Source organism: Aedes aegypti, chromosome 2, assembly GCF_002204515.2.
Source record: "Aedes aegypti strain LVP_AGWG chromosome 2, AaegL5.0 Primary Assembly, whole genome shotgun sequence".
Taxonomy (NCBI): domain Eukaryota; kingdom Metazoa; phylum Arthropoda; class Insecta; order Diptera; family Culicidae; genus Aedes; species Aedes aegypti.
The window spans coordinates 228949107-229021195 of record NC_035108.1 but is presented as its reverse complement, the minus strand read 5'-3'; the positions used below and the strand labels follow the sequence as shown (position 1 = coordinate 229021195).

General features: G+C 37.7%; 1 protein-coding gene, 1 long non-coding RNA gene and 1 pseudogene across 6 annotated transcripts; 1 reads left to right on the top strand and 2 right to left on the bottom strand.

Moving 5' to 3' along the window:
• Positions 1-6526: 6526 nt before the first annotated feature.
• On the bottom strand, positions 6527-6932 carry LOC110676429. Its single transcript, XR_002500376.1, has 2 exons — positions 6804-6932; positions 6527-6738 (listed from the first exon to the last, which is right to left on the bottom strand). It is a non-coding gene; the product is annotated as an uncharacterized LOC110676429 (long non-coding RNA).
• Positions 6933-23534: 16602 nt separating this feature from the next.
• LOC110676428 lies at positions 23535-51579 on the top strand. Of its 5 annotated transcripts, none has more exons than XM_021844295.1 (3): positions 23535-23839; positions 23908-23958; positions 50107-51579. In XM_021844295.1, exon 3 carries the CDS (start codon positions 50489-50491, stop codon positions 51515-51517), a length of 1029 nt encoding a protein of 342 aa, XP_021699987.1. In that variant the 5' UTR covers positions 23535-23839; positions 23908-23958; positions 50107-50488; the 3' UTR covers positions 51518-51579. The 5 variants fall into 5 exon arrangements, with proteins under 5 accessions (XP_021699987.1, XP_021699986.1, XP_021699985.1 ...); XM_021844294.1 differs by having other exon boundaries at positions 23908-24012; XM_021844293.1 differs by lacking the exons at positions 23535-23839; positions 23908-23958 and adding exons at positions 29341-30083; positions 30149-30204.
• Positions 51580-64022: 12443 nt separating this feature from the next.
• LOC110675166 lies at positions 64023-64821 on the bottom strand (annotated as a pseudogene).
• Between the last annotated feature and the right edge of the window lie 7268 nt (positions 64822-72089).

The window sequence follows — 72089 nt, the reverse complement described above, 5'->3', positions numbered from 1 at the left end:
CCTCTTATTTTCCGCTTTAACATCTATTATCTAACATCCGTTCTTTCAGTTAATCGATATCGGCAATTTCCACTTCTACACATTCCAACAATTCATGCTCTTCAAGCAACACTTGCATCCGGAACTTCCATGCATTGAAATTGCTTCCATCGAACAGCACCAAATGGTAGCGCTCACTGTGTCCTTTCTCTACCATCGTACCAATCACTTCCGTCCGTAACACAACCGGAATCGAACTGGGTCCACAACCTGGTTTGGTTTCGGATGGACCAGAGAAAACACGAACACAGAATTTAATTAAACGAAAAAGTAAAAACATGTATTTATTAACTCTCGTGGGTTTCTTTCAATAATAAACATGACAGTTACAGTGAGATAAAACCGATATGAACACAGTCAGTGCTCCATGTAATGTACCTTTGGTTGCAGTGGTTGTTCACTCAACAAATCATTCCTAGACCGTTTCTTGTCCTATCCTTTTGCACAGTACTTATGATCAGCATATCGGCCAAAAGCCGTTTGCTTAGCGTAACAGAACAGAAAGTTACACTCCTACTCACTCATATCGTGCGTCGGCGCAAAGTTCATGATTTTTTTTTATCCTCAACACCACAGTTATAATGGCATGGACCAATATGAGGTTCTGGCTGATAAGAAACACGATGTTAACTAGTACACGGTTTATTGGAGAAAGAGAAAGAGTTGAAGTACACGGGTGGTATATATAATACAATTCAAATTTTCATGGCCTACTGCCAGAGCATATTCAAAACTGGTCTACTAATTCTAGTTTCTAACACCCCCTCTTAGACCCAGTGTGGATCGATGCTTCAGGAAAGCAGCAGCAGGTAGGCCCTTCGTGAAGACATCCGCCAGTTGGTCTCCAGTCGGGATGTACTTCACATTGATGACGTTGTTCTGGACACATTCTCTGATGAAGTTGTAACGGATGTCCAGATGCTTCATCCGTTTCTGGTCGCGAGGTTCTTCAGCGATATGTATGCAGGACTGGTTGTCCTCGTAAATCACCAAAGGGTTTTTCATGGTGACTCCAAATTCGGTGAGCAGACTTCGTAACCAAATTGCTTCGCACGATGACTGGCTTAGGGATACATATTCCGCTTCTGTCGATGACAAAGAGATCGTTGCCTGCTTCCGTGTTGTCCACGACACAGTGTTGCCATAGACTTGGAACACATAACCACTTGTTGAGCGACGGTCGTCCATGTCACTACCCCAATCAGCGTCTGCAAATCCAATGAGTGGATCGGCACAAGCGTCACGTCGATACTCCAATGAAAGGTGCTTGGTACCTTGGAGATACCGCAACACGCGTTTCAAATGGCTCCAATGCACATCGGTTGCACCACTTTGGAACCGACTCATGGTGTTCACCGCGATGCTAATATCGGGACGAGTTGATAGCATCAAATAGGTCAAACAACCTACTAGCTCCCGGTAAGGGTATTGGGTCGCTTCGTCGCCATTCTTTTTCCTCTCCAACTTCAGATTAGCGTCCAAAGGAGTTGACGCCGGCTTACAGCTGTCCATGCCGAAACGCTTCAACAGAGCAGAAATGTATTTAGTTTGATTCAACACCAACGTACCTTTTTCCATGTTATACTGAATCCGCATGCCCAGGAAGTTTTTCATCTCCTGCATGTCGTCCATCTCGAACTCGTTTACCAAACGTTGCTTAATGTTTCGAATTTCTTCCAGGGAACTTGAAGCCAAAACGATGTCGTCGACGTACAGGACAAGGTACATCCATACACCGTTGACCTTTCTCGTGTACAGGCAGCTGTCGTATTGTGAGCGCTGAAACATCGGTTCCGGCAGAGCGTCAGTGGGACAATTTTGTAATCCTACTTGCTCATATCGTGCGACGGCATAAAATTCATGATTTTTTATCCTGAACATCAGAGATATAATGCCATGAACCAATATGAGGTTTCGGCCAAAATTCATGTTTTTTTATACTGAGCATCAGAGATATAATGCTATGGACCAATATGAGGTTCAAGCCAAAATTCTTGATTTTTTATCCTGAACATCATAGCTGTTATCCAACGGTTAATTATGAGGATCTGGCCCATTCCGGATACCCTGGAATCGGTTCCGGCAGAGCGTCAGTGGGACATTTTTGTAATCCTACTCGCTCATATCGTGCGATGGCTTTTCATGACTTTTTATCCTCAACATCAGATATATTTATTTATTTATTTATTTGACGTCAAGCATTTTGTAGACCATTCTAAATTACATTGTGTTCTTAATATCTATATGTTTATATATTATAAATTTGTTGAGTATACTCGATTCATAATTCATTCCTCAGTTACTATAGTTTTGTATATCAAAAAAGTATTTTTTCAGTTTTGCTCGAGACATGTTAACATCAATCATTTCACAATGCTGATTATAGGTATATAGCCATCATCTGATTCATCGGACTTAATTTAGCGTAGTTCGTGCGATGATGACCTACTGTGAACAAGTAACGATTGCGCAAGTGACGAGTTGGAGTATAAAAATTCAGTTTTGAAAGTATATCAGCAGAATCAATGCGCTGTGAAACAATATCGTTAACAAAAGAAACCATAGCATAATCACGACGCACTTTCAGTGATTTCATATTGATAAGCATGCATCGTGATTCATATGAAGGTAGAGGAAGTACTGACCAGCCTAAATTACGTAGTGCGTATAATAAAAACTGCTTTTGTATCGATTCTATACGTTCTTCATGTTTTTTTGTGTAAGGTGACCAAACAATACTACAATATTCTAATATTGATCTTACATAAGCAACATATAGTATTTTTTAATGTGTAAGGATCACGAAAGTGTTGGCCAAATCGTTTTATGAAATTGAGCATATTTCCTGCTCTATGAATTATTGCATTATAGTGATCTACAAATGATAGTTTTGAGTCTAAGATAACTCCTAAGTCTCTTATTTTATCACATTTTTTTACATGTTCGTTTCCTAAAACAATAGATATATTTGGTGTGGTTCGTTTTCTGCTATAACTTATGAGGTTACATTTTTTTATATTCAATTCCAATAAACTTTTGCAGCACCACGTGTAGAAAATTTGTGTCTCATTCTTAAAAACATTATGATCGTCATCATTCTTTATTTCTAAAAATAGCTTCATATCGTCAGCATCTATAAGGACCCTCAGTTTGTTTAGAATATAAGAAACGTCATTAACATATAAAATAAAAAGAAGAGGGCCTAAGTGTGAGCCTTGAGGTACTCCAGATGTAACATGTATTGGATTTGATCTTTTCCCATTGAATTTTACTATTTGCTGACGGTCGTTTAAATAGGACTTGATCCACTTAAGGAGACTCATTTCGATTCCCATTTTTTCAAGCTTGAAAGTCAACATTGGAATGTCCAGTTTATCAAATGCTTTACTAAAGTCAGTGTAAAGAGCTTCTACGAAGTAACCTTTATCCATTGCACTCAGTGAGTAACTTACAAATTCCAGAAGGTTCGTAGTGGTCGAACGACCTTTGAAAAAGCCGTGTTGAGCGTTTGTTATACGATTTTTTATTTGGGAAAACATATTTTTGTTTACAATTGACTCGAAAAGTTTTGGAATACATGACATAATAGCAATACCGCGATAATTTCGAATGTCCGATTTCTTACCTGATTTATATATTGGTATGAGGAATGATTTTTTCCATACCTTTGGAAATTGGCCAGTTTGAAGAGACATATTGAGAATAACCAAAATAATGGAGTTGTGAGTTCAGTTGCTAAGTTTTTTATGAATCCGGGTGGAATTTCATCTGGCCCTGATCCTTTAGTGGCGTCCAAATTTTTAAGACCAAACAAAATGTCTTGAACATTTATAGAATTAACGCCAACATCACTCGTAAAGTCAGCAAAACGTGAAAAGTAAGAATAATCTCGATCGTTTTCCGAAAATGTTGAATAATTTTCTTGAAAAAATTTTGCGAAAAGATTGCAAATATCTTCAGAATTATTTCCTACTTCTTCATCCAAAGTCATTGTTGATGGAAAGTTGCACGATTTGAGTTTTGTTTTAACGTACAGCGGGAATTCGCTGGTTGGAACACGACTGCCTTCCATCTAGCGAATCCGACCCGTTAGTTGGAACGACTGACGGCTGGTGAAAATGCTCCAGACTAACGCATCTAGAGAGCAAAACGTCACGAAACGCACATATACATACACATTTGTTCTATATATGGAGACTACAATGCGACGGTACCAGGCATTGCAGAATTAGCTCTCATTTGAGTATGAAGCACGATCAAAGCAAGCAAAGAAAAACATCCCATCTGTTGCGGTCCACGATCGTCATTGTATCGCAAGGTGTAACAAGTCTGATAAATGGAAGCAGCGAGCGAGAGCCCCAAAGAGAGAGCGATGATAAAATCAATTTTTCTCGCTTGTTTACCGTTGGGGATAGGTGTTTTTCTTTACTGGCACTATAAACAATCCACGAACTTCCAATAGCAATAGTGTCCCCCAAGCTTGAAGCATGTGTAGAAGGGTTTTATCATGCACTACTATCCCCCCAATCTGATCAAAGTTGTAGCAGTATACGATAAACAGTCTCTCATAATGTGCAGCATGTTATGATAGTTACAGAGAGCGATACGTGAGAGATTCTCTCAATTTTCTCAGGATTCAATCCCTGGACGGTACTCAGACGTCAAAGTCAGTTGACAAATTATCTTGACATTCGAGTGCTTTTTAGTTGGAATATTTTCCAACCAGCGAACATCCAACCATCGAGTCATTCCATGTAGCGGACACCCAACGAGCGAATCCCCACTGTAATTGAAAAAAATCTTTGGACATGACTTTATTTCATTTTCAGTTTTTATGTTGTACTCGGTAAGTGCTGTAGAAATGGCTAAATTGAGTTGGTCGCAAATAACCAAATATTTTTCTAAATCGTCTGGTTTTTTATATCTTCTGTAAACTTTGTGAGCTTTTTGTTTTCAATTTTTCAAATTTATGATTTGTTTGTTGAACCAAATTGGATTTTTTGAGTTGGGATTCCTTCGTCTCTTCTTGACAGGTACTTCCTCCCTAATGGTTTCCCACAATAAATTGTAAAAGATTTCTATTGCACATTCAATATTGTTTTGATTTCTCAAAACAGATTGCCAATTTGCGTTATCTAATTTTAGTCTAATATTGGTATAATTGGCTCTACTATAATCGAAAATATTCTCATACACATATTCGTGAGGAGTATGATAAATATGCATAAACATAGAATATTCTATTGCCGTGTGAAACGCTTCATTTTTCCATAATGGTGAAATTGACTCACTTACACAGAAATCTTCATGCATATTTGTCAATAAAAAATCTAGGTAACAGTTTTGTTTATTTTTTACGTGATTTATTTGATTAAGGCCTAAGGATGCAGTTTTGTCAAAAATAAATTGCAAAGTTTCATTATCTCCAACAACAGGGAATAGAATACTCTCGTTTTCAAAATCAGGAATGAAATCTGCATTACGTTGATTGAAATCGCCATAAATATGCACCTTGTTTTCGGGAGGAAGTTGAGTTATGATTTCTTCTGCTATGGACCAATGAGCCTCTGTACGAGCCATAAATTTTTTTGTTCTCATGACTTTTACTGTGCGCCGTGTGTTGGTGCTGTCTCGCTCTCTCTCACGGTCAACTTGAAAACAGGGCGCACAGTAAAAGTCAAACGTTTTATAGCATGCATAGGCTCATAATCCAGCTTTTTACGCTAGTTTTAAAACAACAGGGGGTGATTCGATTTTGACTTTCCTAGCCTACAGATTTTATAGTAAGATCTTAGTAGGCAAGGATTTGCGTTTGTTGAAACAACTGTCAAGAATTTTCACTTCACTTGTTATGCATCTTTTCATATGCATATTTCATTCTAATGCATTTATTTTTCTAATTTTAGGCATCGACTTGAAGGTACTTTTGCGATCTTATTTATTGGCGTAAAAAGAGTTTGGCAAATCACAGGGGCTGCATTAATAGAATGTCAATGAATGTAATCATTTGCATTTATTTCAACATAACATGGACCCCCCTCCCCTCATTGTCGCAAAATATTGTAAAAGTTTGTCGTTAGAATTCTACGGGCCTCGTCGACACATGAGAATTGCGTTTATCCATAAAACAATCACAAGATCTCCGACGCTGAACTTATGATAATTGTTCAAAAGTATTATTATACGCTCAATCAAATCGGTGGATACGTATATAGATTTGAATTCTGATTTGAAGGTGAGCCGTTTAGAACAGAAATAATCCGAAGTTAATGTAATCTGGAACGTGTTGAAAGGTTGTACTGGATGTGTTGTGACAGTAATACATGTCAGTTCAAACACAGGTTCAATATCAAGTTCAACATTTGCTAGCTTATTTGTCATTCATTGTCGAATTTCAAGACGTACTTCATTAAACCGTCCATAGAAAATCATTTTTTTATTGTGCTACATCAATAGGTGTGAACTGGGAGACTATAATGAATAAACATTTGAGTATGAGTTCTTTATTGAATTTAACAAAGGTTCTTCAAATAATTTTGGCACAATTCTATTCACTTGCTTCGTGTTGTTGTATGGTGATCAGTTGCATGTCTCCCACTAAAATCTCTTCAATAAACCATTTTACCGAACATAACTTGGTATCAAGTCTATTTGTATTATTGTCCATGGTTAGCCACTTTGAACTTCCAACTTGTCAACCTGAAAAAATAGGCACAGCATTACAAAAATTCAAACTTATTTTCTAATATGGATTGCCTGAAGACCTGAGACTCAAGACACGAGTGAAAATTTCGGACATTTAATAACTGTTAACACAAAGCTTGCTTTGATTGAACTATAAAAAAAATATAGTGTTGCCAAGACATGTCAGAAGGGGGTGATTCAGAAATTATAGCAAGCTAGCGTAAAAAGCTGGATAGGCTCCGACCTGGGAGGGAGAAACCAATACAAAATTTCTCTACGTCACAGTGAGCCGAGATTATGCTGTCACGAACTGTCACTGTGAGCCCGGATCTTAAACAGGACAAACATGATAAAAGCGCGTAATTAGCCTAAGCATATTTTTGCATTTCATCAAAAGTAGCAAAAATCGAATTTTGTGCCGCATCCGGCCCGCGACCTTATTTTATGCGGCCCGCGGAGGGTTCGAAGATTCTTCTCATATTTGTCCCGTTGACTATCCTACCAACCCGAAGTTAGAACATATCAAAACTATTCAATTTCCAATTTAGTTATAACCTAATATTTTATTTAAATTGTTTTTCTTTTCATTAAATCTTCTTAGCTACTTAATTTTATGAATGATTCAAATTTTTAATCTCAAATTCCTTGTGTTTTGACAATGTTTCTACCATGACTTCCTTCGGCTTTTAAAAAATGCAGCCTGAACAAAACTTATGGACGAAAGGCTATGTTTTCATATAATATTTCACTGAACAATAGGCTAATACTCTCACAGAATCCTGGAATTAAATTTTACCAATAACTGGGCGTTATGCACGCAGATTCCTTGAAAGGATTATAAAAAGACAGGATTTTTGCAAAATCTTGAACAGGATTTTTTTTAAGAATTCTGGGCACGACTTTCACGGATAACATTGGCAAGATTCTCACATAATTTTCACCAGAAATCCATAGCTTTCTAGTCTTGAACGAATTCAATACATAGTTTTCTAAAACCCTGGGCAAGATTACAATACACCACTTTATGACATTTTGCTAGAACCTTTAGCGAAATTATATTGTGCTTTGCTTTGATAAATGGATTATTGGGAAAGTTGTGTATCGCACTTCGAAGGTCACCAAGCAGTGGTTCCAATATGTTTCTAAGCAAATGGAAAATTCTTCAAATGTACATTTACGCGACAAATTACACTGGTTTTGCTATCCAAATGCAGATTTGCACTTGACTGCATCATTGTCACAATTAATTATAATCGAACAAGCCTATTTCAAATGGCTGACATACTTTTACAAATGTTTTACAAGCAAGTTTTCGTGAAACAAATGAAACAAACAAACTAGCAACCCTGCTGAGAGCACATGCTTTTGATAAAACTTAAACAATTTTCGTTGGCGCGAAACCGATTCACTGCCTTTTCTTGCCCGCCAACGGCGAAAACAAAGGGTTTGACGTTTCCGCACTTATGAACCCGCCCGCACTTCTGAAGTGCGGGGTCCAATAAGGTGGGAACTGCGCAATAATACAATTTTGAGCAGCTTACTTTTGAGATACTTTTTTAGCACTCTCAAAGATTTCAAGGTTGCATTTCGAAATTTTTTTTGAGTGAGATTCCGAAAAAAAACCTAGGTACGATTCTTGTAAAATCCTGGACATTCTGACCAATATTTTCGTACAAGCTTGATCAAGTTTTAGCACATTTCGGGGCGGATTCTGACAAAATTCGGAGTATGATTTTTATAAAATCTTGGGCATTATACACACAGAATCCAAAATTTTTGGGGTAGATTCTTCAAAATATTGTGCAAACTCTCACAATATACAGCAGAATGATGAGCAGGAATTATCTGTTTTTCGATTTCTTCAAATGAAATTTGCGTCATTCACTGATTTTTGTCAGATATTATAAACTTCATTTATTTACTTTTGTCAGACTTTATGCGAATACAGTTAACTCTCCCTTACTCGATATTCCGTATCTCGATATCGAGTTACAGAACCATAGTAAAAGTTGGTTTCCATGGCTAACTCGATGGCCCCTTAGATCGCAGTTGCACTGGTGTTGTGTTCTGTAACTCGATACCTCCCTAACTCGATGGTCCCTTCAATATCGAGTAACGGAGAGTTGACTGAATTTGTCTTTTTTTTAAATGTGGCCCGCGACACGAAATTGTTTCTGTGAATTGGCCCGCGGTTCAGAAAGGTTGGGCAGGCCTGGCTTAGAGCAAATAAACGACCACTAGTCGAGCTAACAACATCAATAATACTTGCTAGGAACAAGTATACGACCACCAGGCGAGTTAACAACATCAATAGCAGTTACTAAGAACAAGTATGCGACCACCAGTCGCGGTAGTAAGTGTACACCACCATTGCTTGGAACAAATATACGACCACTAGTCGAGCTTACAACATCAATAATACTTGCTAGGAACAAGTATACGACCACCAGTCGAGTTAACAACATCAATAGCAGTTACTAAGAACAAGTATGCGACCACCAATCGCGGTAGCAAGTGTACACCACCATTGCTTGGAACAATTATACGACCACTAGTCGAGCTTACAACATCAATAATACTTGCTAGGAACAAGTATACGACCACCAGTCGAGTTAACAACATCAATAGCAGTTACTAAGAACAAGTATGCGACCACCAGTCGCGGTAGCAAGTGTACACCACCATTGCTTGGAACAATTATACGACCACTAGTCGAGTTAACAACATCAATAGCAGTTACTAAGGACAAGTATGCGACCACCAGTCGCGGAAGCAAGTGTACACCATCATTGCTAGAAACAAGTATGCGACCACCAGTCGAGTTAACACATCAATTGCACTTCATAGGAACGAGCATGCGACCACCAGTCGCGGTGGCAAGTGTACACCACCATCGCTTAGAACAAACTTGCGACCACCAGTCGCTCTAGCAATATCAATTGATTGATTGGAACAAGTTTGCGACCACCAGTCGCTCTAAGGACATATTGATTTCCATCATCAGTCGCGTTAAAGACATTACATTTTTTTTTTTTGCAACCACCAGTCGCTTTTAGGGACATTTGTTTTCATTGCAATCACCAATAGCGGCAAGATTTTTTTATTGCAACCACCAGTCACGATAAGGACATTTTTTTTTGCATTCCAAACACCAGTTGTGTTAAGGACATTTTTTTTTCATTGCAACCACCAGTCGCGTTAAGGACATTTTTTTTTGCGTTCAAACATGTTTTTTTAACATGGCATTTATTTAGAAATAATAATGAATTAAGCAAGTTTAAATAGTTTGGATTTCACCGGTTATCGACACAAAATTCACAAAAAAATCACCGATTCAGTATGCTCCATACTTCACTTGTTCGGTAAACATTACTGGATACACAATGTACTGAAGCAAATAGGAAAGAAAACAATAATGTGCACTATTGGGCAAATTTGACCAAAACATCGATAATACTGAATCGATTCAAATTCGATACGTCGCGACGAATCGATTCGTTTATTAAATCGAATCTCTTGTATCGATTCGATTTTTCCACTCTTAAGCAAATTTACAAGAACAACGGCTCAAAATAAGACCAAATCCCTTGCATTAGGGTTTCATATTGTTTCAACATAAAAAAATCTACTTTTGGAACATCAATTCAAAATCGTTAATGACTAGGAAAATTTGCACACACTAACTATCATTTTTCACTTTATCTTACTTTATTAGAAATGTGTGTATTATTACAGAAGAAACGATAAAATGATCACATACAACCAAAGCGAAGTTTTATTATTGTTTATATAGAAATTTGCAGAGTTGATAAATGTTACGGGAGTTTTTTTTGTACGATTGAAATTACTAATTGATAAGTTATATAAATTGATTATGATACAAGAAAACCACTAATAGAGCTTTAACACTTCACTTCTCTTTTACAAAACCATATTATCATACAAATTAAACTTATTATACAAATTATACTTTATTATACGATATTTTTTTTACACACATGTTGCACGGATATGTTCAATTGCCTTCCGCAAAAAAATAGTTCAGGTCCTAAGGTTATTCTTTTTCCGTTCAAATTATGCAGAAAATAGGTCCCTGATAAAAGCAAAGTGCGCACTTCATAACTTATGAATCAGCTCGAAATGAACATAATCTTTGAATTGGATAAAACAAATGAAACACTTTCGTCATTTTTTTACATTCAAATATTTCCATCGCAGCAATCTGTTTGAATTCTAAAGCAAAACAAAATATTCATTTCAAAGCCTGCATCGCTCAACTCAAATACTTGAGGTGATGCTGGTGTTCAATAAGAGCAACAACAAGAACAGAGAGAAACATTGCTGCTTCAACGAATACGCCTCCAATCGCAAAACTGTTGGAATTTCACCACAGTGGACACACTACACAACAGCGGGACGAGAAAGGAACTTTACGGACCGGAGCAAAAGCAAACACTTGTGTACTGCTTGACGATACACGAACGAATAATATTTATTCACAATATAAAAACAATAACAAATCGATTTGACAACACAAAATAATCATGGTGTGTCCATTAAACTTTAAAGGTAGTCTCGAGTGCGAGAGGTGTCGATTGAACACACTGAAACTAATATTCAACACCCCCTCTCAAGTCGACAACTCGAGTATCACAGCAAATCTATCACAGAACCTATCACTGATAGTCTACATATAATCATTTCGTCAAAACAATCTACATACTGTCAGACCGCCAAATATTGGCACATTTACAACATCTTCGTACACGCTCAAAACGTCAAAAAAAGTTACTCTTAACAAAACAGTTCTTGTCTGACAAACACATCTAGCAAATCGTCAACTACATTGTCTAAACACATTTCTTCCTACGGCGACTCCTTCTACGCCTTCTTTTCGCTCCAGTTCTCGTGTCTTCTCTACTCTGCACTATCAGTTCTACAAATTCTCCTGGATTCATCACATTCTTATCTTCTTTTTCTTCTCCGTTGAATGGTAGCTCCGGACTCCTCGCCGCCATGTTGCACTTCTCCGATCCTGCATTTCTTCCGGCCGGCATGGCCTCTACCACTTTTCGCCGGTTGCACTCACACCAAACCTCCAACTCATACAGTCTTCCTGTGTAGTGCCCGACAGCCATTACTGCCCCATTCTTCACTACTTCCGCTCTATCACCGGCGAAGTTCACCTGCATTCCTGATCTCGCCACACGGTTCACCGAAAACAAATTGTGGCTCAAACCGGGGAGATACAGGGCATTTCTCATTTCACATTTCTTCATTTTCTCGCCGACGACAGCGTGCACCACCACATCGCCACAGAATTCCGCCAACATCTTTTCTCCGTTCGCAACACTCACTTGCACCGGTTGCTCCAATCGTCGCATTTCCTTGAAGACACTGGGATCCTTCACAATGTGGTCCGTCGCACCAGAGTCTAGGAACCACTGTACCTTCACCAGCTCTTCTTCTTCTTCTTTCGACGCAACGAAGCAAACGCCGGCACGATCCGAGGAACGATCTTCTTCAACTACCATGTCTGTTTTATTGTTTCGTCGTTTCACAAGCTCGCTCTCACTCGGACTCACGGGCAAACGCACTCGGCAATCGGCTTGCTTGTGCCCTATTTTTCCACAACGAAAACACCGCAACTTTCTCCGCACATGCCAACTGGTCATGGCGACATCTTCACTTTCGGCTTCGGGGGTCAAAAAGTTCTTCCTCTTCATGTCAACATCAAGCAGCCTCTTCTTCACAAACGCCAGTGTCACACCACCTGGAAGCGTTTCTATGGCGGTAATCACCGAATCAAACGACGACGGCATTGTCAACAACAAATGACAAATCGCGTCGGAATCTTCCACTGCCGCACCACTCTCCTTCAACTCGCGAATCAACCGATCAAACGTAAGCAAATGTTCCGGCAAACCACCAGCAGCCCCCTCTTCATACATTAACCGTAGGAGCTGCTTCCGAATGAATAATTGCCCGGCAACACCGCAACGCTCAAACACAGCCTTCAGCGTGTCCCAAATCTGCTTCGGATTCGCGCAGTCTTTCACAAGTTCTAACTGATTATCCGCGATGGCCGAAATAATAATCGCCTTACACTTTTTCTCAGCGGCAATTCGTTCCACCATTTGCCTTTTCTTCTCGATCTTCATTTCCACGGAATCGGTGGCCATCTCACGCAACTCGTCGATCTCGGCGATCTCCCGGTGGACGCAATCGAGCAGATCGTACGTGTCGAGGACGGTCTCCATCCGGAACTTCCAGTTGTGGAAGCCGGCACCGTCGAACGCGGCAACTTTCACTTTCTCGTCCATCCCTGGGCCGATAACCTGTTGGAATTTCACCACAGTGGACACACTACACAACAGCGGGACGAGAAAGGAACTTTACGGACCGGAGCAAAAGCAAACACTTGTGTACTGCTTGACGATACACGAACGAATAATATTTATTCACAATATAAAAACAATAACAAATCGATTTGACAACACAAAATAATCATGGTGTGTCCATTAAACTTTAAAGGTAGTCTCGAGTGCGAGAGGTGTCGATTGAACACACTGAAACTAATATTCAACAAAAACGCAACATACTGTTAGCCATCTATACTTTGGTAGCGCAACTAGTCAGATGATGAGAGATTTGATTTTTCACGCATCCATCACATGCCGCTGTGGGGAAAAATGTTTTATTGTCCTGATAAAAGACGGTTAACAGTGAAACAGTTAGGCGGAAAAGGTAGAAATATCCATTCTCTATGTTCTACATACGTTTGTTTTTTGTATTATTGCACTACTTTCATAAAAATTGAGATCCGGCTGGTAGGAGCACTAGTTTGAGGTTGGAATACCAGGATATGTGAGGTTAGTTTCATTGGAACTTTCGCCTTAGTGATTTTTGCCCTTGAATAATACACGTTTCGGAACATTCTCCGCTGCCTCTAAAAATACCATTGGGAAGAGAAATGAATTCTCTACCATTGTATTTCATTCAATTTTATACATTACTTCACTTAGACGGTAAAAAAAATATTTTGTTCCGAATGTTTTGAAACCATGAATGGGTTTGACATTGCTCTCGTCAACCATGATCATGACGACAGCAGCACTGTTGGGCAGAGTCAGGTTTCGGATCACTCGGAAAACACGCAGTTTATCACGAAAAAACGGAGGTATTTATTTAAAACGGAAAAAAGGAACTTTTCACATCGACACGCGGTAACATTTTATTTTGGAATGTTCGAGAATGAAAAAACAAGTGAAGATAAACGTCAGAAAAATATGCACTGAACAAAACCGTACTATTATTATTTTATGTTTGCTCATACGATCTGTGTTGCTAGAACAACACTCCTCCTCAACACAGGCGATGTTACTTCAACTCGTGGCATCGAGGCCACACAGCTTTCTCAATACCCCAAGCCGGATTCTTGCGAGCGGTTTTGTCAGAAGATCAGCTCGCATAACTTCACTCGGACAATATTGATACTTTATTACTCCAGTTAGTTTTAGATCCTTGGTGAAGTAATACTTGGTGTCGATATGTTTGGTGCGGTTGCTGAATTTGTCACAGTCCAGCATTCGAAGACAGCTCTGATTATCGTCGTTCATGAGAACTAATGTCACGGTTTCTCCCAAGTCGACCAGTAACCGTTTAAGCCATATCGCTTCTTGTGAAGCCTCTGCAAGAGCCACAAACTCGGCCTCGGCTGTCGAAAGTGATACACAGGCTTGTTTTCGACACGACCAAGAAATCGTACCACCATTGTACTGAAACACGAAACCACTATTCGACTTACGACCATCACGACACTCCGCCCAATCGGCATCAGCATACCCAACCAGTCCCGATTCATCAGTTTTGTTGCTCAAGCGAAGTCGAAGATTCGCGGATCCTTTAAGGTAGCGTACTATCCTCTTCACCTCGTTCCAGTCTCGTTGAGAAGGCTTGCTTGTTTTTCGACTAAGAATTGATACCGATGCAGCGATGTCTGGACGAGAATTAACGGCTAAGAACAGCAACTTGCCAATCATTCGTTGGTATTCATGATTGTCCGGCAGAAAGTTTGAATCTTGCTCTTGTTTCTCATATCCGGTATCAAGTGGTATCGCTGATGCTTTCGCGTCCCCTAAACCAGCAGTTGCAACGACATCGGCGATATACCGTTGCTGGCTTATATAGTAGTCTCCTCCTGCATCCTGCTCTACTTCAACACCAAGATAATTCCGAATGGATCCCAGACTACTAATGGCAAAATTGTTCTTCAAAGTTTGCTCCAGAGAGTCCACGATAGCTTTATCATCACTCGAAATGATCAAATCGTCCACATAAACAAGAACGAAACACAGCTTATCTCCAACTTTCTTGCGATAAAGACATGGATCCGAATCGCATCTTTGGAATCCTTCGTTGACCAAAACCTCATGAAGCCGATTGTTCCAGGACCGAGCAGCTTGCTTTAGCCCGTACAAACTCTTCTTAAGACGGCACACCTTGTTTTCCGCGCCATCGACAACAAACCCCGGAGGCTGGCGGATAAAAATCTCCTCCTCAAGGTTGCCGTAGAGGAAAGCAGACTTCACATCATACTGTTGGACTGTCATCCCTCTCTTCGCTGCAACTGACAGGAGTGTTCGAAACGTTGTCAATCGTACAACAGGCGCAAAGATTTCGTCGTATTCGCTTCCATACCGCTGGTTGAAGCCTTGAGCAACAAGTCGGGCCTTGAAACGCTCAATGTTACCATCAGAATCCCGCTTCAATTTATACACCCATTTACTTCCAAGTGCTCGCTTCCCTGGTGGCAGATCAACAACATCCCAGGTGTCATTTGTTTTAATTGACTGTAATTCCTCAAGCATGGCATGCCGCCATTCGTCCTTGAAAGCACTGTTTTGGGACTCAGTGAAATTCCGTGGTTCGATCTCTGATTTCTCTGCTGTACATGCGTATCTTTGCGGCAAAACACCCTTATTTGTTCGTTCAGACCGGCGCACTGCCAGCTCTAACGGGTCTTCAAGCGGCTGATTCGAGATATCCTGAAAAATTTCGTCATCATTAGGGTCATCATCCAAAACACATTCAGTATCAACCCAAAAATCATCGGGGTCGTCTATTACAGCTCCATTATCATCACGTACAATAGGATGTGAACGAGGGAGCGGTACATTTAAAGGGATAACCACTTCATTTCCTTCAGGCTCAGTAATAGGATCGAATGTATTTAGGAAACGGACATCCCTACTTATAGTCACTTTCCCAGTCCGAGCATCTACCAAACGATATCCTTTAGTTCCCTCACAATATCCCATAAATTTCAACTTCACCGCTTTTTCGTCCAGTTTTCCTCTTTTTTCCTTGGGCACATGGCAATAAACATCTATACCGAATGGTTTCATATCACTCAAATTCGGTTTACACCAAAACCATCGCTCGTGGGGAGTACATCCGATGGAGCGAGACGGTAAGCGATTTTGCATGTAATTTGCCGTAACTACCGCCTCTCCCCAAAAACGATCATCCAACTGAGCATCAATAAGCATACATCGTGCCATTTCAACAAGGATTTTTTCTTTCAGCCACCCCGTTTTGCTGGGGCGAATATGGCACTGTAAGCTGACTAATTATACCATTTGATTTGAGATAGTTTCTCACCTGTTTACCGATGTATTCACCTCCTCGATCAGATCGGAGAACTTTTGGCTTTCGTCCAAATTGAGTTTTTGCCATTTCCACGTACTCTTTAATTTTCTCCAACGTTTCCGATTTTCTCCCCACTATGTAAACCACAGTGTATTTGCTGTAGTCGTCCGTGAAGGTGAGAAAGTACTTCCGACCGCCCAAAGTCGCCGTTCTCATCGGCCCACAAATATCTGTATGCACCAGATCCATTACTGCTGACGACTTGCCTTCAGACTCCTTCGGGAAGGGGCTTCGATGCATTTTGCCTTTTATGCACACTTCACAAACTTCATCACACTTGCACTCTGCGACATCGAACCCGTTAGCCAATTCACACAATTTCAAAATTGCATCGCAGTTTCTGTGGCCCAACCGACGGTGCCAACCGTGAACACAGTCACTGTCCTTTTGTGCAATAGATGCAGATTCACCGGAAACTCGCATGACAAACAAATTGTGCTTGAGATCAGCGTATGCACCGATAACACCGTCACGAGCGATCGATGCTCCATCACCGTCAAATGTCACCACAAAACCTTTACGCACAAGCTTCTTGACCGACAACAAATTAGTGTTCATTTCCGGAACGTACAGAGCATCTTCAACATTGATGATCCGGTATCTCTTTCTGTCATCCATCACTTTCATCATTCCGCACCCGCGGCCTCTAGCCACCACCTTCGCACCGTTAGCCACGTATACCACTTCCCGCACAGATTCATCGAGGGAATCGAAAAAATCACGATGATTCACTATGTGGCATGTAGCACCCGAATCAAGCAGCCACAGTTCTCCAGCTGAGCCAACACTCGCTGTGACAAATGCCCACTGACAATCTTCATCCTGCACATTCACTGCACTGTGAACCGTTTCTTCTTCTTGCTTTACGTCCTTCTTCTTCTTCCAATCCTTAAATTTCTCGCACTCAAATTTTTTGTGTCCGGACTTTTTACAGAAAAAACACTTCACGCTACTTGCACTCGATCCGGCATACAATGCCGTCTCTGGATCGTCATCGTCTTCAGAACGATTTTTCCGCTTTTGCCACTCATCCAACAACTTGCCTTTAGCGAGGTTAAGTGTCAAATCTTCATCTGGGCGTGCTTCCAGGGCTGTTACTAGCGTCTCGTACTCATCAGGTAAGCTGCTGAACAGTATAGCAACGAGCCAGTGATCGTCCAGTATCTTGTCCTCTTGCAAATCGTTTAATTTATCGAAGAGCTCCGTCAGACGATTTATGTGTCCCTCCATATCTCCGCCTCTTTCAAGTCTGAGACGGCAGATTTTCCGCATGAGTGACACCTTCGTTGTAAGTGTACGCTTGACATGGAAGGTCTCCAGGTTTTTCCATGCCTCTGCAGCTGATTTGGCCTTCCGAATGTGGATCAGTTGACTGTCCTCCACTGCCAAACCAATCGTGGCCATCGCCTGGTCATTTCTGCTGTTCCAATCCGCTGATTCTTCTTCTGGCTTCGCCTCGCTGATCACGGTCCAATTACCTTCCTTCAAAAGGAGCAGCTTCATCCGGAAGCTCCAATTGTCGTAATTCGTCCCATTCAGCTTGGGGAAGGACACCATTCTCTCACCGGTTGCCATGGCAAAGAAAACGATCCGATACGATAATCCGACGCAACTTTAAACGACTTTAAATCCGATTTCGCGCACTTCAAACATCTGCTCCGCCGGGCCCATAACCTGTTGGGCAGAGTCAGGTTTCGGATCACTCGGAAAACACGCAGTTTATCACGAAAAAACGGAGGTATTTATTTAAAACGGAAAAAAGGAACTTTTCACATCGACACGCGGTAACATTTTATTTTGGAATGTTCGAGAATGAAAAAACAAGTGAAGATAAACGTCAGAAAAATATGCACTGAACAAAACCGTACTATTATTATTTTATGTTTGCTCATACGATCTGTGTTGCTAGAACAACAAGCACACCCCACCGGACGAATTGTCGTCTTGGGAGCGAATAGTAAAGCGACTAATGTCGTTTTCGTTTTTAGGAACTGGGTCGGTGATCAACACATAAACAAACAAACGTCAAGCAAATTGTAGTTCGGTCGAACCTGAATCGGGTTGGGGTTGAAACTGTGATTCAGAACGGGTTGCGCCAGTTCCAACCTAGGTTCAAAAACGAATTCGACATAATATTGCTGTTGGCTGTTTGCGTTTGACGTGCAAATCTCGCGTTAAGTATCATAAGGGCGTAACTGCAATGATCGATTTCTCTCCATCGATTTTCTCTTTAGCTAATTACTCGGTCGGGTGACTGCTTTTGACTCCTTTTTTTCGATTCAGTAGAAAAAACTCATCGTCCTTCGTCATATTACATCGAAAAATATTACCTAAATCGATTTAATTCCCTGTACTAGAACAAAGAGAAAATCGACGAAGAGAAATCGATCAATGCAGGATACGCCTGTATGATACTAAACGCTAGAAATCTATTCTAACTTGGCTTCAAATGCAGTAACAAAAAGTAACCAAAGGATACTTAGCAACCATACGCTCCCAATCGCGAAACGCAACATACTGTTAGCCATCTATACTTTGGTAGCGCAACTAGTCTACCATTGGGTAGATAAATGAATTCTCAACCATTGGATCTCATTCAATTTCGTGCATAACTTCACTTGAGCGGTGAAAATAAATATTTTGTTCCGAATGTTTTGAAACCATGTATGGGTTTGACATTGCTCTCGTCAACCATCATCATGACGACAGCAGCACACCCCACCGGACGAATTGTCGTCTTGGGAGCCCATAGTCCATATCACCGCCAACCTAGCAATGAAAATCAATCTTTGACTTCGCCTTCGTTGTTGAAAATCTTACCGCGTTTGGTGCTCCCGCATTTGATATTTGCGCTTCAAACGCACACAGCAATACATATTCATGAAATATTTCCTCTTCAATCAGTTTTCTCTAATTCATAGAAAATACCACATTGCTGTTTACTTACAGATATATGCCTTTTTATCAGCTTCAAACTTCACTCCACAATCACTCTGAACACTTATTTTCACACGCGGTTTAAGAAGTATCGACACAAACACATTTTCTAGTGGACACTCCCGCTTGCTAACGAATCCAGGCTCTCCAGGAACACGAAAATTTATTTAAAATTCTGGCAGGTTCGCCAAATGTGGAGTTCAGAATCGTTGTTGGCAAGCGGGAGCCCCACGAAGTACCTTTGAGGCGTCGAAGTTGTGCCATGCCTACTAGATCGTTTGATGTCCGATCCGACGCTACATTCTCGGACTTCTTTCAACAGGCTTTTGATTGTCATGATGGCTGACAGGGTTGGAAGACAAGATCTATGACAATGTTCATTCAGTACCACACAAACACCACATCATCCAACAACCATCAACATCATCATTCAATCAATCAACACCACATTATCCAACATCACGCTAGAAAACAATATAAAGGTTTTGTCCAGATACTTGAAATTGATACTCTTGAAATCATAACAAGATGCTAAGGTTGGCTCAAAGAGTGATCATAAGGAAACAGAAGCTGGACGAAGAGACAGGGCCTGGTCGCGTAAGCAGAACCTCTTCGTGGAGATATAGCCTAGAGGAAGAGGTAGCATGGACGAGAAACTAAGATTCCAAGGTCAATACGCGTCGAACAGCCGTTTTGAGCCGTCGCACGATATGAGTGAATATGATCACTAAAGTGTCCCTCTGAGGCCCTGCCGGAACCGGTCCAGGGATATGTGAATCTCATATTGGTCCATGGCATTATAGCTATGATGTTCAGGATAAATAATCATGAATTTTGAGCCGTCTCACGACATGAGTGAATATAATTACTAAAGTACAGTAATTTCTCGATTATATCACGGATCCAAAAAATTTTGGTGTGATATACCGAAGCGTGATATAATTAAAATGCTTTTTTTGCCATATAATTTTCATCAAAATTTGAGCTTTATGTTGCGAAAATAGATCGAATGAAACGAAAAGCAGGTAAGAGATGGGTCAAATAGATATATGTTGGTTGTTTGGGTTAGTTTTCTATGTAAAATGTATGAATTTCATACAATTATTGTGGCGTGATAAAATTGAACAGAAAACCGTGCTAAAACCGAGAGTGATATGTATATTGAAGCGATATTAAAACGAGCAGTGATATAATCGAGAAACTACTGTATTCCTCTGAGGCCCTGCCGGAACCGGTCCGGGGTATCCGGATGTGGCCAGAACCTCATATTGGTCCATGGCATTATAGCTATGATGTTCAGAATAAAATATCCTGAATTTTGAGCCGTCACACGATATGAGTGAATATGATTATTTATCTATGAAAATAATCATTGATCAAATTTCAGATAAATAGGGGAACGATCCATTACCATGCAAACATAGAATAATGCATCATAAATGTTGCACTTGTTTGTTGCTCAAGCATCTTCGGCATTTTCACTCTCAGGAAAAAATAGGGAAGACAGTCCCCCCAGTGAAGCGCAAGGTATTATTGAGAATATTTTTGAAACAATTTGGCTTTTTATAATATTGACTTCGCAGCACCAATCTGGAGTTCGCCGGTTGGACTTCCGAAGCGAAGTTTTGAACGAACTAACTGTCATTGCTCTGCCGGCTCTGCTTTTATCTCGACTGTTTTAGAAAACTATCCAACATCACGTCGACGGAAGAAGTTTTCCGATTGAAAATGTGTTGGCGGTGCTTAAGGTGCAACTGTTTGCTATCCATAAATGATGATCAATTTTGTAGTTTTGGGGATGTGATATCGGTTCTACCGGACATAGATGAACTGAAAGTGTATCAACATGCCTGTTGTTAGCAAGCATATGATCCGGATAGATCACCGAATGATCGATATGATATAAAACAGAAATATTTTCTTTTCAACGATAGTTTGAACATAGATTGTTCATGGATGCCACGATGAGTCTATCGTGTGTTACCTTAAGTTCGTTGATAAAGAAGAGGAAATTGAGCGAAGTTCTTTTTCTGAATTTTATCGGGATGCACAATAAAGATGCAATAAACTAATTACGTATGATTTACTTGTACAGGATACTACGAAGGACGTGATATTCTCATGGGACACTCGTTATTTTTTAAGAAACGCATGCAGGAATCACTCTAGACCAGCTATGTATGAAAATAACCAACTGCAACGATGGGCCCTGGATGGATCATGGTGCAATATTCAGCCATATTGAATATCTGGATTTATTGAAATAATGTTATAAAAATAAACGGATCATGAAAACGGTTTTTGTTTTTGTTCAGAACATAAATGTTATCAGTATCTGACACATAACTATTATAAACTACGAAAAAATAAGCGTCATAAAAGTCACACATACATTTTATTAACTGTTTCAAATTGATTTTATCCAATCTTTAACATAAGCGTTATTTGTTGGAGATTCAATAATTATGTTTCCTCCACACATAATTTTTATTTATGTTGACAAATTGCAAAAAATTATATAACACACATAACGGGTATACGGAAAATTGCTTCAGTGTAGGTACGATGTTCAGAAAAAGAAATCATGAATTTTGAGCCGTCGCACGATATGTGTGAGTGAATATGATTACTATAGTTTCGCTCTGAGCCCATGCCGGAACCGATTCCGGGGTATCCGGATGTGATCAGAACCTCATATTGGTCCATAACATTATGGACCTATGCAAGGGTTCACTATTTGACGTTTTAGCGGTGCCGTGTTATTTATATGACCATGAAAACCAGTGAATTCGGCACCGCAAAAACGTCATATTAGTGATCTCGTGCATGGACCGATGCATGAGTTCACTAATTTGACGTTTGAGCGGTGCCGAAATCACTGGTTTCTATGGTCACATAAATAACACGGCACCGCTAAAACGTCAAATAGTAAACCAGTGCATAGGTCCATTAGTACATAGTTATGGCCGGTACGCTGATCTAAGTACTGTGCAAAAGGATAGGACAACACTCAAAATAATCCAAACGTCAAGGCTACGTGAAAAATCACGTAGAACCTGAGAAAATGAATTTTTCGAGAATTTATCTGACATAAGTAACAATCATCGGAACATCGATAGAAATGACATGAGCTGCCTGTTGTACTTATTGTGGTGCTCTATCAACCTTACGTGGAATTCATGTACCACGGTATGTTCATTTCGACAACGGTATTGTGCATCCCGATAAAATTCAGAAAAAGAACTTCGCTCAATTTCCTCTTCTTTATCAACGAACTTAAGGTAACACACGATAGACTCATCGTGGCATCCATGAACAATCTATGTTCAAACTATCGTTGAAAAGAAAATATTTCTGTTTTATATCATATCGATCATTCGGTGATCTATCCGGATCATATGCTTGCTAACAACAGGCATGTTGATACACTTTCAGTTCATCTATGTCCGGTAGAACCGATATCACATCCCCAAAACTACAAAATTGATCATCATTTATGGATAGCAAACAGTTGCACCTTAAGCACCGCCAACACATTTTCAATCGAAAGGATTTTGGCGCGCTCGAACTGACCAATCCTCCGTTGTGGTGAAACTTCTTCCGTCGACGTGATGTTGGATAGTTTTCTAAAACAGTCGAGATAAAAGCCGAGCCGGCAGAGCAATGACAGTTAGTTCGTTCAAAACTTCGCTTCGGAAGTCCAACCGGCGAACTCCAGATTGGTGCTGCGAAGTCAATATACACGCAAAAAAATTGTGCGGTAAAAACTACCATTTTAGGGGGTTAACTTAAGCGCTCGCACCGGCAATTTTCAGCAGACCAGAAATGCGCTTGATTTTACCATGTCTGTTGTCGAAATCAGATTGTTGTAAATTATTTCTGTCAAATGTACCAGAAATGTGGTGGGATGTACCGTAAACATAGTAAATTGGTCTGAAATTCCATGGTAGTTTCAAGAATGGGCGTAGTCAGCTACAATAGTAATTTTTACTACAGAATTTTTTCCCGTGTATGAGCCTCTGTACGTGCTATAAATTCCTTTGTTCGTTTGACTTTTACTGTGCGCCGTGTGTTGGTGCTGTCTCGCTCTTTCTCACGGGCAACTTGAAAACAGGGCGCACAGTAAAAGTCAAACGTTTTATGGCATGCAGAGGCTCATTGTGTTAGTTTTGTGTCATACCTGTGTGTCAAGATGGTGCCTATCGAAAATAACTGCTGGTCGATTTGAATACTGTGGTTCTATTTTCTGAAGTATTTTGATATAAAAACGAATAAAAGTGGACTGGACTCTTGTACATGTGTTATCTATATTGAATAGAATGGTGGATGACCAAGCGGCATTAGAAAATGGATCAAACTTTTTTTTTCTTCGGAACAATTAAAACAACGGGAGCAATCAAACAATTAGAGGCTGGTTATTCCGTTGTTTTTTCCGTTCAAATTGGTTTCCTCTTGCTGAACACTAAATGTAAGTATTGTATTATATACTGTAAGAATAAAATGAATACTGATTCGACCTCCGGAATGTTTTTGCAGGAATCTAAAATCAGTGATGTAATGTCGAAGCTGCAGCTAGCTGATTTACGGGTAACCCAAACCTACTTGCGCTCGCTAAAACCGCTCGTCGAACAGCTATTACAAGTACCAGTATTGAATTGAGAACGTTTCAATAACCAATTATTAATTTGAAGTACTTTGACCAAAACCATTTACTAGCATATTTGATGAAAATCAGACCGAAATAATGTTATGTATATTTATACCCAATACAACTCACTGGATCCCCATATCCGTTCTACCAATGCTCTCTGTGAAACATACCAGAAAAAACACGTAATATCTATCGGGCACTTCCGTGGAATGAACGAAGTTGACCAGTTCATGCGTTCATTCATCTTCACCTTCGTTTCACTTAAGGCCGCACGGGACGTCATCATAATCACCCTATCCATTTCAAGAAGCAAATCCCAAGAACCACTCTATATATCAATGCGAAAATGTATCACTATGATTCTATATATGTAGTGCACAACCCGATAGATTTTCAGCTTCATCGGTTCACTAAAACTCGAGATTTGCTTCCACAAAGTTTTGATGATAATTGTTAGAGTGAGACGAAAGATAGGGAAAATAACACGGTCTCCCGTGTCGCCTTAAGTGCTACGTGAAAAGTGCGATGGAAAAAAACTACGTATGTTTTCACGTAGCCTTGACGAGTGGATTATTTTGAGTGAAGGAACGGTCAAGGAATGATTCCTCTACCAAAATTACGGGTAGTATCCACTTCGTAAGTACTGTGCAAAAGGATAGGACAAGTAATGACCAAGAAATACTTCAGCTGTCCAAATTACTTGAGCTGTATCCAGTTGACAAGTAGAGCTGATTTCGTAACATTGGTACCGCCTGCCGTACAAATCAAATGGAGCTGTCACTATTCCGTACGGAGAAATGTGCCGCTCAATTATTCCGCAAGTAAAAGTGACACTTCGCTCATACTGGATCAGCTGTCAAAATTACTTTGGTAATTAGCAACAAATTGTACTTGACCGCTCTACTTAGGATGTGGATATTTATGTTCAAAGCAAAATGAGCGCACACCAAACGCCAACGCATATACTGCATGACAGGGTGCGGTATGCTATGGACCAATGCACGAGTTCACTAATTTGACGTTTGAGCGGTGCCGAATTCACTGATTTCCATGGTTACATAAATAACACGGCACCGCTAAAACGTCAAATAATGAACCCGTGCATATGTGTGTGATGTGTTAATAATGTTTTCGCCATATGCACAGTGCAACCATGAACACGCAGCGAACTGGACTATCGAAATTCATACATTTTGCCTTATGAAAGATGGAACGATTATCGCAATACGAACGCTTTATGTATCGTTTTAGCATCACTCCACATCAAGGCGTTGATATGCGCGGGGTGTACGCACGAGCCTATCAATCGCAAGGTCCTTGGTTCGATTCCAGGTTGCCGCGAAAACTATTTTTGTTTTCAAATTTCGGTATCATAAGGCAAATTTATGAATTTCAACCCGATATGGGTGGTATGAATAAAAAGCGTAGAACTTTACTACATGTAGCATCTACTCAAAAACAAAATCCACAAAGTTTACTACACTTTTGGTATGAATAAAAAGCCTTTTGAACATGCAGTACGTACTGCTTTCGAACATGAGCTTTTATTACATAGTGGTTATCACGCCCAATGGTATGGGTGCCCTAGTGTAGATGTAGTTGTGAACCTTAGAGGAAAACAATATGCACTCAGTCTCGAAAAACACCCAGAAACCGGGTGTAAATTTTTCAAATTGGGTAATATTTCCATATGCATTTTGATGAGTCTGGAAAGCGTGTGCAAGTTTCTTTGAGGAAAACAAAAACAAACTGTGTATGACGAGCGTATGCTAGTCTACGTGTGTTCAAATGTCACTAAGCTCTATACGGGTAGAAGTGACTGATGCTGCACGTTAAGAAATTTCCATTCAGAGTGCAGAGTGATTCTGCACGTAAAGACAAATCTATTTAGAGTGAAGCTTAAAATTAATACAAATGCATGGAATCTAATCGATTACACGACAATTTGCACAAAATCATGAAGGTGCTGAAATTTGACAAGATTTGTAGTATAATTTTGCGATTAGTCTTGTATTCTCTTCACGTGTATGATTTTATGATGATGGTACATCAAAGATTTTTCTGGGTGGTGTTCGGTCTTTGCCAACGTCGAATTGTTTTAATTTTAACTTGAACCTATGAAAAGATATTGAGATTACTGCTATCAAACTAGGAATCACTACAAGATTCTGGTGAAATTGCGGAAGAATTTTGATGCTCCCCGTGTGTTTTCTTAACAGCATGTTGAATTCCGGAAATTATTAGTGTTTCTGTGATATTCTCGTTATTCCGGTGGGGTTTCTGATAGTAACCTTGGAATTTCTAGAATGTAGAGTTTTTTTTACGGGAATTGTAGTGACTCTGATGGTAGTCGTTAGAATTCAATGAGGATCTCCCTCAAAACACCAGGGTTCCCTTTGAAATTATTAAAATTCTTATCAATTTCACAAAAAAAAAAACATTGGAATCTAGAAAATATTTACCGACATTCAAAAAGTTTATATTAAAGCTTTGTTTTGAAAATCCAACGGAACTGGAGATCAACGGAATCTTAAAGGTTTTACAATAATTGCAAAGATTGATTTTCAGAATTCCAAATATTCACACAATAATTCGCAGGAATCCCACAGAAATCTCATAGATTCTTACAGAAATACCATCCCAAAAATACCCACAGAGTTACAAGAGATTGATAACCGGGATCCCTTCCTACCCGAATCCTAGAGTTTTTACTAGATTTCTAATATTTCCACAATATTCCTAGAATGGCTTTTTAAATTACAGAATTATCATAAAAAACCCGACATCCCTATTAAAATCTCAAAGTTCCTACAGGAATTCCGAAATTCCAAAGGAAATCAGAGAATCTGAGATATCAGAACTTACATGTGAAATTACTTTATAAATAAGGTACCGCGGGGTAAGTGGGTAAATGGGGTAAGTGAAAATAAGTTGTATATTTTACTGAATATGTGAATTAACGTTTTAAACTCATGCGTAAACCTTTGAGGCAATTCAGAACATTGCGATAGATAAGAGATTCCTGAGATTTTTCAACCATTATTGTATAATAGAGCAAAAAATAGAAAACCTGTCAACTGTTACTCCGTAACAAATTAGTGGCGTGCAATCTTATTTTAATATTTTCAGCGGAAAAAAGTTGCGGAAAATAATTTTCTGTACCGCTTCTAAGCTGTCCCCTCTGACAGTTTTAAACTGCTATAAAAAAAGTTTTAGAATTCATTCGACATAGACCTAAAAATAACTAAATTGAAACACCACCAATTTTCTAATCACGTGGGGCAAGTGAAAAGTTTCTCATTAGAGATTGAATTTGTGTTTTCTCTTTAGGTAGCTATAAGTATAGAAGGTTCGCAATTATCATAGAACAACAGAACGAGCTGAAAATTCAATAAACGCTATACTCAAAGTGTTAAAAACTATTATCATTGCCAAATCATGCAACTTCTCTAAAAAATAAGGTTGCCAAATATTACGATATTATTATGTTTACTTCGGACAGCCGATTAAAAGGAAGACGTTGATTGAAAAGTTCCAATATAAGAGATCGCACGGAAATCTCGTGGAATGTCTATGTCAAGCTAGTTCAAAACATAAAAAATGGGGTATAGGTGTATCAACATAAAAAAGTTTCTAAATATTTTATTGAAGGATTCCGTTCGATTTCTCCCGAAGAGGTATCCGACGTCGTACATGATTTTCTTAACAAATAACGAGCGGTGTAAATCCTACAGAGCAGAAATGCGATTGCTGTCCCATGATTTAAGAACTAACATTGGAAATGTTGCAGTTATAATGTTGTCGAATCATTTCAACAAACATAACTGAACAGAAGAAAATTATAGTAACAAGAATAAAATTGTCTTTGTTTACATGTTACTTATGTTATAGTTCATTGGGACGCCTTAACGCCTTAACAAATGTTAAAGGTAATAGAAATCGTGAATTTAACTGTTAGTTTTTGAATTTATTGTTTAATACAATAAACTTTTCACTTGCCCAGGCAGTGAAAAGTAAGGAGACGTTTTTCGAAAACTTTTCCTGTACTTTTTTCTACAATTTTACATAACAATAAACTTCAGCATACTGCTTATATTTGGTGGGAGTCAAGCTAAAAATATACACGACCTCATTTGTTTTAATTTAAAGTCTCTAGGATTCGAAGAATCTCAACTATGTGAAATCCACTACCCACTTGCCCCACGGTACCTTATCTGAATTCACTCCGACATCCCAAAATTCCTAGAAAATAACATAATTATCGTAATGCCAGAATTCACACGGATATTACAAATTGCTACAGTCGATAATCTAACCGGAATCTCAGAATTGACGGAGCGTAACCTCAGAATTCCTAAGCAAAACTCAAAATACCTTCCAAAACATCAAAACTCATATCGTTTTCCCATGATATTTACACAAAAGTAAATTATTCCATTCAATTCCGCAATCTCAAAGCATGAGTAGCAACCTCTGAAGCTAACTACAAATAGCTTTGTAGTAAATGCTACCTTTATTCATAGCAATGCGTTGTTTGTAGTATGTTCGAAAGGTGTAGAAAGGAAAATGACACAAACATGTTCCACTCGTGTTCCACAAGTAGCGTTTACTACCGAGAATGTAGTAAACTCTACTTTACTACATTTTATTCATACGGCCCATTGTGGCGAATTTTCATAAGGGGTTCCTATGTTTATCGATATCGATCCATTTGCCTGAGTGTAGGAAGAGGAAAAAGGTAATTGTTTCCATCCAACCGTCAATTATTAAGGTGAAAATGAATCGAAGCCAAAGTACAAATTTTCAAGAGTACGGATCTGGAGAACCGAACATCCGTTTGAGCTGAAAACCTAATCGATTGGTCACCACCAGCTAGTTTGGCTTCGATTCATCTTCACCTTAATGTACGATTTTCTATTTTTGTAACTTGTTTCAAGAGGCCAAAAAACATTCAATCTTACCTAACGTACCCACAATAGGCCATATTCAATTTCATACAAAATCTACTTTTGCTCTGCTATAAATCCACTTTTCCTGGCCTATGGATTAATGCACGTGTTCACGAATTAGACGTTTGAGCGGTGCCGAATTCACTCGTTTCCACGGTCACGTAAATAACACGGCACCGCTCAAACGTAAGCAAGTAAACTCGTGCATCGTTCCATTGTATTTGTTTATTTTTATAAACAAATACATTTGTAGTTACATTAAGATTATAAACAAGTACAATTGTAGTTACGTTAAGATTGAATGATTTTTGGCTTCTTGCAAAAAAATACAAAAATAATCGTACACTAATTGACGGTTGGATGGAAACAATTACCCTTTTCCTCTTCCTACATGGTTGCACTGTGCATATAGCGAAAACATTATAATCACATCGCTCATAGCATAGCGCACCCCGTCATTCAGTATATGCGTTTGGTGTGCGCTCATTTTGCTTTGAACATACAGTTAATTCTCCACAGCCCTGATTTCAAGGTAGCTGATTATGAAGACGAACTTGAAAGATAAGATTACATTACGCGTAATAAAGAGATATAGAATAATGGAGATCACAATGAAAAAAGCTATAGAGAGAATATGTTGAGTTATGTAATGTTCATAAATTACGTCTGAGGAGTTAACAAATTTGGCAAGGGGGAAGATGAATTGGTCGCATTTTACGTAACGGAAATTATAAACGTTCTCTTATAGACAATCGAGTTATGGAGAATTTACTGTGAATAGAAGGAAGAGACCATTTCACTTTCATACTAACGTTAGGTGAAAGAAAAATTATTGTAGTTACTTCGTTGGCTCCAGCGTAGCTCATAAATATGTACGTGAAATGATACGTACTATTTATATATTGACATGCATATGTACCAAAATCTTGTTTTGGTTTCTTACTATATTTTCATGTTATAATGTATAGTTGGAATAATTTAGGAGAAAAATTTATAAAACCACCTGGCAAACTGAAGTGTTCCATTCATAGTTACTTGTGCTAAGCTGCTAAACATTTGATCCTAGGCCCATTATGGCATTGACGCTATCAATAAAGCAGTCACAGAATAATGTGAGGAAAAGGTTAACGTACAGTGAAAGTGATATTTAATACAATTAAAATTACTGTAATTTCAGCTTGTTCAAACATATTTCCTTCTATTGGTAGTTCTAGCAGTACTGAGTTCAAGAATGTGAGTATCAAGGAAAAGAGAATTAAATATTAAATACCAAATATAACAATTCTACACTCAAGATCAAGTTTCCATTTGATTCATGTGCCGACCTACATGTATTTTGCAATGTACATACATAGTATGTGCGAAATTAATCGCACAAATCGCCAATCGTTATTTTCATTGAAATTATTAATACTTCATATGAAATCCACTATCCAAGCACATATTTTTCATGGGTGGCTTCAATGAAATATATTGATCTGCAAATCGTTTCTTTTTTGTTTTCATGAATTCTCAATATTCCGTGATTACCGAATCTGCACAGATGCAAATAAATGTTAGAAAATCATTGACATTGTAAATTTTAGATAAATACCTTTATATTCATTTAGGATATTGCTGACCTACTGCAACTAATCGATATACAAGTTTCCCGGAACATCACAATGTGTGTCAAGCTGGTACCCGGTCAACCATCCTCCCATGAACTACTTCAAATATCTTTATCCAATAATAAATATTTCTGTCGCTTGTTCTTTACTGTTCATTTCGTTACGTATATTCAAGTATCTTCATCAATCTATAAAACCTTATGAGTGTCTTTCTTTATCAAGCATACAATATAGATCTTCAAAGATATGATACTAAATTTCGTTAGATCATGTTTTATCGAATGTGCTTTAGTCACCTTCATGAATATTCATCGAAAAAAAGTGTTACGAATGATGTCAAAGTAAAGTTATATATTGACAAAGAAAATGAAGCTTTGTATCGAAGCACCTTTATCATTCTTTTCCGTATCGTTTCGTAAAGCAGCGTAAAGGTATTCTGGTACATCGCATGGCAGGTCTCGAGTTTTAATTTTCCAAGGATCGGCATATTTGAGACCTTGGGGATGTGATATAATTTGGCATAGTTGATAAGTGTCCTTCGGCTTGCGATTCCTCTATCAATTAGTGTGCAATTCCCAATCACAAAGATATTGACAAAAAAAAAATATTAGACATAAACGGTTCGGTTCGCATGGAACCCCACAAATGTTTTTGGTTAATGATTATTTTTTTCAAAGTCGGTAAAGCAGAAGAAGTCCGCTTATTTTGGTGTCGAAATTTTGATAATTTATCGAATATTCTTTACGCACAGTTATTTGACGATCGCTATCGATTTGTTATATGAGTGTCTTTAAAGCTCGATATAAAGAAAAGTGAAGAAATTTAAAGATATGGTTGACCGGGTGGTAGGTGATATAATGTGGCATAGTTGAAAAGTGTCCTTTGGCATGCTATTCATCAAACAAATAGAGTTCAATGGACCGATGCACGAGTTAACTAATTTGACGTTTGAGCGGTGCCGAATTCACTGGTTTCCATGGCCACATACATAACACGGCACCGCTAAAAAGTCAAATAATGAACTCGTGCATTGGTCCATTCCCAATCAAAAAGGTATTGACAAAAAAAATGATAAACATAAACACAAGGTGGTCCGGTTCCCATGGAACCCCACAAATGGTTTTGATTATAGGCCTTTTCATGTGACAGATCCGTCTATGCATTTGTTTACATCGGTGGAGGACCGGTGCTAACACGGGCCTGTCATTTTCATAGAAGAAATGTCAAAGTGCTTCCCGATCAGCTGATTTGAGACGTCATTTGAATAGGCCTATAGTCCATTTTACCAAACGGCAACACTGATGATATTGCTGTTACTTTAAAACGTTACGATACCGCCTACTGTCCAAATTTCATTCATAAAATAATCGATCAGCTGTTCAAAAACGTCCCGTAAAATGGAATGCCCGCTATTTTAGTATCGAAATTTTGATAACATTTATCGAATATTCTTTATGCACAGTTATTTTTTTATGAATCGATGACGATCGCTATCGATTTGTTATTATCATGTCTACCTATCTCAAGTGATATTTCTGAGCTATAAATACTGGCTGCCGTAAGCGCAGAAGAGGAGACTTCCTGGACTGTGGACAGATTAACATATTATTTTATTCTTTATTTAAAAAAAACACACGGACACGTTAGTGGGCATTTTGCCCTTTGAAGGAAGCACCACACTAGACAACGGACTAGCATGCAACGTCCAGTGGCACAGTCGAAAAACATTCCTGACAAGAAGTTTTCCGGTCTGAGGCGGGAATCGAACCCACACACCTTAGCACGATGCGGTCAAATGCCTGGTGACACTAACCGCACGGCTACGAAGCCCACAAATATATTTGCAGGATATAAAAGTGGCGACGAGGATCATGGAAACGTGTGTTGGTGATTATCGTTTTTCTTTGAGGTGGCGAGTTTGCCAATTTTATTTATTTGAGTATGGTGAAATTGCCAATTTAAGTTGAACTAAATTGTTCTTTAGTGCTGACGAAAAAGAAAAAATATATTGTGAACATAGTTGTTCTTTTGTGAAGCGAGATATTATATTGAGATGAACGAAATTGTTCTTTAGTGTTGACGAAGTTGTCAAATGTAATGTTGAGCAATATGTATCCAATGATTTGAATGTTTTGTTGTAGTCATGTAATAAGTAAGGTACCACGGGGCAAGTGAGAATACGGGGTAAGTGGGACCTTCCGTCATAGCTCGTTTGAGAAAAAAAAAATTAAGGGGGTATTCTTCTAGAAAGTTGAAGATACAATGATAAGGAATATATTTAGTACAAAAAATATTGTTAGTTATATTACCTTGTAACAGTTGTCAGTTTAGCGCCATTTTTAACTTGCATGACGAATTGTGACACGTTTCACGTTCTGTATTGGTTCGCAAAAAATAATTGTGTCATAAATCGAATTACCATCGGTAAGTTATAACTTTAAGTGTTATTACAAGCTGCTTACGATAAACAGGTATTTTGTTTCCATTTCATATGAAAATTTCTATGGTCTAACTTACCCCAAAATATCTTAATACTTAAGTGGGACCTATCAAAACAAGCACCAGAATTAAAACTTTTCCTACATGTTTCAAACATTTTCTTAGAGAGTAGCATTAAAACATTCCAACGAATGATTTTTATCCAAAAAAAATCAATCTTCTATTACGTAATTGCTGAAATGCCTGTAAATATTTTTTTTATTTTTATTTTCGAAATACGAATTCAAAATCGAGCGAAAATAGAACTAAAATTTAAAATATATCATGAGAACGATTACTTTTCTATTTTAATTGAACTTTATTTGCTTTTTCTACCAAATATTGTAGTTGCGGAAAACGATTCCATCCCATTAAGTGGTTTTCCGCCATGCATAACAATAGTAACAGAACATATTCAGAAATTCGTCAATTATTAAAAGTTTACTTGCTGCATTTCGATTGATAGCTTATACATGATGTATTTTGAACATGTTTTATACTTCTTTACGCTTTTTGCGAGAAATTTTTATTTAGAATTAAATGCGATGTGACATATTATTAAATGTAGGGTTTCTTCCCAAAACGTTACGTACTTTATGGTTGATCCCTTCTGTACATTAAATATGTGCTCAAAATAAAATATCTATGATTTATCAATTCTATTATTGCAACGATTGACTCACTGATATGGTTTTACGCACGAAACTAAATGTGTCCCACTTGCCCCGTTTAGCGAGGCAACTGTGTCTAATGGCTCATTGTACATCTTTCTTCTAAGGTTTTCACAATTTCGAAATTATTCTATCAAATTCATGCACACACCAGCAAATATGTTGCCAAAATGTGACCGTGTTGTTGGATTAGCAAAATATTGACATTTAAAAATTATTCTGAACAATTTGTTTGAACTATCGTTTTTTTATGTCCCACTTGCCCCGGGGTACCTTACTATAAACATACAATTGTGGAATGTTTTAGGTATATTTTCGATTGTATGAGTTGTTATAACGATTGTATGAGTTGAATGCCACCTTCAGCATTCTAAAGGGGAAAGGACTGTCATGTCTACCTATCTCAAGTGATATTCCTTATGACTCTGGTACCTTTTACTTGATCGTACCATGGGATTTCTGAGCTATAAATACTGGCTGCCGTAAGCGCAGAAGAGGAGACTTCCTGGACTGTGGACAGATTAACATATTATTTTATTCTTTATTTGCAGGATATAAATGTTATATGAGCGTCTTTGAAGCTCGATATAAAGAAATTAAAAGATATGGTTGACCAGGATTCTTTAAGTTTCAGTAACGAGTGATTTGGCACCGCTCAAACGTCAAATTAGTAAAGTCGTGCATTGATCCATCGGCTACTTTAAAATCAGGGCTATGGAGAATTGAAAGCAAAATGAACGCACACCAAATGCCAACGCATATATTTACTGAATGACAGGGTGCGGTATGCTATGAGTGATGTGTTAATACCCCCATTAAACATTTGACAGTTCAACAGCCGACTAAATTGTTTGAAAAATCGGTCGATTGTTGCACCGACGCTTACGGAAGTTTAACACAGTGATCAACTGACTAATCGCTAGATTAAATCGTTGAATATTACATCGAAACCGCTGCCAAGTCAATCCCTCGATCGCGTTATATTACACAGCCCGCTAGGATTTTCTACGCAGTTTTCGTCGGAATTTCCTACGGAATTAATTTATTCCTTTACAGTTTTCTTCGAAACTTCCTTTCTCATTTATTAAGAATTTCTTTTATAATTTTCTTTGGAATTTCCTTAGAAATTTCTTTCAGAATTGCCTTAGAAGTATACTTCAAAATTCCTTTGCAGTTTCCTTCGAAACTTCTAATCTAATTTTCTTAAGAATTACCTTTGGAATTTCTTTCAGGAAGTTCCTTTGGAATTACTTTCGGGATTTCCTTCGGAGTTTCCTTCGAAATTTACTTTGAAGTTTCCTTCCGAATTTCTTCTGAAGTTTCCATTGGAGCTTACTTGGAAATTTTATTCAGAATTTCTTTTGGAGCCTTGGAGTTTACCCCCGAATTTCCGAAGTTTACTTTCGGGAAGTTGCTTCAGAATTTCTTTCGGAATTTCCTTCGGAGTTTCTTTCGAAATTTGCTTTTGAATTTCCTTCTGAATTTCTTCTGAAGTTTCCTTTGGATCTTGCTTTGAATTTTTATTCTGAATTTCTTTTGGAGTCTTGGAGTTTACTTCGAAATTTCCTTTGGAATTTATTTTTGAGCTGTGTATTTGATTTTCTCCGTAATTCCAGAACATTCTCCGGATTTTGCGTTAGATTTTTTCATTATAATTTTTTTCGGAATTTCCTTTGGGATTTTGTACGAAATTTTCTCGTTATTTTCTTTGGAATTTTCTACTCATATTTCGTCGGAATTTCCTTTGGCATTTGCTTCAGAATTTCTTAGGGAATTTCCGTTAGATTTTTTCGGAATTCTCTTCTTAATTTTCTTCGGAATTTCGTTTAGAATTTTCTCCGGAATTTACTTTGGAATTTCCTTAGAAATTTTGTTTTGAATTTCCTTCGACTTTGGACTTTTCTTCGGAATTTCCTTTGGGATTTTTTATTGGAATTTTCTTCGGAATTTCTTCTAGAATTTATGTTGGAGCTGTGAATTTGATTTTCTCCGTAAATTTATTGTTTTCAGGAAGTTTCTTCGAGAAATTCCTTCAAGAACTTTCTTCGGAACTTCCGTTGGATTTTTCCTTATATATTTCTACAGAATTTCCTTTGGGATTTTTCATTGGAATTTTCTATGAAATTTTTTTCGGTGTTTTCTTTAGAATTTTCTTCTGAATTGCTCTGGAATTCACATTGGAATTTCCTTGTTATGAATTTCCTTCGGAATTTGCTTTGGAATTTCTTTTGAAGCCTTGGAGTTTACTTCGGAATTTTCTTTGGAATTTATTTTGGAGCTGTGAGTTTGATTTTCTTCGTAATTTTCTTGTGTTCAGGAAGTTTCGCCGGAATTTGTCATTGGAAATTTCCACGGAATTATCTTCGAAATTTCCTTTGGAATTTTCTACGCAAATTTCGTAGGAATTCTTGTTTCGGAATTTACTTTGAAATTTCCTTATAAATGTTTTATTAAATTTCCTTCGAAATTTGCTTTGGAATTTTCCATTGGAATTTTCTCCGGAATTTTCTTCGGAATTTTCTACGCAATTTTCCTTTGAAATTTCTTTGGAATTTCCTTAGAAGTATCCTTCAAAATTCCTTTGCAGTTTCTTCAGAATTTCTTTCAGGAAGTTGCTTCAGGAAGTTCCTTTGGAAGTGAATTGGAAAAACTTTCATAAAAAATATTTATTTGCCTTTGTTGCTGCTTCTAAATGTTCCTAAATATCAACATGCCTGTTATCAGCAAGCATATGACCCGACAGATCACCGAATGACCGATATGATATAAAACAGAAATATTTTCTTTTCAACGATAGTTTGAACCTGGGAGGGAGTACCGATACAAAATTTATGTACGTCAAGGTGAGCCGAGATTCTGCTGTCACGAACTGCCCAGATCTTAAAGAATGGACGAATATGAAAAAAGCGCGTAATTGATCAAAACATATCTTTGCGTTTCAACAAAGTTGACAACAATCGGTTGAAAATCAATTCCTGCACATCCCAAAAGCAATGCCACGATAGCACCTTTCAATTTGATCGAATATAAAGTACTGAAACACGCATCTTTTTACTCTTTTCCAATCAAAATTAAAATTAAATGCACATAAAACTTTGGCCCTTTTTCCAAGCTTGTCCAGAAAGATCAAAAGAAAACTAGCGATTTTTCTCAAGCCTGCCTTGATTGTCGTTGGTGAGCGGAAGTTATCTTGCAATTTGGAAAAGTGTTGTTCAATATTTCGTGTGTAGTATCTGTGCCTTCCTCCCAGGTTTGAACAAAGATTTTTCATGGATGCCACGATGAGTCTATCGTGTGTTACCCTAAGTTCGTTGATAACGAAGAGGAAATTGAGCGAAGTTCTTTTTCTGAATTTTACAGGATGCACAATACAGCGGGAATTCGCTGGTTGGAACACGACTGCCGTCCATCTATCGAATCTGACCCGTTTGTTGGAACGACTGACAGCTGATGAAAATGCTCCACACTAAGGTGTCGGCCAGGGTAGACGCGTCACGCGAAGCGACGCGAAAATTGCCTGGGAAGGAATAACAATTATTAATAATGAAATGTCAAACTCCAAAGGATTTTCGCGTCGCGTCGCGTGACGCGTCTACCCTGGCCGCGCCCTAACGCATCTGAAGAGCAAATCGTCACGAAACGCACATATACATACGCATTTGTTCTATATATGGAGACTTAAATACGACGGTACTCAGACGTCAAAGTCAGTTTGACATTTTCTGTTGACATTTGAGTGCTTTTTAGTTGGAATATTTTCCAACCAGCGAACATCCAACCATCGAGTCATTCCATGTAGCGGACCCCCAACGAGCGAATCCCCACTGTATCAACGAACTTAAGGCAACACACGATAAACTCATTGAGGCATCCATGAACAATCTATGTTCAATCTATCGTTGAAAAGAAAATATTTCTGTTTTAGGTAGGGTAGGTGTACCAGTTATGGACATAGTGGTTCCCTATTTCGCCATACGTGATTATTTTATTGTCTTCTAATTTTGAATATGTTTATGTGGTGTAGTAGTTAGATTTAAGATATAGCTTGATGTTAAAACATTCAAAAAGATTTAAATTGTGAAAGTTATCAAAATTTCACATATGTCCCAATAGGGAATCACTATGGCAATAACTGGTACACTTTCCCTATATCGGTAATTCGATGATCTATTCGTCATCAAACGTCAACATCCCACCGCAAAATCGCTAGTGTTTGGAGGGGAAAAACAGTAGCGGAAAATCAACTGATGATCATTGTCGTTCTACTATTATCAAACATTTTAATAAAAATAAAATGCTTTTAGAAGTGCGCAGCAATGCTAAATCGGTCTGATGTATTCTGCGCAGTTCATATGTATTTTCCACACGTTCTCCTATAATTGTTTTTAATCCACTTCGATACCGTCAATCCGCCCCCAAACTGGATGGCGTACACTCAGCTTAAGGTGATTATAAAACGAAGCCAAACAAGGGCACAAGACTGGAGAATCTGACAACAGTTTGCGTTGAAAACCAATCAATCTGCTTGCTTGCTGGTGGTGACTAATGGGATAAATTTTCAACGATGAGAGCTGTTTGGTTCTCAAGTCTTGTGCTTTTGAAAATTTGAGATGTGGCTTTGTTCTATAATCACCTTAACGCAATTTATAATTAAGTATTGAGTTGTAAATATTAGTATATATTAGTTGTGTTGCTAGAGGACATCTTGAAAATTCACTGAGATTCTTTCAGAAACCCTTCTGAAATAATTATATGTAGTTATTTCTTTGATCGCTCTGATTTTTCCAATAACCTCCTTGGGACTTCCTATTGGACTATCCCAGAAACCCATCTTGGGTTATTATGGAAATCCTTTCAGGATTCTGCTGTAAAATTCTGGAATTTTGCCGTAAAATTCTGGAATTCTGCCGAAAATGATTTAATGATTGCTTTCCAGTGTAATGGAATCTATTTTAAAAATCTGGGTTCGGGGATTCTCACAAAATTTCTCGGGATTTCTTCTGGAAATCCAATCGAAATTATTATTTGAATTCTGATATTTTCCTCGTAATTCTTCAGTATTTCTTCCGTGAAACTCTTTGAAAGTTCTTCTTAATCCCTTTGGGATTCTTTCCTAAAAATGTCTTAGATTATACCTATTATTCTAGAATACTCTCGGAAAGACGCCTGAGACTATAATCAAAAAAATCTATTATTTCACTTCACTTTCTTCCGTGCAAATTCTTGGGATTTTTTCGGAAATTCCTCTGGAATTCTTTTTTAAATCTCAATGGAATTCAATGGGCCTTCCTTAGCCGAGCGGTTAGAGTCCGCGGCTACAAAGCAAAGCCATGCTGAAGGTGTCCGGGTTCAATTCCCGGTCGGTCCAGGATCTTTTCGTAAAGGAAATTTCCTTGACTTCCCTGGGCATAGAGTATAATCGTACCTGCCACACGATATACGAATGCGAAAATGGCAACTTTGGCAAAGAAAGCTCTCAGTTAATAACTGTGGAAGTGCTCATAAAGAACACTACGCTGAGAAGCAGGCTTTGTCCCAGTGAGGACGTTAATGCCAAGAAGAAGAAGAAGAAGAAGGAATTCTCCCAGAAATCCCTGTGGAATACTTCCGAAAATCCTGCTAAGAATCTTCCAGATGAAGGGGATTTTTTTAAATCTTTATTTATGGAAATCATCCGAAAATTCCTCTGTAATTGTTTGTAAATCCTCCTTATATTCCTACAGAAATCCTTCTTATATTCTTACAGATTTATTGCTATTGATTTTATTGTTTCTGCCTGAGATAATTTTGTATATCCAGAATTATTCCGAAAATTCCTTCGTGATTCTTTAGAATTTTTTTCTAAGATTTTTTGAGAAAAAAAAACTCTGTGATTCTTCTGGAAATTCATAAGGAAGTGTTTTTGATTTTTTTCGTGATTTATCATTGATTTTCCTTGAAAATTTTCTTAAATCCTTGGCAGAATTTTCTGAAAATCCCTCTTGACTTCAAATGGAAATCCTCCAAGAAAACTACCGGACAGTCACTGGGACTTTAAAAAAATACCTATGAGATTCTTTGATTACTGATTTCTTTTTCTGAGCATCTTTTGAAAGTGACTTTTAAATGGTTCTGGAAATTCCATTTGAAATTATTCCGTAAATCTTTCTGGAGCTCTTCTGGACATCGTAATTATTCTGGAAAATATTCATGAAATCGTCTGGATGTCTGTGACTTTTCATTGAATCTTCAGGGGTTCTTGCGAAATAACTTCTGGGATTCTTTTGGATATCACTGTAAAAAAACATTCAAAATCCATTCGAAATTCTCCTGAGATTGTTTCAGGAATTTACGAGAATCCTTAAAATAATTCCTTTAGAAATCTCCCTGATAATATTTTAGTGATTTCTCTGTGGTTTTAGGTAGGGTAGGTGTACCAGTTATGGACATAGTGGTTCCCTATTTCGCCATACGTGATTATTTTATTGTCTTCTAATTTTGAATATGTTTATGTGGTGTAGTAGTTAGATTTAAGATATAGCTTGATGTTAAAACATTCAAAAAGATTTAAATTGTGAAAGTTATCAAAATTTCACATATGTCCCAATAGGGAATCACTATGGCAATAACTGGTACACTTTCCCTATATCGGTAATTCGATGATCTATTCGTCATCAAACGTCAACATCCCACCGCAAAATCGCTAGTGTTTGGAGGGGAAAAACAGTAGCGGAAAATCAACTGATGATCATTGTCGTTCTACTATTATCAAACATTTTAATAAAAATAAAATGCTTTTAGAAGTGCGCAGCAATGCTAAATCGGTCTGATGTATTCTGCGCAGTTCATATGTATTTTCCACACGTTCTCCTATAATTGTTTTTAATCCACTTCGATACCGTCAATCCGCCCCCAAACTGGATGGCGTACACTCAGCTTAAGGTGATTATAAAACGAAGCCAAACAAGGGCACAAGACTGGAGAATCTGACAACAGTTTGCGTTGAAAACCAATCAATCTGCTTGCTTGCTGGTGGTGACTAATGGGATAAATTTTCAACGATGAGAGCTGTTTGGTTCTCAAGTCTTGTGCTTTTGAAAATTTGAGATGTGGCTTTGTTCTATAATCACCTTAACGCAATTTATAATTAAGTATTGAGTTGTAAATATTAGTATATATTAGTTGTGTTGCTAGAGGACATCTTGAAAATTCACTGAGATTCTTTCAGAAACCCTTCTGAAATAATTATATGTAGTTATTTCTTTGATCGCTCTGATTTTTCCAATAACCTCCTTGGGACTTCCTATTGGACTATCCCAGAAACCCATCTTGGGTTATTATGGAAATCCTTTCAGGATTCTGCTGTAAAATTCTGGAATTTTGCCGTAAAATTCTGGAATTCTGCCGAAAATGATTTAATGATTGCTTTCCAGTGTAATGGAATCTATTTTAAAAATCTGGGTTCGGGGATTCTCACAAAATTTCTCGGGATTTCTTCTGGAAATCCAATCGAAATTATTATTTGAATTCTGATATTTTCCTCGTAATTCTTCAGTATTTCTTCCGTGAAACTCTTTGAAAGTTCTTCTTAATCCCTTTGGGATTCTTTCCTAAAAATGTCTTAGATTATACCTATTATTCTAGAATACTCTCGGAAAGACGCCTGAGACTATAATCAAAAAAATCTATTATTTCACTTCACTTTCTTCCGTGCAAATTCTTGGGATTTTTTCGGAAATTCCTCTGGAATTCTTTTTTAAATCTCAATGGAATTCAATGGGCCTTCCTTAGCCGAGCGGTTAGAGTCCGCGGCTACAAAGCAAAGCCATGCTGAAGGTGTCCGGGTTCAATTCCCGGTCGGTCCAGGATCTTTTCGTAAAGGAAATTTCCTTGACTTCCCTGGGCATAGAGTATAATCGTACCTGCCACACGATATACGAATGCGAAAATGGCAACTTTGGCAAAGAAAGCTCTCAGTTAATAACTGTGGAAGTGCTCATAAAGAACACTACGCTGAGAAGCAGGCTTTGTCCCAGTGAGGACGTTAATGCCAAGAAGAAGAAGAAGAAGAAGGAATTCTCCCAGAAATCCCTGTGGAATACTTCCGAAAATCCTGCTAAGAATCTTCCAGATGAAGGGGATTTTTTTAAATCTTTATTTATGGAAATCATCCGAAAATTCCTCTGTAATTGTTTGTAAATCCTCCTTATATTCCTACAGAAATCCTTCTTATATTCTTACAGATTTATTGCTATTGATTTTATTGTTTCTGCCTGAGATAATTTTGTATATCCAGAATTATTCCGAAAATTCCTTCGTGATTCTTTAGAATTTTTTTCTAAGATTTTTTGAGAAAAAAAAACTCTGTGATTCTTCTGGAAATTCATAAGGAAGTGTTTTTGATTTTTTTCGTGATTTATCATTGATTTTCCTTGAAAATTTTCTTAAATCCTTGGCAGAATTTTCTGAAAATCCCTCTTGACTTCAAATGGAAATCCTCCAAGAAAACTACCGGACAGTCACTGGGACTTTAAAAAAATACCTATGAGATTCTTTGATTACTGATTTCTTTTTCTGAGCATCTTTTGAAAGTGACTTTTAAATGGTTCTGGAAATTCCATTTGAAATTATTCCGTAAATCTTTCTGGAGCTCTTCTGGACATCGTAATTATTCTGGAAAATATTCATGAAATCGTCTGGATGTCTGTGACTTTTCATTGAATCTTCAGGGGTTCTTGCGAAATAACTTCTGGGATTCTTTTGGATATCACTGTAAAAAAACATTCAAAATCCATTCGAAATTCTCCTGAGATTGTTTCAGGAATTTACGAGAATCCTTAAAATAATTCCTTTAGAAATCTCCCTGATAATATTTTAGTGATTTCTCTGTGGTTCTTCTGTAAATCAACCTGGGATTCTTCCGGAAATCCTCCTTTAATTCCAAAGCAATTTCCAGAAGAATTTTCAGAAGGATATTTTTAAGAATCCTGTATATTTTTCCCTAAGAATCTCAATGTATTTAAACAAAATACCAGGACAATTTACGGTTCAATCCCACAAAAACTTCCGGTGGAATTCTTGAATGCTTATCATTCAAGCAGAATTCCAGTCGTATTTCCGGATGAATTTCGGCAGGTTTTACGGAAGAATCCCAGCAGAATTTCTTGAAAAATTCCAGTAAAATTTCTGGAAGAATCTTTGAAAGATGTTTTGAAGTCCTCCAGCAGGATAACAGAAAGAAATCTGGGGGTATTGTAGAAGAATTTCCGAAAGAATCCTAGAGAGATAGTCGAAATAATAACAGTTTTCTTGAAAAATTCAGGAAACTCCCAGAGTCTAGAGGTAATTCGGGAAGAATTTCTGCAAGAATCCTTAACAGAAGGATTTGAAGGATCCTCAGAAAGATTTTCGAAAGTATCCCAGAAGGCTTCCCGAAAGAATGCTAGAAAGATATCTGGAAGATTTCCTACAGGATTTTTGGAAGAGTCCCAGACAAATTTCAAGAATATGGACGTAAAAATCTCAGTGGCATTTCAAGAATAATTTCAGAAAGATTTTCGGAAGCATCCTCGAAAGTATTCTAAAGAGATTCCGAAAGCATCTCAGGTGATTTCCGGAAGAATACCAGAGGTATTCTCATAATAATCCCAGAAGTATTTCCGGAAAAAGGCCAGAGTTATTTTCGAAGGAATTCTCGACGAATTTGTAGTAGAGTCGTAGTACATTTTTTGGCAAAATCCTCTAAAAATATCCAGAAGAATTGCATCAGGATTTTTGTTAGAATCTTCCATTGAATTTCCGAAAGAATCTTCGAGAATTTCGATTCGAATGTGATTTCCAGGATTTCAAAAGTAATCCTTAAGGAGATAAACGCAAACTCACATACAGATTTATGCAAATATTCCAATAAGATGTCCAGAAGAATCACAAAGGATATCCGAAAGAATCTCAGATATAGTACCGGAATGCTAACGATGTTTTTTAGATGAGTTCAAAAGCGATATCTGTAAGTATTCTGTGATTTCCAGAAGAACTTAGAGAAAAATCAGAAATAATCTTTAGATTTCCAGAACAATCCCAGAGAGGTTTTGAAGGATTCATAAGTGAATTAAGGAAGAATCCCAGGAGGGAAATTCCATAGAATTCTGGAGTAATTTCTGGACCAATGTCTTTTTATATGCTGTATCAATATTTACAAGTAATTATAATAAACAAGTATTTATGGAACAATAACAATTTTAATTTATCGCCATAATTGAACGACAATTTTAATTAGAATGTGCATCCACCACATCATCCCTCTCAGAAGGATTATGATTCTAAATATTTTTTTGCGGTGATTCAGAATTGTAATCACATACTAGTTTAATTGTATGTGGTGTCATTCAATATTTAAAATAAGATTCGTTAAGCCGAACATGTTGATCCTTCGACATGAACCAACGAGCATTGCTTGAAATAATGAGATTTTTTCGATTACTTTGATTACTGATTTCTTTTTCTGAGGATCTTCTAAAAGTTACTTTCAAATGATTCCGAAAATCCCGTTTGAAATTATTCCATGAATCTTTCTGCAGTTCATCTGGACATCGGAATTATTCTGGAAAATATTCATGAAATCTTCTGGATGTCTGTGAATATCCTTTAAATCTTTCAGGGATTCTGGCGAAATAACTTCTGGGATTCTTTTGAATATCACTGTAATTTGGATTTAGAATTCTCATGGGATTATTTCAGATATTAACGATAATCCTTCATACAGAAGTGATGTTTCTGTGAATCGCCTTGGAATTCTTCTGGAAATCCTTCTGTAATCCCAAAACAATTCTCAGAAAATTTTTCAGAAGGATATTTTTAAGAATCTCAATGGAATTTCTGAAAAATACCAGAACGATTTACGGTTGAATCTCACGAAAACTTCCGGTGGAATTCTTGAATGATATCCGGAAGAATGACAGTCGTATTTTTGGATGAATCTTAGCAGGTTTTACAGTACAATACCAGCAAAATTTATTGAAAAATTTAGAATAGAAAAATATCCGAAAAAAAAACTCCAACAGGATTTTTGTAAGAGTCCCAGGAGTATTTCAAAGATATTGTCGTAAAAATCTCAGTGGAATTTCTTGAAGAATTTCAGAAAGATTTCCGAAAGCATCTCAAGTCATTTTTGGAAGAATACCAGAGGCATTCTCATAAGAATACCAGAAGTATTTCCGGATAAAAATCTAGAGTTATTTTCGGAGGTATTCTCGAAGAATTTCTAGTAGAGTCGTACATTTTTTGATAAAATCCTCTTTAAATATCCAAATGGATTGCATCAGGATTTATGGTAAAATCTTCCATAGTATTTCGAAAACAATTTTCAAGAATTTCAAAGAATTTAATTTCCTGGATTTCAAAAGTAATCCTTAAGGAGATACACGCAAAATCACATACAGAGTTCTGCAAAAAAAATCCAAAAAGATGTCCAGAATAATCGCAATGGGATATCCGAAAGAATCTCAGAAGTAATACCGGAATGGTAACGTTTTTTTTTTGGATGAATCCCAAAGCGATATCTGGAAGAAAATTCAGAAATAATCTCAAGATTTTCAGCAGAACAATCCCAGAGAGGATTTGAAGGATTCATGAATGATTTAAGGGGCCCCGATAGCCGTAGCGGTAAACGCGCAGCTATTCAGCATGACCAAGCTGAGGGTCGTGGGTTCGAATCCCACCGGTCGAGGATCTTTTCGGGTTGGAAATTTTCTCGACTTCCCTGGGCATAGAGTATCTTCGTACCTGCCACACGATATACACATGCAAAAATGGTCATTGGCATAGTAAGCTCTCAGTTAATAACTGTGGAAGTGCTCATAAGAACACTAAGCTGAGAAGCAGGCTCTGTCCCAGTGGGGACGTAACGCCAGAAAAGAAGAAGAAGAAGATGAATGATTTAAGGAAGAATCCCGGGAGACGCTCCCAAAGAATTCTAGAGTACTTTCTGGAACATTTTTTTTTTTCATATGATTTATATATAAAAATACTTTGATTCAAATATATTTCTTGTGTAGCATTAAGTTTAACTACAGACATAGCTCGTAACATCAATAATAAATTATATACGTAAAGAACTCCATCAATTTTAAATCTTCCATGTTATTTTGATACAAATGTATCATCAAATAGATAAGTTCCATTATTACAGTAAATATCTATAATATTTTGATGTTTCACATGTTTGGGGTACATTTTTCTTACTCGATTGAAAAAAACACTTGGTTCAGTCTGTCTGAACACCGACCATATCTATGTTTGCTATTTGATATTTAAATACTTGAATTGTGCTGTATCAATATTTACAGGTAATTATAATAAATAAATATGTATAGAACAATAACAATTTTAATTTATCCCCATAATTGAACGACAATATTAATTAGAATGAGCCTCCCCCACATCATCCCTCTCAGGAGAATTTTGATTCCCAATATTTTTTTTGCGGTGGTTCAGAATTGAAAATATCAAAAGTCTATTGTAATCACATCCTTTTTGTTCAATTGCATGTGGTGTTATTCGATATTTAAAATAAGATTCGTTAAGCCGAACATGTTGATCCTTCCACAAGAACCAACAACAAGCATTGCTTATGTTAAGAGATTTTATCGTAATGCACAACCAGCCTAAACGTTCTTCCCCTTTTGTATAATTATAATTTCAAATTATTTTAATTAAATTAGTTGTGTTGTCTACTATTGTACACGGCAATATGTTTCAAAATAAGTGGAGCTGCTTTTAAAACAAACTTTAACATCGATCAACCAAACCATAGAATATCCAATAGCGAAAAAATAATAATAATAACCGATCATTGCAAATCGAGCCGAACTGGCGCTCTTTCCGTGCGCATGCGCTCTTTCCGTGCGCATGCGCTCTGTCCGTGCGCATGCGCTCTGTCCGTGCGCATGCGCTCTGTCCGTGCGCACGCGCTTTCTGCAGAGCTGTCAAACAGACTTTTGTGCCTTCCTTCTTTCGCTCTCCTTCAACTCAACAACTCAGCACGATCCACCTCGCGGTGGATTGGTGAGCTGTCTGGTTGTTGCAGATGAACACTTATCGTGTAGCGTGACATCATCATTGACAGTAAGCTTGCAACTCACCAGATAAACGATAGGTGTAATTACCCCATTAAACATTTGACAGTTCAACAGCCGACTAAATTTGTTGAAAAATCGGTCGATTGTTGCACCGACGCTTATGGAAGATTAACACAGGGATCAACCGAATATCACCCGATTTAATAGGGTGGGCCGACGTAATCCTACTAAATAGGTGGATAAATCGGTATTTTAAGTAAAATCCAAGCAAGTTGACCTACTGATCACCAGATTTCGTCGGCCACCCGATTTAATCTGGTGATTAGTCAGTTGATCGCTGTGTTAAACTTCCATAAGCGTCGGTGCAACAATCGACCGATTTTGCAACCAATTTAGTCGGCTGTTAACTGTCAAAATGTTTAATGGGGTAACAACTGGACTTATGTCAGGCGTGCAAAGATCGAACAGGTTCCACCATCGGAGACATCCCCATTAAACATTTGACAGTTCAACAGCCGACTAAATTTGTTGAAAAATCGGTCGATTGTTGCACCGACGCTTATGGAAGATTAACACAGGGATCAACCGAATATCACCCGATTTAATAGGGTGGGCCGACGTAATCCTACTAAATAGGTGGATAAATCGGTATTTTAAGTAAAATCCAAGCAAGTTGACCTACTAATCACCAGATTTCGTCGGCCACCCGATTTAATCTGGTGATTAGTCAGTTGATCGCTGTGTTAAACTTCCATAAGCGTCGGTGCAACAATCGACCGATTTTGCAACCAATTTAGTCGGCTGTTAACTGTCAAAATGTTTAATGGGGATGAAGCTAATTGCCCGCGCCTACATATTCCCCGTTTTTTTTTCTTAAGACTCCCTATCACGACGAAATCCTTCATGACCACAATAAAGGTTTTCATATCCAACATTGAATTGAAGCTGCTGTAGAATAGCCTAGAATAATTCCGGTGAGTAGCTCTCCTGGTTTTGTGGCAAGCGGAAAAGTGGCGACGAAAATTTAACTGCGTGGCATCTCGGTTAATATATTTTTTTAAGCTATTTGATCCCACCTGGAAATCCGGAAGCTACGAGGTTTCAATGGCTTCTCGATTGGCATGCCATTTGATTTCCCACAGCTTCTAAAGGTATCGATTCTGGAGGAATAAAACAATATGCTACGGGACAGTAAAATCTTCCTCGCCGGTCGCAAAATCGGAAGAGAGCAGAATCCTTTCCGGGGACTATTCGTAAAGTCAATCGTGGAGCACCACAGCAGCTTCCGGCAAGGAGATGAAGGGGATGTTTGTTGTGATCATGTAGGATTCCGTATTGGTAGAAGGCCATGAAGCTACAATGATGGCAATTTTCCGGGAGTCCTTATAATTATGTTGACGGTAAGGACCACAATTTGAAAACCAAAAAAAAAAAAACGTTTCTCATTTTTTATATCGTGGGAGATTTTCGATTAGGGCTTATTTAACTAATCAATAACAATCAATGAGAATATAATAAATGAAATTCTCAAGTACAATCTTTAGTCCTGACTTTAAACTGAAGAAAATATAATCAAACTTAAACCTTTTCAATTTAATATACATTTAATGACCCTATTTTCAAAACCCCTATGAATACCACACATATCTCCTATAATCTCTTTGCTATTTGGTTCTAAAAATATCTTATCAAGCTTCGCCGAAAACGTTCTGAAGAATGTCAGTACATTCCAAACTTTAAAGCCTGTCATGGATATCATTTTCAATATCGACTGTTAGGTGCTTTACGCCAAAGTCAATAATTAAATTATCGCTAGGGCAAAAGTTTTGTTTGTTTCACCCGAATCGCGAAGCACCCCGGATATGAGCGAGCGAGTCAGTTTTGTTGTGTGCTGGGATTTGACATTTCATTATGTCTACAAACATTCAATGCATGGATGTTACTGATCGTTGAGGAAAAATCTCCACTTTGTATTCCCATAGGGTTGAAACAACTGTGCCGCACGACGGAATTCATCTCAAATTCGGTGAATACATAAATTTTCAAAAATTTGTAAGAAAATCTGCACTCCTGATTGATAAAAAAAATCTGAAAGCGTCAATAATCATAAAAAATAATCGCCTGTTGAAGAAAAATATAAAAATGGGGGGTAAGGTTTGACGGAAATGGTCTATTGTGGCAATGATGCAGTCAAGTGCAAATCTGCATTTGGACAGAAAAACCAGTGTAATTTGTCGCGTAAATCTACATTTGAAGAACTTTGGGTATGGATCCATTTGCATGGAAACATATTTGGAACCACTGCTTGGTGACCTTCGAAGTGCGATACACAACTTTCCCAATAATCCATTTATCAAAGCAAAGCACAATAACAAAATTCAAAATAATGCATTTTGATGCTGTGAACCGTGAGCGGAAATATTGCGCTTCTTGAGATATATTTTAGTTTCTCTCTTTTTTGTGACTGTCATACAGTTATGCGCCAGGGTGAATCTCTTATCATGGACAGTGCGCTTATTTTCCCTGCTAAGAGCAAATCTGCGCTTAACGGTGGCATTCAATCCACACAACACTGCGCGCAACTACCTGGCGCACAATTAATAATACAACAGAAAAATTAAGAAAAGTTTTCGCAACTTTTGTAAATATCACAGTCAATTGATATTTAAGCGGACCAAAATGTATACCCGTACCTTGCAGCATGCATAAACACTTCATAACGGTCAGCTGGTAGACCAGTTTTAACATTTGTCCTCGTTTTCGTTGGCCACACACAATGGATCTGGGCTGCGCGTAACTGGCCGGCGCGCAGCTAACTCGACGAAAGTAAAATTTTACAAAATATTCGCAATATACTTTCAGTTCATCTCTGTTCGGTAGACCAACCGGCAGCACCAATCTGGAGTTTGCCGGTTGGACTTCCGAAGCGAAGTTTTGAACGAACTAACTGTCATTGCTCTGCTGGCTCGGCTTTTATCTCGACTGTTTTAGAAAACTGTCCAACATCACGTCGACGGAAGAAGTTTCACCACAACGGAGGATTTGTCAGTTCGAGCGCGCCAAAATCCTTCCGATTGAAAATGTGTTGGCGGTGCTTAAGGTGTAACTGTTTGCTATCCATAAATGATGATCGAAAATTTTAATCTTATGTAGAGCCAACAAGCTAACATGGAATTAACAGTTACAAAAGAGGAAACTGATTATTTAGTTTTAACTTTGTTAACATTTTTACCAGAGCCTTAATGAGTTTGATAATTTTGTTCCAAATTTGCTTCACTCAATTTGAAATGTATTAGGCACTAAATGCTTTCCTTTTTTCAGATCTGCAACCATCAGCCGGGATAATTATGTCGTTCATTCAACAAATTTCAATAAAACATCGGTTCCAGTTTCTTTACAACCAAAGACATTGAACACTGTTTCAGCACAGTTAATACCAATTGTTGCAAGTAACCTGAAAGAAAAAGTTAAAACTTTAAACACTAATATTAAATCCAGTGTCACTCAACTCAATGCTGCGATATCAAATAACGTCAACGTAGCTGTAGCGCACCTTCATAGTTCTATTGCCAATCAAATAAATGCAGGAGCAGGTCGTTTCACAACTTCTTCATCTCAAAAATTAAAGACAATCTCTGATAACATATCTTTTCCTAAAAATAAGCCTTACATATCATATTCAGAATCATTATATAATACAGGGATGTCTTTTGCAAAATCTAATCCTTCTAAACAACATAATCCAAAATATGTTTCGTACTTGATCAACAAACCGAAAACAAAACATAAAGCATTTCCTCTTAGGGCCAATCCAAATAAATACGATGCTTTTATGTCAGACTTAGGAATATCAGGATATACACATTTTGAAAAAGCTGTAATTCGGGATTTAGAAAAACGAGAAGAACAAAAAGTGGAAGCTACTATACACACATTATTTGAAAATCCAAACATCGCTATTGAAAAATTACCAAATTTAACCCATCATTCGAATTTTAATTTGAAAGATCTTCAAAAAGTTGCTGCATCTGATTTACATATAGTTAGTCTTCAGAAAGACAATAATACGAATCAAATATTGCATTTCAACAAGACAAAAAATCAACTAAATAAAGCAATACCGATGAAGCAACAAAACAATTTAAAACTAATAGATAAAGAAGTTGACTTTTCAAAGTTGGAGGACAAGGAAATCGGTTTTCTTGTGAACGAAAAACTAAACGCATCATTTTTAAAAAATATCAATACTTATAGAAAAAATCAAAAAACTTCTTCACCTATAGACAGTGCTAGAGATAGAGAACAAAAAACTGCACGAATCAAATATTTCAGCGATTCCGCTAATCCATTGACCACGACAATGTTACCAAAAATTAATAAAAAGACATTAGACGGAAGAACATCGCGTTTACGCGTTAGTCTGCCAAAAACCCTAGACATAAAAACAAATGATATATGTAACAAATCCCATATGTGGTATAAACATAACCACAGCAATAACAATTTAGATGCTACAACACCATTCCCAGCCACTTCAACTCCTACACAATTTAACATATCAAAAAGATCAAAAAAGCATGTATCTTACGGTCAAACTATTCTTAAAAAATCGCTAGAAACTCGTCATAAAGTATCGAAACGAAAAAAACTCGATGGTAATGTAAATATCAAGAGATATCGTGGATCGATAAAATTCAAAGATCATTTACATGATGATATAGTAGATTTCTGATTTAGATGTACATCAAATGAATTATTTATAAAACGTATTTATTTTAAAAATAAACTTATATAAAACACAAACATTATTTATTGTTTTACCACAGACAAAAAGACGTAACAGCTAGAACAATTATGAATTCAAAACATAGTCACGTGAACATTTACGCCCAATCTAAAAATACTTCATTTGGCCAACCGTAAACTAGGTGACGGTAGTGAGCAAACGTGTAAGCAATGACTATTATTGACTTCGCAGCACCAATCTGGAGTTCGCCGGTTGGACTTCCGAAGCGAAGTTTTGAACGAACTAACTGTCATTGCTCTGCCGGCTCGGCTTTTATCTCGACTGTTTTAGAAAACTGTCCAACATCACGTCGACGGAAGAAGTTTCACCACAACGGAGGATTTGTCAGTTCGAGTGCGCCAAAATCCTTCCGATTAAAAATGTGTTGGCGGTGCTTAAGGTGCAACTGTTTGCTATCCATAAATGATGATCGATTTTGTAGCTTTGGGGATGTGATATCGGTTCTACCGGACATAGATGAACTGAAAGTGTATCAACATGCCTGTTGTTAGCAAGCATATGATCCGGATAGATCACCGAATGATCGATATGATATACACCAGAAATATTTTCTTTTCAACGATAGTTTGAACATAGATTGTTCATGGATGCCACGATGAGTCTATCGTGTGTTACCTTAAGTTCGTTGATAAAGAAGAGGAAAATGAGCGAAGTTCTTTTTCTGAATTTTATCGGGATGCACAATAATGCTGCTCCAACCGCGTTATCAGATGCATCTGGGTTGCCCAATATCCCGGTCAACCATCCTATGAAGTACTTTAAATATCTTTATCCAATAATGAATATTTCTATCGGTTGTTCTTTACTATTAATTTCGTTACGTATATTCAAGTATCTTCATCAATCTATAAAACCTTATGAGTAACGTTCATGGATGCCAAGATAAGTCTATCGTGTGTTACCTTAAGTTCGTTAATAAAGAAGAGGAAATTGAGCGACGTTCTCTTTCTGAATTTTATCGGGATGCGCAATACATTTTGCGATTCGTGTACATGCCATCGATTTTATGTTGTAAATGTACCTAAACAATACCAGATAATAGTTGCGCAATTAGCTCAATTGCGGTCGCGCTCCAAGCCATAGCCAGCAGCACCCAGCCACGCTCGTGCTGGGCACTTCAAGCGTGCTTTTGTTTGGCTGCAGCAGAGTGTGTGCTCGACTTTGGGAGAAGAAGCAACCTTGCAATGAATCACGAAAATGAAAAGCGCGTGGATAAATGAATCCTACGAGTGGAAAGGCTTCCCGATCCACTTAGGCGGCGTCCATTTATTACGTAACGCTAAAATTGAAAATTTTGGACCCCCCCCCCTCCGTAACGCTTTTTGTATGAAAAATTTTAAAATTTTGTATGAGCCGTAACGCTTGAGCCTACCCCCCCCCTCCCCCTAGAGCGTTACGTAATTTATGGATGCCGCCTTATCGGTGTGTTCATTTTGCTTCTTCGACGTAGACCTGTGCGCCGACATATTTTCAATCGGCGGCGTCGTTGACCATTTTCGGCGGTGGCGCTCAGTGGTACCATCAATCAATATGAAACTCTCGATTTTTTCGGGCGAACAGTTTGTAGAATGTGAACGACCCACGGTACCCACGCTCATTTGACGTTTTCCACAGTTCCATAATTTTTGTTTGTCCCTTTTTATTCGATCCCCCATTAAACATTTGACAGTTCAACAGCCGACTAAATTTGTTGAAAAATCGGTCGATTATTGCACCGACGCTTATGGAAGATTAACACAGGGATCAACCGAATATCACCCGATTTAATAGGGTGGGCCGACGTAATCCTACTAAATAGGTGGATAAATCGGTATTTTAAGTAAAATCCAAGCAAGTTGACCTACTAATCACCAGATTTCGTCGGCCACCCGATTTAATCTGGTGATTAGTCAGTTGATCGCTGTGTTAAACTTCCATAAGCGTCGGTGCAACAATCGACCGATTTTGCAACCAATTTAGTCGGCTGTTAAGTGTCAAAATGTTTAATGGGGTCGGTTTTGTTTTTGTTGTTTGCATCAACAGTTTGTTGTTGTAGGAAATTTTGCATCTAATTCGCAGCGATCCGAAAGTGATTTTATTACAAACTCGATCACCGAAATTCCCCAGTAAGTAAGTATTGTGATAACTTGAATTGAATACGTTCACTCTCTGTAGGTGCATACAATAATCTGAATTTATTATTTCCAAATCTAATCAAAGCCTACCACACAACGATAGCACAAATATCTTCAACAAATCCATCCGGCCTTCCGGGACATCAAGGTGCTAACGTCTTCCGAGCGCAAGACGCTCTTCGCCAACATTGTCCCTGTGCAGGAGTGCTCCGATTTAGAAAACTGTTTGCAGGACAACATCATGCTCCTGGGGCCTCAGTCGCAGTAAGTACAAGCACGTCGAGAAACACTTCCACGTATACGTTAACTACTGCGAGCACCAAGCGAAGATCGATCGCACCCTAAAGAACGTCAAGGCGAACAAAACCGAGTTCACCAAAACGCAGCTGGAGTTGGAATCAGACCCGATTTGCTATGGCCTCAGTCTGTCATCCTTCCTGATGCTTCCGATGCAGCGGATAACACGGATACGCCTCCTGCTGGACGCCGTTCTTCAACGACTCAAATCGGACGATGACGAGTTCATCAGCTGGGAAAAGACCTTCGAACTGATCAACCAGATCCTGAAACAGTGCAACGATGCGGCCCATCGTAGCGAACAGATGTACGAGATGGAGATGATTTCGCGGCAGATTGAATTCCCGTCGCGGAATCGGTCCACCAGGCAGCGTGATGTGTAAGCTGGAGAGAAAGGGCGAACTGGTGCACTTGCTGTGGCGCGGTGACGACGCCAAACTCACCTTCGGCAAGAAGTTCAGCATCTACGCGTTTCTGTTCACCGATTTGATCGTGCTGACCAAGAAGAAGGGCGACGAAACCTACCTAGTCTCGGACTACTGTCCACGTGCCCTGCTGACGGTCAACTCCGGGGATATTGTGCCTCAGCTGCCGACCAGGGAAGCCATCGGAAAGCACCTGATTATAATGACGCTGATGGAGAACCACGAGGGAAAAACTATCGAAATGATCATCAACTGTCCATCGGAAACGGAACGCGAGCGTTGGCTCAAGGTGACGGAACCCTTGTCCTCGGAAATCCCGACGAGAAGATCTACGAGCAGTGGGACTGAGGATTTACTGGAATGACTAGAATTCTTAAGCGTTCCCTCGAGAAATCTGTGAAGAAATCCTTGAAGAGCATGTATAATTTTGCACCAGTATTTATTTAGAAAGCGGGGAAGGGAAAAGGGACTTAAGATAAAATTTTGATAGAAAAGAGGCTTTAGAGACCTTTCATTAAAAATAAGGACTTTTCTTTTTAGAAACTAAATTAAAAATAGAAACTCTAAAAAGCGGCCTGCTACCAGCCCTGCTACAGGGACTCTTCCGGAGGAAAACTCTCTTCAAGAGTTCCTTCAGGGATTCTGCAGCAGTTTTTTAACCCGTATAATGGTCCTAAAAAAAATAAAACTCACCGCTCACAGCGAATACTTTACGGATTTCAATTATTTTTGTCAGTATACTCGTATACATATCTAGTTTCTTAAAGTGGCCAAAGGTTCTCGGGAATGTTCCTGTGGTCGGAGTTATTCCGATGGATCACTGGGTTAGGCGGGGTGAGAAGGGTACTGGGCCTTTGTGCCCCTGTAAGAACGCAAATTTCAAGTTTCAGATTGTTTCCGGAATCGGTTATGATGTGGATTTGGAGAAAACGCAACAAGAAAACAACCTTTTGAGAAACTACTAAATTGGATAACCATGTTTTCTTAATTTGATTGCCATTTCTGGATCCCTGGGCGCCTCATATTAACTTTAAAGTGATTAATTTGTAACTAAACATCTGTGCGTTTATGGAAATGCATTTTTGTTAACTATCATGTTTAATCTCTACTTTTCAAGAATTGAAACGGTTTAGTATGCATCAAATCTATAGCCGGTTCTTCGTGGCATTAAGTCCGAGTGTCCTCCGGCCACAGGAATATTCCCGAGATCCTCTGGCAACTTTTAGAAACTAGGTATGTCTAACAGTATACTGACAAAAAAATATTTGAATCCATTAAGTATTCGCTGAGTACCAGGAGCTCCTACAAGAATTTCTCCAGGGATTAAAAAGGGTCAAAAAAAAGGACCAAATTGGTACCAATAAAACAAACAAAAAATGCATAACAGGAACTAGAAGATAAGATGTTTATTTCTCAGAGAATTTTATCAGACATTTATCTAAAAAATTGTCAAGGTATTTGTTTTTAATTCCTCGTTAATTACGACAAGTATTACTTTCTTGAGTAACAATGTGATAAATTATACCAAATCCTGGTGAAATTAGAATATAAACTTCTAGATGTCCAAAATATCAAAATAAATGTTTATATATATTGTGCTTTGCTTTGATAAATGGATTATTGGGAAAGTTGTGTATCGCACTTCGAAGGTCACCAAGCAGTGGTTCCAATATGTTTCTAAGCAAATGGAAAATTCTTCAAATGTACATTTACGCGACAAATTACACTGGTTTTGCTATCCAAATGCAGATTTGCACTTGACTGCATCATTGTCACAATTAATTATAATCGAACAAGCCTATTTCAAATGGCTGACATACTTTTACAAATGTTTTACAAGCAAGTTTTCGTGAAACAAATGAAACAAACAAACTAGCAACCCTGCTGAGAGCACATGCTTTTGATAAAACTTAAACAATTTTCGTTGGCGCGAAACCGATTCACTGCCTTTTCTTGCCCGCCAACGGCGAAAACAAAGGGTTTGACGTTTCCGCACTTATGAACCCGCCCGCACTTCTGAAGTGCGGGGTCCAATAAGGTGGGAACTGCGCAATAATATAATAATTAATTAAAGATCGAAACCAACATCGGTTTGAACTCAGATCATGTAAGAAATCATAGGGCGAACAGAAGAACTCTAACATAAATTACGCTGTTATCCCTAAGGTAACTTAATATTTTAATCAATAACTGGATCAAATATTCATCATTTAATGTGAACAAAACATGAAAGTTTTTTTTTAATTTTATTACCACCCCAGAATTTTTTTTATTAAAAAATACCTTTTTTATTTTTAATTTTTATATTTAATATTAATTTTATAATTATTCAAATATAAAAATCTATACACGCTAACTTTAAAGTACCCTTTAAATGAGTACCATGTACCCATTTTTATAATCAGTATGGGAATGTCAGAAAAAGGGTATTTTCCAATGTCATAAAAAAGGGTACTTTAGCCCCATTTCGAAGTATCTCCTCTTGTGAAAATAATGGGTAAATTGTGCACATGCTATTTTGGTATCATCAAAACCGCCATTGTACAATTTCATTTCGTTGCCACCCGGACTTAATGTAAAATAAACTGTTCAAAGTGTAAATGACGCGATATTTCAACCAAATCAACTGACCAGTTTCGTACGATGCTTTTCAGACACGTAAGTAATTTCGGCGATTATATCTGGAATGACCTCATGAAGATTTTTGCCAATTTCTCTTTTTTTTGCAGACACTTTGACATCCGTTCCAATTCACCCAATAGGTTTGGGCCGGCTCCAAGGATGATCGCAATGATAAACGAATGATAAAATTTCAAAACATTGTATAATAAAATAATTAATATGAATGGTAAATACAGTGCGTTACATTTACGAAGTTTTTTTTTAATGGTATTTCAATATATATTCGTAACATTTTTCTCTGGATCCCTAACCTCAATCTACGGCAATATTCCTTTACAAAATGAGGTTTTATTACTCATGTTCATTGTGAAGACCAAGAGTGAAAAATACCCATTATTTGAAGTTCAAGGCGAATACTCTTTAATGAGTAAATCGACTTTACTCTTTTAATGAGTTAAACCACTTTTCTTGGAAATGGGTATTATTTTACCCATTAATGGGTACTTCCGTCTTAGCGTGTAGTGTCTTCACGTCTTTCAAATACATTTTAACTTTTTAATAACAAAAATCTATAAAAATTCATTCAATCATTCATTCAAGCCTTCAATTACTGATTATACTACTTTCGCACAGTCAAAATAGTCCGGCCCTTTAATAATTTATCAGTGGGCAGGTTAGACTTTAAATTGAATTAAAAAAAAACATATTTTTGATGATAGATAGGTGAATTTATTATTTGACGAATTCCTTGAATAGCTTTTTATTTTAAATAATGCATATAAATTAAATATACTAATTTTATCATAAAAAAATATTCCACAGTAAGTTTTAAACTTCGAGAAAAAATAATTTAATAATTAATTTAATAATAAATCCTGATACACAAGGTACAATAAACAAAATTTTACTTTTAACTAAATTAATATCATTTAAATAAAAAAATAATAAAAAAGAGGAGTAGCTCCTCTCTATTTTTGATTCCCAGGAGTTATAGAAGGATTATATTGAATTAATGGTTTAATTTTAATATCTTAACAAAAAAATGCTGCTTTAATGCTTATTTCTTATAATTTAAATATTATTGTTTCATTTTACAACTTTACTTTCAATAAATATTGGAGCTTTAGGGGGATTAAATCAATCATCATTACGTAAATGAATAGTTTTTTCATCAATTAATAGTATTGGCTGAATATAAATAGCTATAATAAATAATGAGCTTTTATAACTAACTTATTTTTTATTATTTTTAATTTTATCTGTATCTATTTTCTCAATATTCAATAATTTAAAATTGTTTCATTTTAATCAAATCTTTAACTTTTCAATAAAAAATCCCTATATGATTTTTTGTATATTCTTCAATTTATTATCATTAGGAGGAATGCCTCCATTTTTAAGATTTTTACCTAAACGACTAGTTAAATTTAGAAGAAAATTTATTGCTGTTTATTTAACTTTAATTACTTTATATTACTATTTATGAATATATTATAGTTATATATTCAATTATAATGAAAACTCATGGTTATTCTTATATATAAATTTACGTCAAAACTTCAGCTAATTAAACGCGACAATTATTATTTTCAACAAATCATAAAGATATTGGAACTTTATATTTTATGTTTGGAGTATGATCCGGAATAATAGGAACTTCTCTAAGAATTTTAAATTGTGCTGTCATCCTGAAATATTTATTGGAAACGATCAACATTGTATTATTGTATTATATTATTGTAACAGCTCATGCATTTATTATATTTTTTATACACACTCAATCACGATTTGCTTGTTCGGTAATTTTTTATACTGGGTACGAATTGTAAATCATAAAAAATACCGAACTATCAGCTTTTTGACTGAAAACTTCTGAGGTTCAGTAATAATTTTTACTTTTTACTGAACTACGGTAGCTGTCAGACCCAATTTTGCAACATTACCGAACAGGCCGAAAAGTCAGTAAAAACAATTACCGACTATTCAGTAGTTGATGTTTTTTACTGACTTGTCGTCAAAATCAAATCAAAACAAACTGATGCGCATGCGGGAAAGTGTCAAATGAGAATTTCCTGCTGTAGAATCGTCCGGCGCCGGACCAAACTTTTCCTGTATCTATTTTGCGCTTTCTCGTGGTAAGTAGTCGAAATTTAGTGAGAAAATCAACCATATTAAGCAGCCAAAAAGGCTCAGCACAATTTCAACTGCATACGTTGGTAAATTCGGTTGGTTCCCATACAAGAGGTAAATTCATCTGCATCATTGAGTTTGCCTCATGTATGCAAACCAACCAAATAATGATTTTGTCACACATTTTTCGATTACTTTCACTGAGATATAAGCATACCGTAGATGTTTATTCGTACGAAGAATGCATGTCGATGTTCATGTTCATGTCGATTGGGTTTTAATTTGTATTGATTTCTGAAAAAAACAGTATCCGGAGAAGCAAAGCATGAAGCATGGGAAACTGGAAAGCCAGTAAAAACGCTCAACAATTTTACTGACTAAGTCAGTTATTTCCATCAATTAAAACATATTTTGGATTACTGGGTTTTTTCGGTAATCGTTAAAATTACCGAAAAAACCGTAGTTCCAAAACCCAGTAAAATTTTACTGGGGTCGGTAATCTGAATTGGCTGTGTAGTAATACCAATTATAATTGAATGTCTTGGAAATTGATTAGTTCCTTTATTATGTGTTGTTATTACAGCTATTTTTTTGTTTCTTTCACTTTCTATCCGAAATTTAAATATACCTTTCTTTGACCATATTGGGGAGGGGGAGACCTATTATTGCGCAGTTCCCACCTTATTGGACCCCGCACTTCAGAAGTGCGGGCGGGTTCATAAGTGCGGAAACGTCAAACCCTTTGTTTTCGCCGTTGGCGGGCAAGAAAAGGCAGTGAATCGGTTTCGCGCCAACGAAAATTGTTTAAGTTTTATCAAAAGCATGTGCTCTCAGCAGGGTTGCTAGTTTGTTTGTTTCATTTGTTTCACGAAAAATTGCTTGTAAAACATTTGTAAAAGTATGTCAGCCATTTGAAATAGGCTTGTTCGATTATAATTAATTGTGACAATGATGCAGTCAAGTGCAAATCTGCATTTGGATAGCAAAACCAGTGTAATTTGTCGCGTAAATGTACATTTGAAGAATTTTCCATTTGCTTAGAAACATATTGGAACCACTGCTTGGTGACCTTCGAAGTGCGATACACAACTTTCCCAATAATCCATTTATCAAAGCAAAGCACAATATATAATACGAAAAGACCCTGATATAATAAATATAAATTTTAAATTTATGAACTATATTACTATTTTGGCAGATTAGTGCAGTAAATTTAGAATTCATATAATTCAATCAATTATAAATAGTATTGTTTTATATAGATTATTTATTATCATTGATTGGAAGTTTATTATTGGTAATTCGTGTAATAGTAGTGGTAGCTTTTTTTAACTTAATTAGAACGAAATAACCATACCAGAACAATTCTGGAAGCATTCCAGAACAAGTCTAGAAGATTTCCAGAACAGTTCTGGAAGCATTCTAGAACAATTCTGGAAGCAACCCAGAGCCATTCTGGAAGCATCCCAAATGCTAGAAGTATTTTAGAACCAATTGAAAAAGTTCTGGAGATCCGATTCGTTGTGGTCCCTTTAATCGGCAATATTGCTCTGGTCAGTAAGACAACCGGGATCAACCTGAGTTTCAAGTTGTATATGACCGTTGAATTATCTTAGAATTTCTCTCAGAATACCGGAATTCATGAAGGGATCCATAATAACATTCCTCCAGAAGTGTTTTGAAGATTTTTATAGAGTTAATTTATAAATTTTGCAGGCATTTCATGAACAATTTGACTTAGAATGTTTATAAATAAATTTTCCTATAGTATGGAAACTAAGAAGTATTTATTTCTATGGATTAAATGCTTAAAAGTGTCTTAGTGAAATTCTTTGTCGGTTTCTTAAAATCTTTCTAGATGATTCGTGTAGGAATCCTTCGATAACCTTAGCAATTTTGCAAAAATTTGAGAAGGTAAATTAGAAGATTTTCTGAAGGAACCTGTAGAACAGTTTTTAAAAGCATATTCGAACTATCGAGAAACAGATTTTTTATGAGTCCTAAGTCAAACTTCATCAAGAATGTCCTGAGCAAGCTTCAAAAATCGTATTTTTGGAGGGATCGTATAAATAGATTATGGACTCATTCAAAGCAAAACTTAAGGAAGCAATTAATAGAATATCTCGAGAAATATCTGAATAAACCCCTGAAGGAATTTAACAAGGAGTACAAATACGAAGATTATTATTGAGGTATATAAAGGACGAAGTCTGCCTGTCATCTGTAGTCGATTGCAAAGAAGCTTGGAATTTTTTTCTTCATACATGCAAAAATACAAGATTTCTCCTAATGCTTCCAAAACTCAACTAATAATATTTCCACATAAACCAAAAGCTCTTCATTTGAAACATTCAAGTAGACACGTTGTCACGATGAGAGGGGTTCCAATAAATTGGTCAGATGAAGTTAAGTATTTAGGGCTCATGCTAGATATGAATTTAACTTTCAAATATCACATTAAGGGCATTCAAGCCAAATTTAACAAATATGTAAAATTTCTCTATCTCCTTATTAAAAGAAAATCAAAACTTTGTCTTAAGAACAAGCTTTTGATACTCAAACAAATTTTCAGGCCAGCCATGTTGTATGCTGTACCAATATGGACTAGCTGTTGTAATACCAGGAAGAAAGCTCCGCAAAGAATTCAAACTAAAATTTTGAAAATGATTCTGAAGCTTCCTTCCTGGTATAGCACCAATGTGTTACATATAATATTCAATGTTGAAACATTGGAACAACTGTCAAAACAAAAAAAAAAAAAAAATAATTTCAGGCAAAAATCCTTACAATCTTCTATTGTCACGATTAATGCGTTATATGCTTAGGTTGTATTAGGTTAAGTATATTCATAGCGTTTTTTTTTTCTCTGAATCAACTCACCTGTAAAAAATCTGAACTGCTACGGCAAATGAAATGTAATATGTTGTTATCAAAATGTTAATAAAATCTTAAGTTTGTTTTACTAAATTAGGATGATAGTGTTGTCTAATAACACAGAACACCTAGATATAAGAAATGAATGTAATGTTTGGAATGATACTAATAAAGAAATAAAAAAAATATTGAGGTATATAACAATTTATGAAACTATTACTTGAGCATTTTTTTAAGTTCCATGTGGATTCCATAAATTGAGTTTTGGAGTAGTATTGAGAAAAATCCCAGATATATTCAAAAACCTACACACCTAATTCGTTTATCATGAACTCGGCTATGTGAATCTCGGTTTTTCAATTTTAACCGAGATCAATCTAACAATTTGTCAAGTTTCTTAGTTACGAAGCACGATTTACTTATACTCGAGATCTCTTGAAATTAATTTGTCGACTACTGTGCATATCTCGTTTAATTTAAGCCGAGATTCAGCATACATACTTAATTAAGTTTGTATGGAAGAGTTCGAAGAGGCATTCCCAAAAAAACACTTCAATATATTGTTGAGGAATCGACGGAGAAATTCGAGGTACTCCTAGGAACGATTTTTGGAATAATTACGAGGATAATTGGAGAAACACATTGAAAAAATATATAGAGGAATATAAATAAAACCCCTAGAGAAATTGTTGGGAAAATGAGAGGAGCTTTCTCTAAAGTGGTATTTTGAAGAATTCCTGAAAAGATTTATTTAAATGATGAATCAGCTGACAATATATCAAGCAGAATCTTTTTGAGTTGCCTAAATGATTTTCGGCAGACTCCTCGAAAATTGATAAAACCTTCGAATAATTTATGGCAAGTTGTATTTCAAAAACCTGACTGTTTGGTGGACTTCATAAGATTTCCCATTCATCATGACGTAATTATCGTATAAATACGAATGCTAGAGACAATCTTTGAAGAATTCAAACACACGAATTACTCCCGTAGTAAATATTTTCCATCGTCCACTGGGGGCAAGCATAATCCTATCTGGCTACGCTCATGCATGCATGCAATCAAGCATCATCATCAGTATATTAAAACGGGATAAAGTATGATGAAAGAAAAGTTTTGAAATATATAGAAAAAAGGGGACCCAGATAGCCGTAGCGGTAAACGCGCAGCTATTCAGCAAGACCAAGCTGAGGGTCGTGGGTTCGAATCCCACTGGTCGAGGATCTTTTCGGGTTGGAAATTTTCTCGACCTCCCAGGGCATAGAGAGTATCTTCGTACCTGCCACACGATATACACATGCAAAAATGGTCATTGGCATAGTAAGCTCTCAGTTAATAACTGTGGAAGTGCTCATAAGAACACTAAGCTGAGATGCAGGCTCTGTCCCAGTGGGGACGTAATGCCAGAAAGAAGAAGATATATAAAAAAGCTGACAAAATCGGGGGCTGACTAAATCGGGTCAATACTATAATTTGTATAAATTATTTAAAATAAGAGGTTTAAATAAAGAATTCGGCACATTATATATTCACCTATTTATCACAAACATGTCTTTTTTCGCATTTAAAGTCTAAACTACCCACTGATAAATTATTATAGGGCCACAGACCCACAGTGTTTTGACTATGCGAAGGTAGCATAATCAGTAGTCTTTTAATTGAAGGCTTGTATGAATGTTCGAATGAGTTTTATATGTACTGTCTTGTTTAATTTTTTTTAATAAGTTAAAATGTAATTAAAAAACGAGAAGACCCTTCTTCTTCTTGACATTAACGTCCTCACTGGGACAGAGCCTGCTTTTCAGCTTAGTGTTCTTATGAGCACTTCAACAGTTATTAAACTGAGAGCTTTCTTTGCCAAAGTTTCAATTTTCGCATTCGTATATCGTGTGGCAGGTACGATTATACCCTATGCCCAGGGAATTCAAGGAAATTTCCTTTACGAAAAGATCCTGGATCGACCGGGAATCGAACCCAGACACCTTCAGCATGGCTTTGCTTTGTAGCCGCGGACTCTAACCACTCGGCTAAGGAAGGCCCCTAGATCTTTGTTTTTGGTAATTATGATTTGAATTGATTTGATTCTGCGGAAAATTCATCTTTTCCCGGAGGAATCATCGGATTCTGAGGAATCTTCCGGTTTCTCGGGGGAATCATTCCAATTCTTCGATCCACTTTTTTTAGGTGTCAATACGGAATGGGCAGCCGTATCAAGCTTTTCTTTTGAGGATTTGAGTTCCATTATTTTTTTCATAATCCTTAAACATTAGAGAAGAAGATCCCTTCCGGGCATTGTTACTTAGTAAACGCAAAATAACACCCGGAGAAAGCGAAGGCTTGCCACCTTTCACTTTTCCTCCTGCTTGGGGTCCTCCTGATTAGGGTCAGGTGGCACTTGCTGCAGTAATGACGACCTTCATGGGTGGCCATGACGACTCCGGCACAGCAGGACTCGCTGGTGCACTCACGACGTGCGGATGGTGGATCTTGCCGTTTTCATCGACCTTTTACTACTTGAGGATGGCAAGTTTGGCCTTCTTCCTCCTGTGCTTGATGTTGGGGTGGAGTAATTATTCTTCTTGCGCTTCTTGACACCACCGTGGAGGCGCAGCAATAAGTGGAGGGTGGACTCGGTGAACTCCTTCTGGATGTTGTAGTCGGACAGCGTGCGGCAATTTTTCAGCTGCTTGCCAGCTAAAATCAAACGCTGCTGATCTGGCGGGATTCCATCCTTGTCCTGGATTTTGGCCTTGATATGTCTTGCCCGTCACGGATCCTTCTCACCAGGAACGAGTTGTGTGCGTTGTGTGGGGTGCTGATCTCCAACAATTTTGGATTTCGGCCTGAAACAAATCGGATTGATTTATTCATGAGTTAATATTGCGCATTTCTTTCACTACTGGACTATCGTAGAAGTTTTTACAAGTGCGGAAACGCTAATAAAAGTGCGCAATTATATCAAAACGGGTAGGTGTCTTCGGGGGACTTATTCCTCGCAAATCAAAGAATAAGTGCTCTGAAGACACCAACAGGGTTCAATGCATCTCGCACTTTTATTTACACTTTCGCACTTATGAAACCGCACTTCGCAGTCCAGTGGTGAAAGAAATACACAATATAAAAAATCCATAAAATACTTACATTATTCCGTCTGACGATAAAAAGACCCCATTAAACATTTGACAGTTCAACAGCCGACTAAATTTGTTGAAAAATCGGTCGATTGTTGCACCGACGCTTATGGAAGATTAACACAGGGATCAACCGAATATCACCCGATTTAATAGGGTGGGCCGACGTAATCCTACTAAATAGGTGGATAAATCGGTATTTTAAGTAAAATCCAAGCAAGTTGACCTACTGATCACCAGATTTCGTCGGCCACCCGATTTAATCTGGTGATTAGTCAGTTGATCGCTGTGTTAAACTTCCATAAGCGTCGGTGCAACAATCGACCGATTTTGCAACCAATTTAGTCGGCTGTTAACTGTCAAAATGTTTAATGGGGGAAGTTGACAAGAAAAGAAACAACAGAACAAAACAAAAAATTCGACAACGAACTGTCAAAAAAAATAAACGTCAATCAGACAGTTCGATGTGCACGGAAATTAAATTACACGGAAAACGCTTTTACTGGGTACCCGACTGGTCCCCAAAATTTGAAGCCGTTTCTTCGACAGTCCAAGGTCTTACTCTTTAAGTCTATGGTGGTACCGCCCATAGGTCATAAATCGACCCTTTAATGTATCAATTACAGTTGTTGTTTTGCTCTCGTCGCATTCAGACGCAGCAGCAGCCGGTACACATAGTTTGTTTTTGCATTTCATCAAACGGCTTTGTTTTCAAGTCCGTATCGCTCGTTATTTGTGTGCGGTATTTCAACACCAATCAATTAGTATAGTAATGATTGAAAACACGGTGAAATTTCGTTTTCCTACGTCAGCACCACGTCCAACGTGGATCGAAATTTCTGTGTTCGTAAAACAGTTAAATGCCGATGTAATGGACATGGAAACCATGTACCGGGTACCCCCGTTGGTTTGACCACATATTGCGCAGTTCCCACCTTATTGGACCCCGCACTTCAGAAGTGCGGGCGGGTTCATAAGTGCGGCAACGTCAAACCCTTTGTTTTCGCCGTTGGCGGGCAAGAAAAGGCAGTGAATCGGTTTCGCGCCAACGAAAATTGTTTACGTTTTATCAAAAGCATGTGCTCTCAGCAGGGTTGCTAGTTTGTTTGTTTCATTTGTTTCACGAAAACTTGCTTGTAAAACATTTGTAAAAGTATGTCAGCCATTTGAAATAGGCTTGTTCGATCATAATTAATTGTGACAATGATGCAGTCAAGTGCAAATCTGCATTTGGATAGCAAAACCAGTGCAATTTGTCGCGTAAATGTACATTTGAAGAATTTTCCATTTGCTTAGAAACATATTGGAACCACTGCTTGGTGACCTTCGAAGTGCGATACACAACTTTCCCAATAATCCATTTATCAAAGCAAAGCACAATATAATCTGAACACTTTTTAATTTGTACCCCGCTAATTTGCACATCGTTCAGATTAAAAATGGTTCAAACGTCATTTAGCTCATGGAACGTAGTGAAATGAAATGGAACGCTGTGGAACGGAGCGCAGAATCAAAACAAAACAGTGAAAAAGGTAACCAGAAACACGGTTCTAGGGTGACTAGATGTTCAAATTAAAAATGAACCCCGATGGTTTGCATGAGGTATCGTTCAAATTAACGGGGGTACACTGTATAAGATGGGGGAGGACAGGAGTCTGTGCATTAAATTCAGAACTACTGCCGCAATGGAGGATGCACTGCAGTCTAACCTGGAATCAGCCAAATTCAGCTATTCCAATGGAAAAACGGTAGACGTTCTTATGTCTCCGGCAGGAACCAACGTTCGTTACGTGCGGATTTGTGATATCCCTCCAGAGGTTTCTGACGAGGATGCGGCGTTGGTACTAGGAGCGTATGGAAAAATTGAAAGAGTGATTCGAGAGAAGTTCCCACCGAACCTAGGCCTCGACCATATGTTTAATGGTGTACGAGGCGTGTACATGGAAGTTGACAAAGACATTCCCCCGACGGTGGACGTTCTTTAATGGAAAGGGAAGGTATTCTATAAGGAGCTGAAAAATAAATGTTTTCTGTGCCAACAGGAGGGTCACCGTAGAAATTCCTGTCCACAAAATGCGGCAAGGAAGCAACATACGAAAGAAAGACAAGGTAAAAAATCAGCTAATACTTATGCTGCTGCCGTTATTCAGGGCAGTCCCGTATTAGCTGAACCGGAAATCATAGAAGTTTTGGAGGAAGAAGTCATTGAAGAGGTGCAGTTGGAACCTGCTTCAATGGAGATTACACACAACGAATATCAAGGAGCATCGATAGAAATGGAACCGGTTGTTTATAGAAACAAATATGAAAAGAATTTGGCAGAAAATTGGGCGAAGCACGAAGCAGAAAAGCGGAGACGTCAAGAGGAATACCGGAAAAACGAAAAATCCATGCAGCGACGGTACCAAGAAAATTTGAGAAGGCAGGAAAAGGAGCAGAAGGAGCACTGGGAGAAATGTGAAGCGGAGAGGAAAAGTCGGCAAGAGAAATATAATCAAGATCTGTCTCAGCATCATCGAACACTTCCGGTGGAAAATCAACTGCAATCTCCACCCAAGAAGAATGCTCGAAAACAATAATTTTCAATAGGGTCCTAAAGCCCTGTCCCAATTTTAGTGCCAAACGCTTAAGTTTAAGCCAAGAACACATGTTTACTCAATTTTCTAATGTTTTCCGTTGGTTTGAGCCCAAAAAACATTTTTTGAGATTTTGTCACATCCTTTGGCTTAAACTCAAATTTTGGGTGTATTTTGTTTTCCGTGTCCCTTACGAAATGTCAGATAGGAAGAACCCCAGTGGTCGAACTCAAACCCCTGTGGTGTTTATGTCGACTAAGCGAACGTCAAACATGATCAAAAGTGTCAAGGTTCATTTATGGACCAAATTTTTAAATAAAGTTAAAACATGATATAGCCATTATTTGAGCCGGAAAAATTGTCAAAGTTGTTACAGTAACATGCTCTTTCGTGTTCTTACATAAAAACAAGATTTCATTAAAAATTTTACGACCCAATTATCAAATAATTTATTTTATTTGTATGATTATCATGATTTCGGCTCCGTAATGCCTTAGTGCGCTTGAGCCTTCAAATAAACAAATAAAAAAAATTCTCGAAAACTTATTCAAACAGACTCAAGTCAAAAAAGTATATAAACTTGCTTTATCGATTCTACGTGTTTCGCAGACGAAATTCTACACATTTTGCTCTAAACCAACTCGATTTTTCACTTTTAGAACGTTTACTTTCCGGATTTACAAAACGACGAAAGTAAGATTTTCAACTTTCGCTACCTAACCACTACTTTCGCCGTTCCGCTGTATGGAGAGACAAAGTGACTTAACCACGAATCGAAACAAAACACTACTTGAGTCGATTTTACACTGGTAGAAAAACGTCGAAAGTAACTGAATAAATCGGCTTATCATTTTGTAATAAAATTTTTGTGGGAAATAACAGGAACTCCCTAGTTTTTGAATGCGAGCTTATTGTATGCAAAATTTAAGCAATGTACACGGCGAAAAAATGTCAAATAGGTGATTCATTTTAAAACAGTTTTAGAAGACAGGTTGTGATTCTTCTGAATTAATTTTCTCAAAACCGTATGGAAGTTACTTACGTCGATTTGAAAAAGTAATCGAGAATTATGTATCAACTATGATCTCAAGAATGTAAAAACATAAACATTATAGACGTTCCTGTTTGATACGCATTGTAGGACTATGAAAGATTGAGTGTATTTACGTTAAAAATTAAGCAATTCCAGCACTTTGTTTATTGGCTTCGCAAACCAGAATCAAATGATTTTTCGATCAGTTTAGATTACATAACATTAGTTTTGGAGTGTTTAGAATTAAGCTGTGGTTTATCTAGATCATCATCTGTTCTGGCATATTTGCTTTAACCCATATTTCCCTAAACGCGAGTTAGCGTGTAAGTTTTTGCTCTTGTTTTTTTTTTGCTGTATTCAAATAAATCAGTTACTGATAAACGATCAACCGATACGGACGCTTTTCTGTCTCTGCGCGTATTATCTCCCCATTAGGTTACGGGCCGTTCGCGAATGTTCTGTCGGTACGGAAAAGTAGTTTCTCGGTCGTTTTTTCGCGAAATCGAATAAAAATGCAAGCCGAAAGCTCGAGCGCTAGCGGTAATAATGCTGCTGCAGCTGGAAGTGGGGCAGTCCACAGCATTTCGAGCCTTCCGGGAATCGCGCGGCTCACAGGACGCGATAATTGGCCGACATGGAAGTTTGCTGTACAAACTTACCTGGAGCTTAATTGGTCGGAACTTAATTGGCCGGATCAAGACCGTTCACATTTTTTGCCCACCTCCCGCTGGTTGTATACAAGCGTTGCATGCAAGTTAGTTATTCCGGAACTAGGTTTGCGGATATCTCGGAACCTAAAAGAGATAGAAAATTCCTGTCTTCGAGAAAGTTGTTCAGAGTGAACTGAGTTTCCCCGAGGGACCCAACGAAGTTCCAAATTCTTCCACTACGTGGCGCTAGTGTGCATAAACACCTCAGGTTTACTACTCTCGAACCCTGACACCTTCAGCATGGCTTTGCTTTGTAACTGCGGGCCCTAACCACTCGGCTAAGAAAGGTCGTCTTGATTCATCTGCACGGATTAAAATTGATTCTTAAATCATGATTTACAAGTCATGCAATTCATGATTAAGTAAGGTCATGATATCAAGATCATGAATCATAGTTTCTGGATAATCATGATTCATCACAAGCTTAACATCCAAAGTGACAACAGTTCCGTCAAGACAAGAATTCCGTCAGGATTTTCCCAAGAGGATTTCTTCATGGCTCATGAATTTCTTCAGGAATTTCTAAAGCGATTCCTTCAGGTACTCCCCGAAATTCCATACGAATTCACCCAGAGATTCCTTTGGGAATTGCCTCAGGAATTCCTTTAGGGATGTTCTCAGAAATTTTTCAGGAATTCTCAATTTCCAAAACCATTCCTGCTGAAATTCATTGAGCATTCTTTAAAGAATTTCCTCAAAGGTCCCTAAGGAGTTTCAATAGAGATCCCTTCAGAAATTCCCACAAGAATCCTTTCAAGAAATCATCCTGGGATTCCTTGAGTCCCTACGATATTTTAAGGAATTCCTCCTTGTATTCATTCAGTAGTTCATTCAATGATTTTTATAGAATTCCCAAAACAAGTTCTCTAGGGATTCCTTCAAGAATTTTTCCAGGGATTCCTTTTGGAATTCACCAAAGTATCTTTTCCGGAAATCCTTCCCTGATTGCTTCCAAAATGTTTCCGAGAGATCCACACATTTTTTAAGGTATTTACCTGCAGGAATTCTAATTCTACATTTTTGATGTCACACTAGAATTGTAAACGAACACTAGCGCCACGTAGTGGATGAATTTGGAACTATGCTATGTCTCTCAGGGAAATTTGGCTCATTCTGAACAACTTTCTCGAAGACAGGAATTTTCTATCTCGTTTAGGTTCTGAGATATCCTTCAACAGCAGTAAACCGGAAGTGTTTATGTACACTAGCGCCACGTAGTGGATGAATTTGGAACTATGCTAGGTCACTCGGGGAAGCTCGGCTCACTTCGAACAACTTTCTCGAAGACAGGAGTTTTCTATCTCGTTTAGGTTCCGAGATATCCTTCAATAGCAGTAAACCGGAAGTGTTTATGTACACTAGCGCCACGTAGTGGATGAACTTGGAACTATGCTATGTCCCTCAGGGAAGTTTGGCTCACTCTGAACAACTTTCTCGAAGACAGGAATTTTCTATCTCGTTTAGGTTCCGAGATATCCTTCAATAGCAGTAAACCGGAAGTGTTTATGCACACTAGCGCCACGTAATGGAAGAATTCGGAACTTCTTTGGGTTCTTTGGGGAAGCTCAGTTCACTCTGAACAACTTTCTCGAAGACAGGAATTTTCTATCACGTTTTGGTTCCGAGATATCCTTGAATAGCAGTAAACCGGAAGTGTTTATGTACACTAGCGCCACGTTGTGGAAACATTTGGAACTATGCTATGTCCCTCGGGGAAGTTTGACTCACTCTGAACAACTTTTTCGAAGGCAATAATTTTCTATCTCGTTTAGGTTCCGAGATATCCTTCAACAGCAGTAAACCGGAAGTGTTTATGTACACTAGCGCCACGTAGTGGATGAATTTGGAACTATGCTATGTCCCTCAGGGAAGTTTGGCTCAGTTTGAACAACTTTCTCGAAGACAGGAATTTTCTATCTCGTTTAGGTTCCGAGATATCCGTGAATAGCAGTAAACCTGAAGTGTTTATGCACACTAGCGTCACGTAGTGGAAGAATTTGGAACTTCGTTAGGTCCCTCGGGGAAGCTCAGTTCACTCTGAACAACTTTCTCGAAGACAGGAATTTTCTATCTCGTTTAGGTTCCGAGATATCCTTGAATAGTAGTAAACCGGAAGTGTTTATGCACACTAGCGCCACGTAGTTACACTATTTTCACTAAAAAATTCACAAAAATCAAAGATGAGCCTGTTTGGCGCCAAAAGTTACTATATTGGCGCTGAAAAATTCACAAAGATCATAAACGAGCCCGTTGGATGCCAGGAGTTACACTATTGGTGCATAAAAATTCACAAAAATCATAAAAAAGTCATTTTGGAGCCAGGAATTACACCATTCGCGCTAAAAAAAATCACAAAATCATAAATGAGTCCGTTTGATGACACAAGTTACACTATTGGCGCCTAAAAATGTCACAAAAATCATAAATGAGTCCGTTTGGTGCCAGAAATTACACTATCGGCGCCAGAAAAACTCACAAAAATCATAGACAAGTCTGTTTGGTTTAAGAAGCTACACTATTGGCGCCAATAAATTCGTAAAAATCACAGATGAGTCTGATTGTTGCTAAAAGCTACAATATTGACG

Bases quoted from the DNA above. Each gene is read 5' to 3' on its own strand.
- LOC110676428 (XM_021844293.1), top strand. From the start codon at position 30,045: ATGGCATTGACGCTATCAATAAAGCAGTCACAGAATAAT. The intron at 30,084-30,148 runs GTGAGGAAAAGG...CTGTAATTTCAG, and splicing joins TAAAGCAGTCACAGAATAAT to CTTGTTCAAACATATTTCCT. The intron at 30,205-50,106 runs GTGAGTATCAAG...TCCTTTTTTCAG, and splicing joins GCAGTACTGAGTTCAAGAAT to ATCTGCAACCATCAGCCGGG.